This window comes from Mustela nivalis (assembly GCF_964662115.1).
Source record: "Mustela nivalis genome assembly, chromosome: 1".
NCBI classification, from domain to species: domain Eukaryota; kingdom Metazoa; phylum Chordata; class Mammalia; order Carnivora; family Mustelidae; genus Mustela; species Mustela nivalis.
The window spans coordinates 213,543,200-213,604,147 of NC_139020.1; the positions used below are offsets into that span (position 1 = coordinate 213,543,200).

The 60,948-nt window shown below is 58.9% G+C and overlaps 2 protein-coding genes and 4 long non-coding RNA genes across 9 annotated transcripts in view; 2 read left to right on the top strand and 4 right to left on the bottom strand.

Moving 5' to 3' along the window:
• ATCAY (ATCAY kinesin light chain interacting caytaxin) overlaps window positions 1-12,825 on the bottom strand; it is a 26,790-nt gene extending 13,965 nt beyond the window's left edge. Inside the window, exons 1-2 of the mRNA XM_082692113.1 lie at window positions 12,403-12,825; window positions 9,795-9,912 (exon numbers count right to left, since the gene is read on the bottom strand). Coding sequence (XP_082548239.1) covers window positions 9,795-9,871 — 77 coding nt within the window. The 5' untranslated portion in view covers window positions 9,872-9,912; window positions 12,403-12,825. The remainder of the gene's footprint in view (window positions 1-9,794; window positions 9,913-12,402) is intronic.
• A 3,269-nt stretch (window positions 12,826-16,094) lies between these two features.
• On the bottom strand, window positions 16,095-18,832 carry LOC309844126. 3 transcript variants are annotated; one of them, XR_014300507.1, is made up of 3 exons: window positions 18,746-18,832; window positions 17,912-18,182; window positions 16,095-16,551 (listed from the first exon to the last, which is right to left on the bottom strand). It is a non-coding gene; the product is annotated as an uncharacterized lncRNA (long non-coding RNA). The 3 variants fall into 3 exon arrangements; XR_014300508.1 differs by having other exon boundaries at window positions 17,912-18,493; window positions 18,746-18,825; XR_014300509.1 differs by having other exon boundaries at window positions 17,912-18,493; window positions 18,763-18,803.
• A 223-nt stretch (window positions 18,833-19,055) lies between these two features.
• Window positions 19,056-55,504, top strand: ZFR2 (zinc finger RNA binding protein 2). Of its 2 annotated transcripts, XM_082718841.1 has the most exons (22): window positions 19,056-19,157; window positions 20,098-20,240; window positions 20,508-20,563; window positions 34,091-34,304; window positions 35,241-35,358; window positions 35,779-36,003; window positions 36,107-36,378; window positions 39,235-39,417; window positions 40,515-40,743; window positions 41,802-41,959; window positions 42,811-42,930; window positions 44,294-44,418; window positions 45,058-45,190; window positions 45,869-46,059; window positions 47,322-47,493; window positions 49,762-49,900; window positions 50,782-50,879; window positions 51,324-51,419; window positions 52,056-52,167; window positions 52,667-52,764; window positions 53,357-53,554; window positions 53,907-55,504. In XM_082718841.1, exons 2-21 carry the CDS (start codon window positions 20,139-20,141, stop codon window positions 53,534-53,536), a joined length of 3,021 nt encoding a protein of 1,006 aa, XP_082574967.1. In that variant the 5' UTR covers window positions 19,056-19,157; window positions 20,098-20,138; the 3' UTR covers window positions 53,537-53,554; window positions 53,907-55,504. The 2 variants fall into 2 exon arrangements, with proteins under 2 accessions (XP_082574967.1, XP_082574966.1); XM_082718840.1 differs by lacking the exon at window positions 53,907-55,504 and having other exon boundaries at window positions 53,357-53,700.
• LOC309857555 lies at window positions 23,657-24,326 on the bottom strand. The gene is made up of 2 exons (XR_014307767.1): window positions 24,183-24,326; window positions 23,657-23,977 (listed from the first exon to the last, which is right to left on the bottom strand). It is a non-coding gene; the product is annotated as an uncharacterized lncRNA (long non-coding RNA).
• LOC309857472 lies at window positions 52,400-56,506 on the bottom strand. The gene is made up of 2 exons (XR_014307726.1): window positions 55,842-56,506; window positions 52,400-52,688 (listed from the first exon to the last, which is right to left on the bottom strand). It is a non-coding gene; the product is annotated as an uncharacterized lncRNA (long non-coding RNA).
• A 51-nt stretch (window positions 56,507-56,557) lies between these two features.
• On the top strand, window positions 56,558-57,982 carry LOC309857514. Its single transcript, XR_014307741.1, has 3 exons — window positions 56,558-57,109; window positions 57,358-57,486; window positions 57,674-57,982. It is a non-coding gene; the product is annotated as an uncharacterized lncRNA (long non-coding RNA).
• Window positions 57,983-60,948: the final 2,966 nt, after the last annotated feature.

Below are 60,948 nucleotides of genomic sequence, written 5' to 3' on the forward strand. Positions count from 1 at the left end.
TGTGGCAAAAAGCTGTCGAGGAAACACGACCAGCAGCCAAAAGAGCTCGCCGTGGTCAGCGCCTGAACGGTTCGAGCGACAGAATACATCACGGGGCATCGGACTACAAGCCAGAGGTGTAAAATAGAGCGTCCGTGAGTCCATGAAGATGTAAATAAATGACTGAATAAATAAATAGGGAGACAAGACAAAATTGCAGTGCAGATGTCCCACGAATGTCAAGGGAGTCCTTCCTAGAAACGGGGGCTGGGGAGGCGGGGCAGCATGCGAATGGGTAATGAGTGACCAAGCAGGGGAGACACCTGACTGCCCACCTCAGCCAGGGGACCGAGGCAACGTCTGGGTGACAAGCCGTCCCCCAAGATGGTGTCAGGAGAAGGACACTTGACGCGGGGATCTTCCTCCCCAAACCTATCCCCCCCGGGTCTCACCATGAGAAAAGCCCCAGACAAATCCAAGGAAGGGGCTTCCTACCAAACCCTGCCCTGTCCCCTGTGCCACCACCAAGGGGCACCAAAAACCAGGGAAGTCTGAGAAACAGTCCCAGCCCAGAGAAGCCCAAGGAGATGTGAAGACTCTGTCACGTGGGAGCCTGAGACAGGGTCCTAGGACGGAAAAGGGACACTGGGGGAAACTGAGGAAATCAGAATAAATTGTGGACTTTGCTTACTGAGAACGCATCCATGAGGGTCTATTACTTGTAACAGAGGCAGGTACCCTTCTAAGGCAAGATGTGAATCACAGGACAAGCCAAATACAGAATATATGGAAACTTTCCGTAATATTTTTGCAACTCTTCTGTAATTCTAAAACTTCTTCCCTTTATTTATTCATTTATTTAGAGAGACACATGGGGTGGGGGAGGGGCAGAGGGAGGGAAGCAGAGAGCCCGCTACGCGTGGAGCCTGCACCGGGCTCGACCTTCTGAACCCGGAGACAATGATTTAAACCAAGATCGAGTTAGACTGAGCCACCCAGGTGTCCCTGTAAATCTAAGACCCCTAAAAGGGCAAGTGTTTTTCTTTTTTAAATAATGCCGCCAACTATGCGTTTGTATCCCTTTAATCCTCGGCTGAGTGTGGATTTGCAAAATAAGACCTTTTTTTAAAGATTTTCTTTCTTTATTTATTTGAGAGAGAGACAGAGAGAGGGAGCAGGGGCGTGGGCACAGGTGAGGGACAGGCAGACCCTGCACTGAGCAGTGAGCCCGCGGGGTGGGGGGGGGTCCTCAGTCTTACTTCCCTGAGACCATGGCCTGAGCCGAAAGCAGAGTCAGCCGCTCACCCGACTGAGCCACGCAGGTGCCCCAAAATAAGACCTTTTTTTTCCCCCTGTCGATACCCGGACCCCTTTGGGGAGCAACAGCTTATGCTGCCGGAGTTTGACCCAGACGCTGTGGGTCCTTTGCTCCTGGGAAATACTGGCTGGGTTGGAGGCAGGACTTTTGCAAAGCCCAGCGGCTCCCAGAGGCTCCAGCCGCAGGCCGCGCTGGCCCGGGGAAGTGCTGCCTCACCCGGGACACTCAGCAGGGGAGTTCCTTCCCTTTTGAGAACCTGTTCCTCTGGGCGCAGGGCTGGTTTGCTTCTCCCTCTTCTGCTCACCCTCCTCCCACTCCTCAAACATCTAGGGTTCCTTGAGCAAACACTACCCCCCAGGTGCAGGGGGTCTAGGGGCTAAGGGACACATGGGACCTCGCTCTGCTCCCACGCAGGTCACACGGCCGCACTGGAAAGTCCCGCAGGAAGGGACGACACGCGTCCACACGAAGGCTCACACCCCAGTGTTCACAGCGACGGGAGTCACAGCAGCCAAAACGTGGAAGCACCCTAAATGTCCACTGACAGATGCACAGATACACGTGGTGTGTTCCCCACACGCGGGCAGGTCACCCGGGCCCAGCAGGAGCGAGGAGCCCCCACACGCGGCCCTGGGACCCGACCCCAAGCCCATGATGCACAGGGAGGGAACCAGACACAGGGGGCCACGCGGGGTGTGAGTCCATGCGTGTGACACGCCCAGACCAGGCTCCTCCACGGACGGGACGGGAAGGAGGCTTGTGGGAGCTGGGGGCTGGGGGGTGACAAGTGGCTGCCAAGGGGGACGAGGTTTCATTTTGGGGAGGTGGAATGTTCGGGAACTCAACAGAGGTGAGAGCCGCTTAACATCGTAAATGTACCAAAGGCAACTGAGTTGTGTGCGCACAACTGCTGCTCAGCGGGGCACCTGCTTCTCTCTCTGCCCCTCCCCCTGCTTCTGCTCTCTCTCTCTCTCTCTCTCTCTGTCAAATATTAAATAAAATTTTAAAAAAGAACAAGCTTGGAATGAGGTCAGAAGAAGCCGACAAGGTAGACACCCCTGCAGCGAGTCCCCCGGCCGCTCTGGCTGGTCCGCAGCTCCACGGGAGTGACCCACGGAGCCCAGGGCCCCAGAGCCCAGAAACACACCTGCCACCTGCCAGCTCACCCCAGACCGCGCACTGACGGCGGAGGCCCCGCGGCAGGTCTCGTCCTGCCCCCCAGGCCCTGGAAGACACTTTACTTTGCTGTCGGATCAGAGACGAGCCACACACATTTTGGATTTCTGTCTTTTTTCAGCCATGGCCCTGCCGTCTGTGAGTGGCAACCACGCGCCGGGAGGGGATTGCGGGCCGCTCCCCTGGGTGCTGGCATGTGGTTCCGGCTCCCTACGGGCCTGTCCACCACCGACCCGGCGCGCACCGCGGGCTTGGGCTGCGACTCCCGTGCGGGGCGAGCTGGAATCGAACTTACCGCACGGGCAGGGCGCCCGCGGCGGGCCGGCTGGGGATGTTCACACCCGTTCCTCACAGCACCCCTAGGAGGCACGGAGGAGCCCACTGCGCAGAGGAGGAAACTGAGGCTGGCCTCTGACCTCCCCTACCCCTCCCCGGCCCCTCCCCGGGGGGAGGGGAGGAGTTACAACCTGTGGGCGGAGCTGGTGCCAGTCGTTGCTCTCTACCGCCCTCTGGTGCTCGTTCGGCGCACGTGCACCGACCCCAGTGCGGACATCAGGGAAAAATCCACCAACTTGGGAGCCCCTGTCCTGCCGCCCCGCCCCCACCCCGTCTCCCCCTGCCGGAGGGAAGCTGCACAGTTTTGCAGCCCGGGCTGTCCGGTTCCTATCAGGATATGATGCAGCCACCCCGCCCTGGACAGGTCCACCGTAAACCACATGTCGGCCACAACCTAGCAGAAGGTGGGGAAAGCATCTAGCTGCTTGGTGCAGACGGGGAAACTGAGGCCCCAGGGAGGCGGAGCGGGTGTCTGAGTGAGCCTGGAAGCACACTCCCGCTCTGCCACTTTCCAGGGTGACGCGTGTGGGTGGCACCCTTCCCGCGGAGCCGGTTTTCTGCATCTGTAAAATGGAAACGGAACTAGCCCTTCCTTTCCACTCAACGAACAAAGGCATGTTGGGGGTCGGGGCTCCAGGCTACATCCCCATCCCGAGCAGAGCGAGGACAGTCCCCCCCAGCCAGGCTGCAAGAACACTGAGTCAATGGGCCACCCAGCGGCTGCTGTCAAGACGCCCGGTAGATGGACATCCCCCATCCTGGGACGCCAAGGGAAAGACACTACACTCGACAAGGCGGGTCTCCTGCCACCGAAAGACGTCAAAGTCTCCCTGAGGAAGTAGCAGCTTTGTCCTCACTACCACCGGCGACCCCAGCCTGCCCTGGGCATTTCAGACACACCGATCCCCGCAAGCTGTGGGCCGCTGCCTTGGAGTAAGTCATGGCATGGAAAATATATGTCCTCAGGGCGCCGGAGCGGCTCAGTCGGTGAAGCGACCGGCTCTTGATTTCGACTCAGGTCATGATCTCGGGGGCCCTGAGATGGAGTCCCGCGGGGGCCTCTGTGCTTAGCTGGGAGTCTCTCTCTCTCCCTCTGCCCTCGCCTGCTCCCTCTTTCAAAATAAAGATAAAGATACATACTCATGTACAAAATAATATAGAAAATGTATAATACATTCTACATATTACATATAAAATATACATATAATTATATATATGATTATATGTAATTGCACATAATGGTACGTGTGACATAAAAATACAATAATAGTATATGTTCGCAAAGCATGGTAAATTAACAAATGCAGTAACACAAATATAAATAATTTCTGGTTTTTTTAAGATGTTTAACTTCTTGATTTGACAGAGAGAGAGCGCACAAGTAGGCAGAGAGGCAGGCAGAGGCAGAGGGAGAAGCAGGCTCCCCGCCGAGCCGGGAGCCCGAAGCGGTCCATCTCAGGACCCTGGGATCACGACCTGAGCCGAAGGCAGACGCTTCACTGAGCCACCGAGGTGCCCCAAGTAGTTTTTATATAAATATATAATTATATAATATGACATGTTATGGGATTATTATATAACTTTGAACATAAATATGATGAGTAATATATATCATATATGTAGTAATGTATATCATATATGTAGAAAATGAAAAACTTTGCAGGGACGCTGACAGATGCTAGAGGAAAGAAAGATAATGATGGAGTAAACCAATAGATGAAGGAAGCCGAGGGTGATATTCGACACAAATAAGCCAGAAGAAGGGGGGAGGAGAGGAGGTGCAGTGGTGGGCAATCAGGGAAGGCATCTTTGAGGAGGTGACTTTTGAACGGAGCCCTGAAAGCAGGAGGCTGGCAGCGTCGGAAGCCCGGGACAAGGACACTCCATTTGGGGCAGAGGTTCTGAGGCAGGAATGAGCTTGGAGAGAACAAGGAACAGATCAGAAAGGGGCCAGTGGGGTTGGGGGGGGAGGATGGGGGAGGGGGAGGGGTCATGGGGGAGGGGATAAAGGGGGGGAGGGGACGGAGGGCGGCCCGCTCCAGACGTAATTATGGTACGAAGAGGTCATCCTGGATTACCGGGGCCCTAAATCCGGTGAGCGGCGTGGGGATGAGAACCAGGGAATTTGGACGCAGACGCAGGGATGGGGCCATGGGAGGACGAGACAGACTGCGGGGAAGGCCCAGGATTGTAGGCCGCCCAGAAGCTGAGAGAGGCGGGGAGGAGCGTCCCCTTAAAGGAGGCCTTTAAGAGGGAGCAGGGCCTTGGTGACACCTTGACTTTGGATTTCTAGCCTCTAGGACCCAGCTCTGTTGTCCTATGCAGCCCGCGGCGTGGAATCCAGATCTCTGACCGGCACCCCTCCAGCCCACGACATCTGGGAGCCCTCCACCCCATTCCTGCCACCTAGCTGGGCTCCGGGGCGGCATGCCCTACCACACCAAGGCTTCCTATACCCCAGTGCCTTTGCACCTCTCACCCCTCTGTCCAGAGTGCTGTGTCCTGCTTTCTCTGTTAGCCTCCTGCAAGGACGTGCCGTGCCTCTTCCTATCTTGCTTTGGGGAGTCACGGGCCTGGCCCTCAGAGAAGCAGCTGGTGGAAGGACGGACTGGGCGAGGGTACATCTGTGAGTACTGGGGAGGACCAGCGGGAGCACCAGCAATTTGGAGCGTCTCAGCGGCTCAACGGTGCGGACCTCACAGGCGGCTCCTGGCTCAAGTCCGCCCTCACGTTCCAGCCTCTGGCTTTGGATTTTCACGGTGTGAGACAAGGGAATTGGAGATGAACTTTGACCATGCCCCCCGCCCTGCCTGTGCTCCAGGACTTGGAGGGCATCACGCTTGGGCACTGCTGCCTCAGTCTCCCCTCGGGGGCTGGCGAGCCTCCCTCTCTGCCGGCCCGAGGTCGTTTCTGGTGCGCGGCAAACACACAGTCTCTTCCTGGGTGGAGGGAGGCTTTTCCGAGGCTCGAGACTGGGCTGATAGTGTTGGGGTCTCACAGCACGACACCCCCAAAGCCCAGCCCAGGGAACCAGAGAGGTCTAAAAGGTTACTCGTTGGCCACTTTGGTGGTTTCTAGATGTCCGGACAGATGTGCCATTGTGCCTTCTCTGTAAGGTCCAACACTCCTGTCCTTTCGTCCCCCTCCAGTCCCCCCACACACACCACAGCCTCAGGGAGGCTCCCCAGGCCTTGGGGAGCACCACAGCCCCACCCCCACCCAACCCCACACCCCGCCGTCGGGCTGGGTCTTTGCAAAGAGGACCTTACAGACTAAATCCCATTCCCCGCCCCCACACCCAAATTCACCTGCTGAAGGACCAAACCCCAATGTGATTCATTTGGAGACAGGCCTTGAAGAGGCAGTCAGGTTAAAGAAGCTCATAAAGGGAGCCTTGATGCCATCAGGCTGTGCTTCATAAGAAGGGGGAGCGACAGGAGTGATCTCTCTGCACAGGAGCGAGCACAGAGGAAAGGCCACGGCCAGAGGGCAGCCGTCTACAAGCCCGGAAAAGAGCCCTCACTGAGTCCAACCCTGCCGGGCCCCCTGACCTGACTTCCTGCCTCCAGCAAGGTGCGAGCGTAATGGTCAGTGGAACGCTGTTTTGTCGGCATAAGCAGGAGACCAGAAGCCATGAGCCGGCTCGGCTGGAGCCCGGGACAGAGAAGGGCAGAGCTGAGGAGGGTGCAGTGGTGCTCCGAGCCCTCTACCACTTCGTGCCCTGAACCTACAGTGGCCACACACGTTTGGGACGGCTGGGGGTGTGTGTGTTGGGCTGGGGGACAGAGCTGCTCTGGCATGGCCCCGGGCAGGGACAGAGAGATACAAACAGGAAGAGGGGCAGAGACCAAGGAGGGAGGGAGAGACAGAGAGAGACGCAGCAGGGAAGGAGAAAGCTAAGGGAGTGTAATTCTAATTGGCAAATCTGGGGAAGAGTCCACCGCTATGCCTTACACCATTCTTGTAATTTTTTATTCTAAGTTTAGAACTGTATCAGAATAAAAAACTACAAACAAAACCCACGGCCACTTGCTTGTGGAGGGAAGGGCAGGCTGAGGCACCAGTCAGGCGTCTGTCCACCCCTGTCCCTGCCTCTCCTTAGCTGTGAGATGCTGGCCAAGATGCCCCCTCAGCTTTCCGTCTGTCTCTCAACCTGCTTCCACTGGCCTCAGGGCCTTTGCACACACTGCTCTCTGAGCTTCGAATGCTCAGCCCCTACCCCTAGCCTTCTTCATCCTTCACGGCTTAGGACCAGGGCCCTCCCCCACCTCTTTACTCTCTCCAGCCTGGTCAGACACTCCCGCCCCCCAGGTCTAGGCATTCCCCCAGCTACCAGGAACCCACCTTCAGTTTTATACTGGGTTTATAAGTTTATAAGTTCACAAGGGAAAAGCGTGCTTCTGCCCCAGACTGAATGCCCCACAAGGCTGTCTTGTCTTGTTGGCCGTGTGTCCCCAGTGTCTTGCCCAGGGCCTGGCATACAGTGGATGCAGAGCCTTACAGAGAATGGAGATACAAAGCAGCCCGCTACATCCTCTCCGGGCTGCCCTCTAGGGCATAGGTGAAGAAAGATGATACAAGGTCATGGTGGCAGGAGGGGCTGTGGGCACGGGGCCAGCCCTCAGCCACCCTGAGCTGGACGATGCCTCCGGGGAGGGATCACTGAGCTGGAAGGAACAGAACTGTGGGCTATCGGGCACCAGACAGAAGAGCTTCTGTGGTCGGGCACCCGGCTGCCCCTGCAAGGAGCCGCGCTCCCGTCTTGCAGAGCGAGGAAGGCAGATGCCCCGGCTGAGGACTGGCTCCCGCCCTGGGCTGCACAGCGGGGCCACTGTGCCGCAGACACTGGCCCACTGAAGCCGGAGAGGGACCCTCTGCAGCTGGAGAAACTCACTTGAAATTCACATCCGCAGCTGCCCCATTCCTCTAGCAAGGCTTGGGGGGCGGGGCTGGCTTTTACATGGGGGGAGGGGCAGGGAGCGGGATGAACAAGGCCCCCCTGAGAAGGCCCCGTCGGAGGGGGACTGTGCGCTCCGTGGCCTGCCTCACGTGGAGAGCCCACCCCTGCCACCTCGTGCCGCGCTCCTCAGCCAGGTCCCCCAACGGCTCTGCGAGCGAGGGATTAATGTCCCTGCTTCACAGACAGGGAAACTGAGGCACAAGGAAGCCTTCGGCCCCTCAGCGGCTGGGATTTTCTGGAGCTGGAGACCTTCTTCCCATGTGCTTTGGCAGGGTGCGCGCGGGCATCTCTTGGGCTCGTCCTTCCCGGAGGGAGGGTTACATCACGGGCTCCTGGGCGTCCGCCCCTGCGGTGCACTGCTACGGAAGGACGGAGGCCGGCCGAGGGTCCCGCCATCGGAATAAGGGAGCCTGTGCCAACCACGTTACCCCACGCTGCCCCGAGGAGCCAACAGAGGGACACGAGGCCAGGTGGCTCGTGTGTCTCCGCCCCCTTCCTGCACGGCGTCTTATTCCTGCCCGTACGTCCCCCACTTGCTCAATAGCTACTGAGCGCCCACCGTGCGCCGGGGCCTGTCCTCTTGCTGCCCTACATTGGCGATCCAACCCAACACCCCGGCTGTGTGTGTGGGGGGGGTCTGGTGGGGGAAACACTACCAACAAGATAATTATGTGACGTATTTAAGGTATTAGACTTGCCGAGCGTCCTGTGGCTAAGAACCACCGTGTGCACTAAGTGGCTTACGGCAGCACACATTCGTTCTCGTACGATTCCAGAGGCCGGAGGGAGTCCGAAATCGGCTTCACGGGGCTGAAGGCAAGGTGTGGGCAGGGCCGGTTCCTTCTGGAAGCTTGAAGGGAGAATCTGGGAAAGGTTTGAAAACAGGCTCTCCCTTCGAGCTTCCGGAAGCACCCTTGCGATGACATGGGGACAGCTCAGGGCCATGTCCCCATTTTGAGGTCCTTAGCTTCATCACGTTTGCAGAGTGACTTTGCCGTGCAGGGGAACATTCACAGGGCACAGGGATTAGGATGTGGATGTCTTTGGGGGCTGCTGTTTAGGAAGAAAACCATTCAGGGACGGAGCCAGTGGGTGATGAATGGCCCCAAGGGGTCCCCTCCAAGAGGGAGGCTTGTGCGCCGAGATCTGAAGGAAGCAAGGGAAGCATGGTGTCTGGGAAGGGCACGCCAGGCAGAGGGAACAGCCAGTGCGAAGTCTGACAGTCAGCACCGGGAGGGAATGGGAAGGAGCTTCTAGAACTGGAGGGGCGTGAAGGGGATGTGGTGGGGGAGACGGAAGAGGAGGGGGGGCTGAACGTGGATTTTCCCTGGGAGGGCCTCTGCCCGCAGGGTTTTTTTGTTTTTGTTTTTTAAAGATTTATTTGACAGGGAGAGATCATAAGTAGGCAGAGAGGCAGGCAGAGAGAGAGAGAGGGAAGCAGGCTCCCGGATGAGCAGAGAGCCCGATGCGGGGCTCGATCCCAGGACCCTGGGATCATGACCTGAGCCGAAGGCAGAGGCTTTAACCCACTGAGCCACCCAGGCGCCCCTGCCCGCAGGGGTTTTAAGCAGGAGTCGGATGAGATCCCTCTGCCTGTCACAGGTTAAAAAAAAAATGTGGTAACACCTGGATTCATGGGAACACGTGGGTGGCTCAGTGGGTTGAAGCCTCTGCCTTCGGCTCAGGTCATGATCCCAGGGTCCTGGGATCGAGCCCCACATCGGGTTCTCTGCTCAGCGGAGAGCCTGCTTCCTCCTCTCTCTCTGCCTGCCTCTCTGCCTACTTGTGATCTCTGTCTGTCAAATAAATAAATTAAAAAAAAAAAAACAGCGTGGGAAGAGGAGATTTTGGGGGGCTTTGGTGGAGGTGGGGGGGTGAGGAATCAATCTTAAAAAAATTCAGCAAATATTTGTTATGTGCCTGGCCCCATCCACCGGTGGCGTCCTCCGCACCCCAGCTCAGAGAAGCGGTGGGCATCCCCCCACCCAGTGAGACAGGTCGGATGTGGAGACAGAGAAGCCGTACCTGGGAAGACCCTCGTCCTGCCATTCTTCCTTCACATCCACGTTTTCCATCCGGAGCGTGGCTTCAGTGGTCCCCATGAGAACCGAGGAGAGGCGCTGACGTGAAGCAGAGATGAACCCTGAAGGCGGGCCAAACGGAAGCCTTACTGGACGGTCATCGTACTAACAACCCCCCGCCCACATGTGGCCCTTCCGATCAACATGCAGAATGTTGCATTCTTCATTACACGGAATCACGGACCAGCCCCAGGAGATTTCCCCAGGTCCCAGGTGAGAAAACAGAGAGGTAGAGAGTTGATGACCGCCACGTGTGTCTGGAATTGGAACCCAGGTGAGGGGCTGAGTCACCAGGTGTCAGCCCACCTCGCTATGAAGCTCTGAAGTCCGTTCTTCTTAGGGCTCATCATCCCTCCCTTACCTTGGATTTAAACTGGGAAGCAATAAATCCAACTAAAATCATTTATACTAAAGTGTTAGTGACTAATATACTTAAACTTCCTCGCTGGGACTCTTTTTTGGTGTCTTTTTAAAGATTTTTAGAATTTTTATTTATTTATTTGAGAGAGATCGAGCGTAAAGGGACTCCATCCTGGGACTCCAGCATCATGACCTGAGCCGAAGGCAGGTGCTGAACCGACTGAACCACCCTGGTGCCTGGGGCAGATGCTTTCAAAAAGGACCGGGTTGACCCCAGCCCAGGCTACCTGCCCTGCTCCTTTACCCCCAACAAAGAAGCAGGTCTCGACCCCACGACCTCAGGACTAGGGCCTGCAGCGTGGAAAGAGACTGGGGCTGGAAGCGGGGGTCGTAATTCTTACTAAGCACAAAACACAAATTTTTGTTTTTCATTTTTCTGAGGAGCTGGGGACCGGGTGGGGAGACAGGCAGCACCCTGAATGGTGACTCCCCCGGTCACCCCTCCCAGCTTCAGCAGCCCCATCTGCAAACCGAAAAGTTGCACCAGAAAGGAGCTTTATGTAATACCTTTTTGAACATAACATTCCAGGATCTTAAACTTGGTCAACTCCATGGGTTCCACGCTTTGAAACCAGTGGCTTCCAATCGCAGATAATGTTACCCTCGCCCCTTCCCCCAGGAGACACCTGCCAATGTTTACAGGCATTTTGGTGTCCCAGCCTGGGGAGGGGGCTACTAGATCAAGTGCGCGAGCCCAGGGATGCTGCTCAACACCGCAGAGGGCTCAAGATGCACCCCCCTCAGGACCAAGAATGATTCAGTCCCAACCGCCCGTAGATCTGAGATCGAGAAACCCTGTCTTAATTGCATGTTCGGGAAGGGAACTTGGGCTGGGCTTGACAGTCACTACAGAGGGCTCGCTGTGTCCTTGCCGCCCATCCTCCAAGCAGCTCCTGGGTTCTTACTCGTACACACCAGCACCTAAGCCTTCCCCCCTCCCCCGCCCCGCCCCCGCCCCCCATCCTTCCAGTTGCCGAGGCTACCCCCCTGCAGAGCCTACCCCCCTGCAGAGCCGGTGCAAGGCTAACGTTTTGGGCGCGGATAGCAGCCCCCCCGTGGGCGGGGTCTGCATTCGCGGTTGCGGGTCCGGGTTGGGGTCCGGAGAGGGAAGAGGGAAGGCCAGGCAGGGGGGGAGGGGTAACTAAAATTAGACACCCCCCTCCCCCGCCACACACACTTGGGTGAGAGTTTCCCACTGGATTCTTGTCACCGTTCTGAATGTCGTCATTCATTCATGGAGGAGGGACAGTAAGACGCAATACGCCAAAAAAATTAAATACATAAATAAATAAAACATAAATATCTCTTCTTATGCCGGGGGCGAGAACAACCGCCCAGAACCTTGCTGCAGGGCAAAGTTCGGGTCCCTGGAAATTCATTTCCTTTCGGGGGAGAGCGAGGTCTCTGCATCTGTTTTCCTTATCCCGAGCCGGGTGTGACCTCAGCCCCCAGGAAGCATACCCCCCCCCCCCAATCCCACCCACGGCCGGGACCCTGGAGCCACACATGCCCGCCCCACGATCCTCTCAATGTGGGGTGTGGTGGGTCCCCGTGGGCCCTGTACACGCCTGTCCTAAGATCCCGACTTCACGTTTGAGGATGGAGAATGAGGCTCGGCTCGGTGCTGTTGAATTACCGGTGTGTCACATCCAAATTCAGACGGGGAAGGAGGAATCCGTGCTCAGCCTTCTCCCTTCCTCCCCACCCCATAGGCAAGCCTCTGTGTACACATCTAGCAAGTCTTTTTTTTTTTTTTTCCTCCAAATCCGCTCACGGTGTTATAAATAGGGAGTGCACAGAGATGGGACGTGTACATCTCGGTCTCTTAGGAAGCGTCCCAGAGAGAGGCTGAGGGTTTTATCAGCCTAATCTGTAAGCACGTCCTGAAAATGGTGCAGTCCTCCGCCGAGCAGGTGCACGGCGGGCCCGGCAGGCGGACTGTGGGTGTGTGTGCCTGCGGATGGTTTTCCCCGGCACCGGGAGACATGGCTGTGTGGCCACCCGGAGAATCACAAGACCGCGGCTCCCCGCCCGCTCCCACCCGCCCCACCTGCCCAGAAGGGGCTTTGCGGCCGCGGATGCCTCGGGACAGACCTGGCCCGGCGGGCTGCGAGAAAGGAAGAGACACTCACCTCGGAGGCCTCCGCCGGTTGCGCGCAAACAAAGGCGAGCCCGGCGCGGAGGCAGCCGGACACCCCTCGCCTTCGGAGCGCAGTCCGCGGGCCTTCAGAGCATCCGAGGAGGACGCGCGCAGGGGCGGACTCCGCACCCGGGGAAGGTCACCCGAGCAACGTGGCGGCGCAGATGGGCGCTTTCGTCCGCAGGTGGGGGACGGCTGCAGCGAGCGGGCGGCGGCCCCTCGGCCGGCCGCGCTCGAGGCCCCTGCCGCCGCCGCGGACCGTGCCTCCGAGGTGTTTTCCCCTCGCCAGCTCGCGGCTGGCGGAGGCTCGGCTGCCTTGAGACAGTTAATTATGCTGCTTTTGTGTGCAGGGTGGGTGAGTGGGGGCAGGGCCGACCGAAAAGCACAGCCCCTGCCAGAATCCGGTGCTCCCCATTGGCTGAAAGGGAGGTATTTCCAAGAGCCTCACGGAAATGATTTCCCGATGGCGCATCACAGATTTAAAAACAAAACAAGGAACAAACAAACAAACAAACAAACAAATAAACGACAGCCCTGGCCTCATTCCCTAGATTAGGAGCGAGGGAGAGAAGGAGGGGAAATAGCTTTAGGACCCCATTCCCTGGGTCTCTAGCCGGCCGCTCCCCGTGGACGGAGCCGCGCGTGCCGAGGACCCAGCTGCGTGCTGGGGAGGCCGAATCCTCCGAGACACACTTGCTGGGGCGGGCGGTGGGCACCGAGGGAAAGGCGCCCCCTGCAGTTGTGCGCCGCAGGGGCCCTGCCTTGGAGGACGCATGAAGAGTGCAACCTCTGAAATCCGATCAGAAGGGGGTTCGAACCCTGGCTGGGAGGGGGGGTTCAGACCACGAGCGGGGTGACACCACGGGGTGAGTGATCTTACCTGCCGGGTCTCAGTTTCCCCATCTCTGAAACTGAAACATCATGGTACTGGCGTTTGGGCATGTCCCGAGATGATGTAGGAGTGTGTTGCGGCGTCTATTTTTAGCCCCGTAGCGGGTTGAATGGTGGCCCCCACGAGACGTGGTCATGTCCTAACCTCTGGAACCGGTGAATCTGACCTTATTCGGAAAAAGGGTCTTTGCAGACAGAATTAGGAATCCAGGACTCTCATCTGGAGATGAGTTCCCGCAGATTTACGGTGAATCCCAAATCCAACCACAATTGTCTTTACAACTGCAAACCAAGGAATGCCAAGGATCGCCAGCAACCCCCAGAACCTGGACCGGCATAGAATGGATTCTCCCTCACAGTCTCCAAAAGCAACCAACCCTGTCAGTACCTTGAGTTTCAACTTCTGGCCTCCAGAACTGCCAGAGAATAGATTTCTGTGGTGTTTTTTTTTTTTTTTTTGGGGGGGGGGCTGCACCTGGTTTTTGATACTTTGTTACAACAGCCCCAGAAAATGAACCAATCCCTCCACCCCAGTAGGAGCCCATGCCTATTGCTTTTTCACTTCAGTGGTTTTTCACCTGTTCTGTATACACATCCCACCACAGGGCCTTTGAATCTGCTGTTCCTACTGCCAGGAACACTCATCTTACATTATTCAAGAGTCAGCTCAGAATTAATCTCCTCACAGAGGACTTCCCCAACCACTGCTATCTTGCCCCTCACTCCCTTACCCCATTCCATTGCCCAGTCTGATTTTAGTATATACATTTTAAAAAAAGATTTTTATTTATTTGACACAGAGAGAGATCACAAGTAGACAGAGAGGCAGGCAGAAGCGGGGTGGGGGGGGGGAAGCAGGCTCCCCGCTGAGCAGAGACTCCCTCTCAATGTGGGGCTTGATCCCAAGACCCTGAGATCATGACCTGAGCTGAAGGCAGGGGCTTAAGCCACTGAGCCACCCAGGTGCCCCAAGTATATACATTTTTAAATTGTGGTAGAATACTCATAATATAAAATTGACCACTTTAACTGTTGGGAAGTGTATAGTTCAGGACATCAAGCACACTCGGGACTCCCATGGCTGTGCAACTATCCCCACTATCTATTTTGAGAACTTCTTCATCTTCCCGAACTGAAAACTCTGTCCCCATTAAACTAACTCCCCATCTCCTGGCCCCAAACCCCCACAACCTCTAACCCACTTTCTATCTCTGTGGATTTGCCGGTTCTGGACATATCATATAAAAGGAGCCATACACGATGTTATTTCTTTATGTCTGACCTCTTTGGTTGAGCATAATTTTTCGAGGGTCACCTGCATTGCAGCGTCAGTGCTCTGTTCCTTTGGATGGCTGAAGAGTATATTCCACTGTATACATGAGTCACATTTTGTTTATCCGTTCACCAGCTGATGTGACATCGGGGCTGTTTCCACTGTTTGGCCGTTGTGAGTAGTGCTGGTGTGAACGGGGCGTACACAGACTTATCCGGGTCCCTGTTTTCAGTTCCTCAGGTACATGCCTGGGAGTGGAATTACCAGGATATAGAGTAGGTCTGTGTTTCACTTACTGAGGAGCCTGATTCCTCCCACCCCACCAACAGCCCTTACCAGTATTTGAGATTATTTACTTATTTCTTTGTTTATTCTCTGACCCCCAGCTAGATTATAAAATTCAAGATAAAAGAGACTTGGTCTTTAAAAAAAATATATTTAATTTATTTATTTGAGAGAGAGAGAACAAGCAGGGGGAGTTGCAGGCAAAAGGAGAAGCAGACTTCCCACTGAGCAGGACCCTGGGATCCCAAGACCCTGGGGAACATGACCTGATCCAAAGGCAGACACTTAACCGACTAAGCCACCCAGGTGCCCCTGACTCGGTTGATCTTGTGCACAGCCATGTTCTCTGCAGAGGGCAGCAGCACCCAGCATAGAGGACACTTCTAGGAGATGCAGGCAGAATGTGTGGATGCTGGCTCCCCTCATGGAGGTAAGACAGTACTCTGCTCACGTTGCTGCTTCACTCACTGCATCATGGTCTGTGCTCTCCAAGCCCAAGGCAGAAAGGTGTTGCCCCAGAGCAGGGGAGGAGAGCCAGAGCCTCCTGGCTGGAGGAGGTGGAGCTCTGGGAAGAGACACTTTAATGTCAGTTGAATGGGAAATCCAGGCCAGTCTTTGTGCTGGGCACTAGGGTCCAGTGTGTGAATCAGAAAGACTTTGCTTTTGCAGAACTCCCATTTGGAGAACCAGATGGGCAAAGGAGTCTGGGCTGATTTAGAGGTTTAGTTTGGAGCAGAGTGGCTTGGGGAAGGGTGCATGGGAAGACTTCTCGGGGTGGGGGGTGGGCAGTAATGACGTGAGTTGGGCCCTGAGGATTGGACAGGAGTGGGAGGGATGAAGAAGCAGGAGAAAGGCATTCTGGACAGATTTACAAAGCAGCGGTGGGGCCCCTAGGAGAGAGAGCACAGGGAGCTGTCCGTGGTGCTGTGGCCACGGCGGAGCATCCGTTGCAGAAACCAGGCTTGGCTCTTCTTGTAAGGTTTATTTTTAATGGTGGTTAAAATACACATACATAACATAAAACTTGCCTTTCTGATCACTTTTAAGTGTCAAATTCAGTGGCATCGATTACATTCACAATGTGCAACCATCCCCACCAACCATCTCCAGAACTTTTTCACTTTTCCAAATCGAAACTCTGTCCTCATGAAACACTAACTGCCCCGCACCTGAGGTTCGCCATTCTCTCATAAGTTTTTCTTTTCTTTTCCTTTTTAAAAAAGATTTTATTTATTTATTTATTTATTCATTCATTCATTTGCCACAGAGAGAACTCAAGCAGGGGGAGTGGGAGAGGGAGAAGCAGACTTCCCGCTGAGCCCAATGCCGGGCTCGATCTCAGGACCCCCGGATCATGACTTGAGCCAAAGGCAGACGCCTAACGACTGAGCGCCCCGCAGGCGCCCCTGTAAGTTTCTTGAGATCAGAGATGTTGCACTTTGTGGTTGTTGTGTCTCAAGTCCCTAGACCAGTGGTTCTCACCGTAGGGCAGGGATTCTGCTCCTAAGGGACATTTGGTGGTGTCTGGGAACATTTTTGGCTATCATGACTTGGGGGATGGAGACGATGCTGGCGTTGGGTGGGTACAGACCAGAGATGCTGCTCCACATCCCACGATGCACACGACAGGCCCCCCACAACGGAGAATTCTCTGGCTCCACATATCAACAGGATGGGTTGAGAATCCCTGTGCTAGAGAAACACGTGAATCATAGTCTGTTCTCACTGAACGAGGTTGAGGCAATGAAATTGCTGAAGCTCCTTGACTGTCCTTTTCCTGACTTGCAAAGGGGATTAATACAAGGACATTCACGCCCCATTATTAGTTGCTTCTGTATTTGTAAATCTGCCTACTGCCTGAAATTAATCTGTCACGTTTGTAACCTCCAAATCAATATTCCCGGTGTTTTCAGGGTCATTGCACACAACGCAGAGTGGTGAAAACTTCAAGTGCTGGCCATACATGTTCCCAGCTGGGCTTGAACAAAGCACCATTTTGCCAACTTATTCCAGCCCAGGTTGTAAATGGCCCCTTTCGGGATCCATTTATTACCACGATTTTTGCATTTTTGCCCTTTAGTTGGTGGTTTTGCTATTTCCAGTGGCCCCCGCATGCAGTGCTGTCTGGTGTTTCTGAGCATAAGAAGGCCGGGGTGCAGCTTACAGAGAAAATATATGTGTTAGTTACACTTTATTCAGGCATGAATTATACTGCTGTTGGCTGTTAACGAATCGACCATGTGTATTAAATAAGGTGTCTTTAGACAGAAGCATATAGAGCACCAGATTATGTGTTGATGAGTTGATGAAAATATTGTGACCAGAGACTCGCAGGAACCTACCCCAGGCTTTCCCCCAGGGGCCATACTTCAGCATTCATTCTCACTGGGTTTGCTGCAACTTTATAAGACAGAGCTGCTGCCAATAATGAGAATGAACTGTATCTACTTCTAAGGGCTACTGTAAGGACCAGATAAGATCGTGCATGCAGAGCATTTAACACTTTTAATAAATAACATGGTAGGGGGGAGGGAGGGAAAGATATTTTGTAATCCAGAGAAAACACTGAAACAGACTTGCTTTTGTATAAAGCATGTAGCCGTCCTTCGCTCCTCAGAGCTGCAGGGATTTGGAGGGACGCCCTGTGTAATTACCACTCTGAACTCTAGCCAGGGCATGGTGGGACAGTGGCGCTTGCCAGACCCACTCGATTGTTCCTGGTGACCACACACGGTCATGAAGACTCAGGTGGAAGAATGCCATCCACTAAACCACCCATACGGCTTTCCTTGGTACCCTGGGCTTGCCATGGTTTCTGTCCAAGAATTAACTAGCCCTGTGCCCGCTTCATATCAAGGAGGAAAGGAATACCACTCCTCCACAGTCGGTACATGTACTGTTTCTTTTTTTAAATTAGTTTTTAAAAATTGGAAGTAATTATAAATTCACATGCACTAAGAAATAACAGAGATCCTGTGTACCCTGTCCCCCCATCTACTCAATGGTAAAGTCTTACACAATTATAGCACAGCCTCACCCTTGCTTTCCATACCTGGAAGCCAGATGTCCTCAGCACGAGGTCCCTCACGTAGCCCTTGTAAGGCGCTTCCACTCCCCATTCTCTCCTCCCCTACCAATCACAAATATGGTCTCCATTTCTGTAATTTTCACGTTTCAAGACTTTTATGTAAATGGAATCACGAGAGTATGTAAAGCGCATAACCTTGTTGCACCGGCCTTTCCGCATAATTCTCCAGGGCTTCATACAAGCTGTGTGCGTCCGGAGTGGACTCCTTTTTCTTGCTAAGTAGCCGTCTCTTTATCTGAAATGTGCAGAACAGGTGAGCCCGTGCAGACGAAAAGTAACTAGTGGCTGCCGGGGGCTGGGAGACTGAAGGCTGATGCAGACGGTTTCTACTCCGGGTGATGCACATGCTCTGGAGTCACGCCGTGGCGATGGGCGTGCAACTGTGCCCAGGGACTGAGACCACTGAGCCGCACACTTCCGAGCCCAGAGTGCGAACCGTTGCACTGACCCGCGCACCGCAGGTGGGTGAACCGCACGGCCCGCGAACGCCGTCTCGGTCAAGAACGAACTCTCCATGTGACTCACACTTGGCTGTGGTTTCTCCGCCTGCCACGGGAGCCGGGGCGTTCTCTGTAGGGCGTCCCGGGCCCCCACCCACTCCTGCCAGGACCCACAAAGGCGCCTAGACCCTGCCCGCCCAGTGGCAAACCACTGCCCCGCACGACCACTAATTTAGGGCCAGCAAGTTTTAGGTGCTGAGTGGGCTCTTAGAGGGTGCCCAAGGGACAAGCAGGGAGTAGCCGCATCAGGAGGGCCACCTGCACCCAGCAAGAGCGGTCAGCGCAACCCCCAACCTACCCAAGTAGGACACACACCAGAAGGATCTCCGCCTCCAGCTCCAGCGGTTGAAGGCTGGGCGGGGCTCCGTGAAGGGGCGGGGCTCGAGGCCGACACCCCGGATGTTGAGCGGCCGGAGGGAAAGAGGGACTACAGGAAGGGGCGGGGATTGAGGCGGGGGCGGGGCTCGAGGCCGAGTCGGCCGGCAGATGTGCAGTGGGAAGCGAGAGGGCCCGAGCTTCGCGCGGGGTGGGCGGGGCCTGGGGCGCGTGGCGGGGCGCGAGCGGCACGCGGCGCGGGGGCGGGGCGCAGGGACGTCACCGCTGGCGGCCCCGCCCCTTCGCGCCTCGGGGCCGCGCGCGCTCTGTGGAGACGCCAAGATGGCGACAAGCGACTGCTCCGGCTTCGCGTGGGGCGCCGGCCCACAGTACAGGTAACGGCCTCCGCGCCGCCGCGCCGCCGGCCCGACGCGGGCCCACTCCGGCCCCGGGGAAGCCGCGGGCCGGCGTGTTGGCCGGAACCAGGCGGGACACCGGCTGGGAGGCCTGCGCCAGCCAAGATGGCCGCGCAGCCGGGAGGCCGCGGCTCGGACTGTGTGTGGGCGGGTGAGCTGGCCGGGCGGGGGGTCCGTAGCGGAGGGGCGCTCGGGGCTGAGGGGAGGGCAGCGGCCCCCGAGGCGGGCACACCAGCCCGAGCCGGGGGCGGGGGGACGCTAGGCCGCAGGGTGGCCGCGGAGGGGCCGAGCTGGCGGGGTGGAGAGACCGGGGCCGCGGGGCGTGCGGGGCGGTTCCGGAGGGCACCGGACTGCGCAGCGCGTGGAGCGGAGGCCGAGGCGGCGGAGCGGGGGAGTGGGCGGGGACTTGATCCTTATTTGGAGGACAGACAGGCCCGGGCGGGGACCTGGCAGGGCGGGGGGAGGTGGGGTCGGGGGTACTGACCCCTGACGGCGGCGGGTTGGCGCAGGAACTCAGGGACGTTGGCGAGGGGGATGAGGCTTGATGGGGGTCAGGCGGGGACTTGGTGGGGGGGGGGGGTTCCAGACTCGCCGTTGCGGGGGGAGAGTCCTGGCACCCTATAGGAGGGTGGTGGGCCCTAGAGGCTTCCCGGGGAGGGCGATGGGGGCAGAGATAGGAAGCCGCCGAGGGAAGGAGGGATCTCTGGGTCGAAGCACGTGGGGTGTGCTGTACCCCCAATGTACAGATACCCCCACGCTGTTCCCAGGGCCTGTCCTCGGAGCATCTCTGCCATCTCCGTCCTTCAGCCCGACACTCAAGAGCAAGTCCGGGGCAGGGCTGCAGGGCCGGCGTCCGGGGCGGGGCGGGGCGGGGGTGGGGTGGGGCGGGGAGCGCCACCCTGACCCCGTCCTTCTCCAGCTGTAGCCGGGCTGAACCTCACAGGCCGCGAGGATGCGAGGATGCAGACTGCCCATTGCACCGCCGAGACACGAGTGTGGACCGCCCTAGGCACCTCTGCTGCACGTTTCGATTTCAGCTCGCAGAAGACAGATGCGTGGACAGTTAGGGCCGAGCTCTCAGCCCCGGGGGGTGTGATCTGCGTGTTCTTTCCTCCGGGGTCGCAAGGGGACAGAGCAGGGCTTGGGAAGGAGGGCTGTGGACGGGAGGAGGGCTCCTCGTGTTTTCTGCACTTGGAGTGGCTTCCGAGGTGGGGTGTTCGGCTAGTCATGGATTTTCAGAGGGGGCCTGCCCTTTCAGCCACACAGTGTTTTTATTTAGCCTTCTTTGTTGGCCCTCGGGGTTACTCTGCTGCTGGTGCTTGATTGCAGCGGGAGGCTGAGAACCGTGCTCTCTTGGGAGGGCTTTACCTTCTGTCCGCTGGCAAGTGCGTCTTTCTTTTCTTCGTTTTTCTTTCCCGGTGCATTCTTCAGTCCCCAGTGGGAAGTCACTTGGATGTCACTGATTAAGAGTGCCTTCCCGGGGAGGGGTGCCCGGGGGGCTCAGTCAGTCAAGTGTCAGACTTTTCAGTGTGTTCTCAGGTCATTCTCCCAGGGGCCTGGAGTTGCCCCTCGAGTGGGGGCCGCACTCAGCGCAGGATCTGCTTGTTCCTCTTCCTCCCCCTCGGCTCCTACCCCTGCTCCTGCTCTCTCTCTCAGATAAATAAATTAAATCTTTTTTTTTTTTTTTTTTTAAATGATCTTCCGGAGGAGGAATGGCGTACTTGCACTCTGGAGTAGATCATTCCTGGGCTTCAGCAGGTGCATCGGTCCGTTATTTGCAGTAATTACGTACGCACTTCAGCCTCGCTGCTGTCTGTGTGCTGATGTCGGGTGACACCGCGTACTGACGTGGATCGAAGGACGTGGAACTACCCTGAATGAAGTGCCAGACTGGTCTGTGCTTTGGGAGGGCGCCTGGGTGGCTCAGCGGGTTAAACCTCTGCCTTCTGCTCAGGTCATGATCTCAGGGTCCTGGGATGGAGCCCCACACTGGGCTCTTCACTCGGCGGGGGGTCTGCTTCCTTCCTCTCTCTCTGCCTGCCTCTGCCTACTTGTGATCTCTGTCAAATAAATAAAATCTTAAAAAAAAAAAAAAGAAAAGAAAGAAATGAGTAGCGGTGCCCAGCTGGCTCAGTCAGAAGATGGGACTCTTGATCTCAGGGTCATACGTTCAAGCCCCACGTTGGTTGTAAAGACTACTTAAAAAAATAAAATATTAAAAAAATAAAGTAAATTTAGGGAAAACTGAAACATAGGTATCATAGTAAAATAAGTAATAGTCTCACAAAACCTTGAAAAGAGATCCTCTGCATTATCTGAATGACTTTAAGTAGACATTTTCTTCTGGGGTAAGTGACTTTGCTTGGAACCTTCAGCTGCCTTTAGGGTGTATTCTTATATAATGTGCCATGGGAAGACTAATTAGATGACAGATTTTGGGACTACATGCCAACTTTTTGGTAGCATTTGAATAATAGTATTTACAAAGCCTGTTTCAGAAATTGTCAAAGTGAAGACAACAGTTTTTTTCTTAGAGGAATTTTGAGTAGGTTTTCTTGGCTTTTTTTTTTTTTTTTTTTTTTAAAGATTTTATTTGACAGAGATCACAAGTAGGCAGAGAGAGAGGAGGAAGCAGGCTCCCCAGCAAGCAGAGAGCCCGATGTGGGGCTCGATCCCAGGACTCTGAGACCATGACCTGAGCCAAAGGCAGAGGCTTTGACCTACTGAGCCATCCAGGCGCCCCGTTTCTCTTGGCTATCTTGGCTTTTAAACTTTTTTTTTTTTTTTTTAAATTCCATTTATTTAGAGAGAGAGGGAGAGACCACAAGTAGTGGGAGCAGCAGGCAGATCGAGAAGCGGGCACCCTGCTGAGCAAGGAGCCGGATGGGGGACTCGATCCCAGGATCACCACCTGAGCTGAAGGCAGACCCCCAACCGACTGGCGCCCCTTGGCTTTTAAACTTGATAACCACAGCCTCGGATAGGAATAATTCCTTATATCATTGTCCTCTGTTAGTGTGGGGTTCTGAACTTTTTGAATTGTTGGTCAGAATTGGATGCACATTCACTCTTGAAGGTATAAGCAAAGTTTATGATTACTTATTGGTATGATGAGTCGCAATTATTGTATATTATGTGGTCTTTTAATTAAATCTCCTTGGGCTTTTTCAGAAGTAGAGTTAGTGCTGCAGATATCCAGAATGAGGGATTAATCCCATGAGAAAAATTGAATTGGGCAGCGCTTCTCATGAGTCCCAAGTGCAGTTTTCAGTGTGAGCAGCTGGGGAACTCCAGCACGGTTCTGTATGTGTTTAAATCACTTAGGTGATGGAAGCATCTAGAACTCGGAGCTGTATGTTGGAGTGTGGAACAGGACAGTCTGGCCTCCGTGTTCCATTTCCTTCCCTCTTGGTTCAGCAGTTCTGTGAGGGTTCACGTGCACGGGACATCTGGCTGCTTCTGCCTTCGCGCTCTGGTGAAGTCTGAGTGAGGCAGCGGCTGGCTTTGGGGTAATGCTTGATTTCCCGTCAGGTGAAGCTCTCTTCTAATAAGCTTTTGAGACGCGCTCTCTCGCTCTCTCTTTTTAAAGATTCATTTACTAGAGGAGGGGGGGGACACAGGGAGAGGGAAGAGAGAATGGCCAGTGGACTCCCCGTGGAGCATGGTACACAACGCTGGGCTCTGTCTCAGGACCAGTGAGTTCATGACCTGAGCCGAAACAGCAAGTGGGAACTCTTAACTGACTGTGCCAGCCAGGCGCCGTGCCAGCCAGACGCCCCTCCAGCGGCTCCTTTCTCATTGGAACGTTATTGGTTGAACCGAGCGTTGGTAACTGGACGTCTGTCGTACTTGCTCATGAGAGCCTCACATTGGCTGTCGAGTCCTGCCTCCCTCTGTCGACACAAGAGTTACATGTGTTAGACCAGGTGACAGTGGGGGTTTCTCTACCTCTGAAAGCAGTAGGAGAGGGCTGGAACCACACATGACCCCGCACCAGTCCCCAAACATTGGCTTTCATCCTCTGGATTCACAGCAGTAGACGGGCGTGGCCTTCGTCGCCCTGGTTGGAAATTCTTTGGCTTGCACTGCTTCTGGGGGGTGCACACAGAATGCTTTCTCTTTGGCTTAGCCGGCATAATGTCATCAAGACAGCATTTTGAAGCATCTGCCTGACAGGCTAACCTTGTGGCCACCCTCCATGTGGCGACCACGGTCCTTTGCAGAAAGATGCAAGAGTTGCCAAGCCCAGAATCCGGCTCACCCTCGAGGCTCAGGAAACGCCGTCACCAGCTTCGGGAATCCCTGCCTCGGAACGTGGCACCGCCCAGTGGCTCTGCCTTGAGCCAGGCTGGCCCCGATTGAGAGCTGGAGGCTCTTGACTACAGTTTAAAGGAGGTTGCAGATGGGGCTGGGGAGTGGAAGTCTCTGTCATCTTCTCAAGACCCAAGGTTTAGTTTATCAAACCCCTTTCCAGTACATTGGAATGTTTTCTGTGGGTTTCTGAATCTGAAATGAGCATTTCTCATGGAGAAGGTAGTAAGACTTTCATAATTTACTTATTGTCATTTTTAAAAGATTGTATTTATTAATTTAACAGAGAGGGAGAACCAGAGAGTGCAAGTAGGGGGAAAGGCAGAGGGAGCGGAAGAAGCAGGCTCCCCACTGAGCAGGGAGCCTGATGCGGGGCTTGATCTCAGGATCCTGGGAACATGACCTGAGCCGAAGGCAGAGGCTTTAACCCACTGAGCCACCAGGCGCCCCTTAAATAAATAAACTTAAAAAAAAATAAAACAGGGCGCCTGGGTGGCTCAGTGGTTAAGCCGCTGCCTTCGGCTCGGGTCATGATCTCAGGGTCCTGGGATCGAGTCCCGCATCGGGCTCTCTGCTCAGCAGGGAGCCTGCTTCCTCCTCTCTCTCTCTGCCTGCCTCTCTACCTACTTGTGATTTCTCTCTGTCAAATAAATAAATAAAATCTTTAAAAAAAAAAAAAAATAAAAATAAAACGTTTTTTAAAATCTGAATTGTTATGAGTATGAGTGTATGTGAAATGTATATTTTGAAAATAAAAAGCTCGTGAACCGAAGTGTCAAATGAGACCATCACTGGCTGTTCATGTGAGCGCGTAGCCATGAGCTCACACGATCTTACCGACAGATTTAGGCGCGTCCTTTCCCGATGAATGTCTCCAGCGACCACAGCAGCAGTGGGCAACAGATCCCCGCACGCCGTCTGAACTCCGAGTGTTCCTCAGCCCTGTGAATCGTCGCACGCGCCTGGAGAACTGCGCAGAGGTCAGGGTGCGCCGCAGCGCAGGGGACCCTTGACGAGAGAGTTCCAGCTGTGGGGTGCTCAGTGGGAGCGACAGTCGGGCTTAGCTTGTGCCACGGGGGCAGTGCTAGGACAAGGGCAGGTCCACGAATAGGTGAAGAGCTTCGTTCTAGGAAGGATCCGGGAGATCAATGATACCGAGTGAGGTTTCTCACCTGCTGTGATTGCGGGAAAATAATTTTTTCCCCTCAGACACTGAATGTGTTTGGGTGTGTGTGTGTGTGTGTGTGTGTGTGTGTTTTTCTGCCGAGTGTGAGCCGCTGGCAGCGGTATGCAGCGGAGCTCTCTGAACGCATCATTACCTGCTGTAGGTAGCTCAGACAGACCCTTCGGAAGTGAGGGCCACGTCCCGGGTCCACGTGTCCTTTCATGGTGAGCCTGCGGGGACAAGCGACAGCACGTCACTCAGGAGAGCCCTGGTCGGAACCGGCCCTGCTCTGCCCAGTCCCTTCCGTCTCCAGCCCTCGCTGGCCCGGTCTGTCAGGTGACCGAGCGAAGCGGTGTCAGCGGGTCTTGCCAACCTTGCATTCTAAAATCTGATCTAGACGATGCGCTCCCTGACACCCTGCCTCCCTGAAACAAACACTTAGACCAAGAACCCTCACTGTTGGGACGGCGGCCCTCAGCCCTGCAGCGCGGCGGCGCGGCCTCCCTCTGAGCAGCAGCGTCCGGCTCTGTTAGCGCAGGGCTGCGGCGGCCGGCGAGCCGGCAGTGCGCACCGAGAGCCGGTTTGGGGCTTTTCATTCCTGTTCCCGCCCGTCACCGTGGAAGTCGGCAGCCTGCCCACCGTGTTTGAGTCTCACACCTGCCTCCGTCAGCCCGGGCGGTCGGCTCGTTGCTCGCTTCATTCGCTATAGCTTGCCGGCATTTAAAAATCGGGAGACTTTGCGGGGCCTGGCTGGCTCAGGTGGAGGAGCGTGTGACTCGATTTGGGGGTCATGAGTTCGAGCCCCATGTTGGGTGTAGAAATTACTTAAAAAAATTAATAGGGGTGCCTGGGTGGCTGAGTCGGTTAAGTGTCTGCCTTCGGCTGAGACCACAATGAGCCCCATGTCGGGTCCCTGCTCTGCGGGACGGCTGCTGCCCCCTCGGGCTGCCGCTCCCCCGCTCCTGCACGCACGTGCTCTCTCTCCGACGAACCCATAAATAAAATAAAGTAAAATAAAAAATGGGAGAGTTCAGACAGCGTGCGGGGAATCTGATACCCACACTCAGCGGAAAAACCCCGATTTCCAGTCTTGCATAAGGTCGGGAGACCTGGCAGCCCCGGTTGGTGCGGGCTGCTGGGCCGCGAGAGCTCCTGCCGAATTGTCCTGCCGTCTCAAGAGAAGACTTCGCGGGCTGCAGGCCAGTACACCGCGGGCAAGGAAGAGGGAGGGGCTTGCTCAAGGCCCCAGTGAGCGGAGCAGGACTGAAGCCATCCCGTTGGCCCGTGGCTCTCCCGCTGGTTCCCAGGCTTGAGACGTCTGTGACGCCAGCTCCGTGCTCCCGCACAGCCCTCTCGTGCTTCGGCTCTCTCCTCTGCCATCTTGCTCGAAAGGAATGTCTCCCTTGAGCCTGCGGGATTTGAAGCCCGGGAGGTGCCTGAGTGCGGACGCGGGAAGGTCCGTGCCGCCGCGGGCAGGAAGAATCCATCATTTTCCCGAGAGAAATGCCGCGTCGCACGGGGCCAGCGTAAACCTGCCGTGTAACCTCGGCGACTGCTTTTTGGCACCCGCTGTTCCAGCAGGGATTCTGAACCCGGGGCCTGCGAAGCCAGGGTGAGTGCAGGCGAAACTGCCGTTTCCAAGGAGTCGGAGGGAAGGAAGTCTCAGCTTCCGCCTGATTGGAAACTGAGAGAAGGCGAGGTGACCAGTGACCTCCCATCAAGGGGAGCCTGAGCTGGGCGGGGTGGTCTCCCTCTGGACGTGTGGCAGCGATCCTGGGAAGGAGAAGCTGCCTCTCCTGGCCTGGGCTGCTTTTCTCCCAAACGCAAGGCTCGATCCCCCACTCCAAACCTTGGTGTCCTCGCCTATTTTCGCAGGTCTGAGTGTCTCAGTGGCACATTTGACACGGGGGCAGGTCACTCTGGGGTGGGCCCCATGGGGGGTGGAGCAGCATCTGTGGCTGCTGACCCGGCGCCAGCAGCACCCCAGTCGTGACAACCACAGATGTCCCAGCGTCACCCAGTGTTCGCTAGGGGCAAAGTCACCCCGGGTGAGAATCCCTATGCCAGATTTCCTAGGTTTTGGCAACTGTATGGGCCGTGCCTGTGGGAGGTCTTTGCCACGAGCTGTGTTTTGGCTGGGTCAACTCCTAAAACCTCAGTGTGGCAGGTCAGTTGCCAACATGTCCCTGTTCTTCATTCCTTATGTCCTCACCGTTTGTGCTGTGACCTTGCAGCCTTTCCCATCTGGAAGTGACATCTGTTTCCTTGGCCCTTGAGTCTGGGCTTCCTTGTGCCGTGTCTTGCCAGCAGACTACCGTGGAAGTGATGCCGCCGTAGACTGCAGTCGGGCCCCCCAGAATTTCTAACCTAGTCCTGCAGATGATGGTAGCGGAAGGTGGGGCTTCTGGGAGGGGCTTAGGTTATGAGGGTGCAGCCCTCATGAAATGGAGGAGTCCCCTTATGAGAGAGGCCCCCCCCACGCAACAGAGCTCTGTCACCCTGTCCTCCACCCAGTCCCTCACCAGACACGGCGCCTGCCGGCACCTTGAGCTTGGACTTGCAGCCTCTAGAGCCTTTGGGAACACTGCCGCATGAAGGCTCTCAGGCTGGCCGTGGAGGAGGAGATGCCACAGGGAGGTGGCCGGAGTGTCTGTCTGCTCACCAGCTGCTCTCCAGCCGCCGAGTGCAGACGCAGTGCAGCCCCGCCTGCAGGATCTTGAGGGAACCGACTGACGAGTGCTGCTTTAACCAGGAATCTGCAAACCTCTTCAGTAAATACTTGCAGCTTTTTGTGTATCCTGTAGTTGGGGGCAGCTTGTCAACGGTAGGAACATACCCCCCACAGTGCCGAGGGTGCTGGTGGAGGGGGCTGGGTCCTGGTGAGAGCCCCCTGGCGGGTTGTGGACTGAGGGTTGTGGACTGACCGCCTCCCCGCTGTGTCCTTGCACGGAGGAGGGGGAGGGGAGCAATCCCCTCTTGACTCAGGGGCGCTCCTGAAGGCTCTGACCTCCTGACGTCATCTAATCCTAATCCCTCCCAGAGGTTCTGCCTCCTAACACGGTCGCACTGAGCGGTAAGGCTTCAACGTTGGATTCTGGGAGACGCAGACGTTGGGCCATATGGCGTCTGAGCTCCCCCAGGCTAGGGCTGCCACTAGGGCAAAGTCAGCCGGGAACGGTACCCAAACAAGTGGGCGTGGCTGTGTGCCGCGAAGCCTTCATTTTTGACTCTGATCTGTGAATGTCAAATGATTTTCATGTGTCACGAATTAGTTCTTTAATTTTCTCCAGCCATTTGAAAATGGGAAAACCATTTTTTTGCCGTGGGCCTTACAAAAGCAGGCAGTGGGCAGATGTGGCTGTCCCTTGCCAAACCCTGCTTAAAATCCCCCATCTCTCCCTTTTCCTCCCCACCTGGGCACTGCTGTGCCAAGTCTCTCTTGAGAGCGGGTGTGAGATGCACAGCACATGCCCTCCCCGAGTCCGAGGGGCATCCCACGCTCCATGTCCTCCTGGAGCTCCCTTAGCGGACTACCGTCCCAGACCATAAACACCAGCAGGTGCTTTCGTGGTGTCCCGAGCTGCCGGTCAGGATGCGGTGGGTCTCACGGTCCCTTTCTGGGCCGCCACCACTTTGATCGTTGTTCATCACACGTTGACTCCCCTCGACTGCCCTGCAAAGCCCTATCTTAAGTGTTTGGAGAGCCCTGAGGAGGAACGAAGAGATGTGACGGTGAGGAGAAGCCCTTCCCCACCTCCCAGGGCCAGAAGAGGCCTTGCAGTGAAGGGCACCTGGGATTATGGTGGCTGGGGCTGGGTTGTGGCGCCCCCAGCCCCGAGAGAAGGGCTGGTGTGGACATTGACATGGGAGCAAAGCACAGGGGCTGACCAGGAAATGGTGCCGTGTCCTGAGGGACAGAGGATTCGGGGGGTGGCAGGAGGCTAGGCGGTGGGTCGCGGCTCTCAGATGTAAGGCAGAAGCTGGGGTTTATGCAGTAAGCAATGGGGAGTCGCCAAGATACCTGCTCATAAGACTTGTCCTGTTTTAGGATGCTAAGGAGGGCTGAATTGTGCCCCCCCAGCCCCCGTTGGGACTGGAGGTAGGGCCTCCAACAAAGTCATTCCAGTTCCATGAGGACACAGCGGTGGGTCTGAGACAGCCATCCTGGCCCCATTCTGTGGGCTGTGCTTGGCCTGTGGTCAGTGCGGTGGGAGCCAGGCTGGGCGGGAAGCCGCGGGAGGAGGCCGGCACCAGGAGGCGTGTGTGGAACGTACGTGGCCGGTGCCTTGCAGCTTCGCCAGTAACGTTTGGTGGTTTAAAGAGATGCCACGAACCCTTCCCTCCCTTCAAAAGTCGGGGCCTAATCCTCTGCCCGGGGGTGCGGGTTAGATTCGGTAATTCGCTTCTAACTAATGGCGCGTGGCTGAAGTTCTGCCTGGTGACTGGTGTCAGAGTTTGTGGCACGTCCGGCTTCCGCACCCGACTCCTCGCTTCTCCCCCTGGGAGAAGCCAGTTGCTGTGTCTGAGAACACACAAGCTGTGCTGGGAACAGCCCGCCCAGGAGGCTCCAAGGCCCCTTGCAAACAACCAGCACCAAACTGCCCTCTGGCTGAGGGAGTGCGCGGGCAGCACAGCCCACCACCCCAGTCAAGCCTTCGGACGCTGCCGGCCTGGCCCCTGCCTTGCTGGTGACCTCGGGAAGAGCGGGAGCCCAGAGCCCAGCCAAGCTACTCCTGCGTTTCCGACCCGCGGAAACTGCGAAGGTCAGCGTCACTGTGCGAAGCCGCGGCAGTGGGATGATGCTTGACGGCGGTCCGTAACCAGTGTGCGGTGTGCGCCGGTGTGCGCGGTGTGCGCGGTGTCCGCCGGTGTGCGCGGTGTCCGCGGTGTGCGCCGGTGTCCGCCGGTGTGCGCCGGTGTCCGCCGGTGTCCGCCAGGATGACGCTGAGCAAGAGAATCGTGACCCATTCAAACCCGCCTCTAAGTTCGGGAGGCCCAGCTCGGAAGTGCCAGTGGACCGCGTACCGTATGCCCGAACACTTCATAAACCAAGCAGGCAGAAAGTTAAATACAGTATGTGTTATCTTACCTGCCTTGAGAGATAAACCTTCCCAGCGGCCAAAAAACAGAGGCCAAGGTTTTTCTGTTTGGCAAAACATCAGTGATGACTGAATTTCTCTATTATCGTACATGTCTGGGCATTCTGTTGAGGGACTAGTGCTGTTTGGTGTCTTAACATAAATTCGTAAATGATTGTATATGCTGTAAAATTTATTTTTAATTTATTTATATTATTTTATTTCAGTGTGAATGATGTTTGTGTGACCAAGATTTTCATATGTCATTTGAGTTTGGCTCCTATAATGACCTGAAGCAGGTGACATCGGTGGGCTGACTTGAGTCCTCCCTAAAACTTAACTGTAGACGTGCTCACCCCCAAGACCTCACTCGGAATAGGACTGTGCTTGGAGACGGGGTCTTTAAAGAGGTGATGAAGTTAAAATGTGGTCACAAAGGTGGGCCCTGATCCAGTATGACTGGCACCCCTGTAACGGGGGACGGGGACACAGACACGCGTCCAGGAACAACCCTGTGAGGACACGGGAGAAGACGATGTCTACACACCCAGGAGAGACGACTGGGAAGGAACCGGCCCTACCAACTGCCTGATCCTGGACCTCTGGCCTGCACAGCACTGTTGCTGGCGCTGCTCTGTCGTGGGACTTTGTAACGGCAGCCGGAGCCGACCGGCACAGCCCCTTTCCCGATCGGGGTTCCACCTCAGAGCTGCAGAATGCAGGAGATGGTCAGAGAGCCCGAGTCCCTAGAGGGACGGGCCACCGCCGGCGCCATCCCGGGGTCCTCGTCCCCTCGAGGGACGTGAATTCTTACCTACACAGACGCCTGGGGGCGCGAGGCCTTCATTTCTGCTCGACTCTCTGTTGAGAAAGGCTGAGAAGGGCTGAGCTAAAAGATCCAGCCTTAAAATGCAGTTACAGCTGGAGTGTCCAAAGCAGGTGTATTTGCATCAAGAACACTGAGCAAATATAAAACATGGAAAAATCAACATAATTTTTCATGTGTTTCTAAAATGTTTCTTTTCTTGCGCGCCTGGGTGGCTCAGTTGGTTAAGCGACTGCCTTGGGCTCAGGTCATGATCCTGGAGTCCTGGGACGGAGCCCCACATCAGGCTCCCTGCTCGGCGGGCAGTCTGCTTCTCCCTTTGACCCTCCCCCTTCTCACGCTCTCTCTCTCTCTCTCTTATTCTCTCTCTCAAATAAATAAAATCTTTAAAAGTTTCTTTCTTAAAATATTAAAACATGTCTGTTAAACGTTAAGACAAAATACGAGGGGGGTGGGGAGTGACTGGTAGTGGTTGTGAGGTTTCTTTTTATTGTAGCAAAATAGACATAAAATGTACCATTGAACCGTCTCCAAACATATAGCTCAGCGGCATGAAGCACACTCACCCTGTCCTGCGAACACCCCCCACCCTCTGTTTCCAGAACTTTCCATCCCCCCAAAGGAGTCTCCATCCCCACAAAGCACGGACTCTCCACCCTCTGCCCCAGCCCTGGCTCCCACCATCTCTCTGTGTGGACGGGACTCCTCTGGGGGCCTCCTGGGAGTGGGGTCCATGCACGATGTGTCCTTCTGGGTCTGGCTCCGCTCACAGCCCATTGCCCTCGGGTCCCTCCACACCGTGGCAGGGTCGGGATTCTTTCTAAGGGCGGATAATCCATTGTGTATGAGTGTATGAGTGTAGACCATACTTTGCTTTCATGTTCTAGAGCAAGAGGTGGGGAGAAGGGTCTCTCCAGGGCCTGAACAGGAGGCCCTTTAGTCACAAGACAGGGAGGGGGCCTACATGCTTGTATGCTTCTCAGTAAATTGTGTGTGTGTGTGTGTGTGTGTGTGTGTGTGATAGAGAGAGAGAGAGGGGTGGGGACTTCTGGTGCGGCTCATAGGTCTTTCTGTGATGGTGGAAATGTTCCACCAGGGTCACCACTAGCTACCTGTGGCTCATGAAGCCTGAATTAATTACAATGAAGCTAAATGTTGAATTCCACTCCCCAGCCGCTGGAGCCACACACTGTGAGTGCATAGGGGCCAGACATGGCTGGTGCCACTATATCGGACCGCGTGGCTCTAGAATGTGGGGCCAGGTTTGGGGCCCTCTAGCCCAAGTGAAGGGCAGCATGGGACACAGCAGAGTTAAAAATGAAGGGAACACAAGTGTTTTATGGAGCTGGTGCCTTCCGGCAGCCTGGGGGTGTCGGGGCTGGAGAAGCAGGAGGCGGGGTAGGGGCAGAGTAAGGGCGTAGCTTTATACACAACCTGACACGGACAAACGACACTGTGTGGCATGAAGGCTTGCTCCCAGGCAATAAAAGTCTAACAATCACGGCCAACCCCAGACGGGGGCAGCGGGGAAGGAAGGGAATCTGATGGGGGACCATTCAGTTTTCATTATTTAAAGAAGTTCTGAAGCAAATACAGCAAAATAGGAAGGCTTGGGGCACCCCAGGGTGTGCCCTTATTATGTTCCAGGCTCGGAATATTTTTGCAGTAAAGAGGCCTTAATACCGAGGGATTCAGAGAGCCAGCCGGCTGCCTGTTCCACCTGCTTTTGGCCAAGAAAGTCTCTGAGACAGGGAGAAGAGAGCCGCGACCGCGCGCTCGGCTCCCTGGAGAAGTCCGAGGCTCGCCCAGCCCGAGGGCGCTTCCGTCTCACCTGGGGGAGGAAGGCAGCCTGGGTTGTTGCGGAGTGGGCGGCTGGCTTCCCTTTGTGTCATCATTTTACTGTAGAGCTGCAGATTTCGAGTTGTTCGGACGGCGGCCTTGCACCTGGGAGTGGCCGCTGGGGTCCAGGACGCTGCCTTCGATTGCATCTGGAAAGCTGCCGTAGATGGGAGCTTCGGGGATGCCCCCGCCCGCCCTTTCCCAAACCCGTGCCCCTGGGGACGCCGGCACGCACCTGGTCCCACCGCTGTTACTGCGCACCTGCCGTGTGCTGGGTGACCTTGGGACACTGCCATCCTGTGCCCCTGTGGCCTTGTGCTGTGGGGGAGCGGATGACCGGGGCACAGACAGGTCGGAGAGGATCAGGTGGTGCTGGGAAGAAAACTGCAGCGGGGTTCTGCTGTCCTAGACGGGCTCGGAGCGGGCTTGTTGGAGGAGGTGGCATTCGAGCAGTGACTTCCAGGAGGGGATGGGGAGCATCGGCGTCAGGGCTGCCATCTCAGAGCCTTGGAGGGTTCTAAGCAGGAGGGCGACACAGGCAGGTGTATGCTGTGCTCTGGTTGCCAGGGGGACGGACGTGCCAGGGAGGGGGTGGGCAGACCCCGGGCAGGGGTGAGGTCCCGGGCTCTGCTGGCCCCCAGCTCCTGCGAGGTACGTTTGCACTTGACTGTGTGGCTGACCCTCGGCATTCTGCTCAGCCTGGAGGGCGCTGCCCTTGTTGTCCCAGATGGGCGGCAAGCCACTCAGAGGGACGGGGCAGCTCGGCTGTCATTGTGTGGCTAGCTTTGGGCCAGAACGTGTGTGAAGGTACCAGGTGTGTGAGCACCGCTGGCTGCGGTCCCTTTGTCCCCAGACCTGCCTGCCCCAAACCCCATGCATACACCTGGGGTCGTCCCCTGGTTTGCGGGAGCTTCATGGGACCCGTGATGGGGCTAAAAGCTTTGACGGTACCTTCCCAGACAAAGGGACTTTCCCAAGGACCATCTCCTTGGTGGCTGACACTTAGGAGAGTGAGGGGCGTTTGGGTCGCAAAGATCTGGGTCTGAATCGAGCACTTGACCTGTGTCACTGACCTGCAGAATTTCCACATTCAGAAACGGGACCGACGGACAGACAGACAGACATGGCGAGCACGTCACTGTGGCAGTACAGGGGGAATGTGTAGTCAGAGGCTCCGTGCCGCGCAGAGCACGCTGGCAATAAAGCGGGCTCTCGTGACTACGAGTTTGTAGTTTCATGTTCACCGATCTGCATTTTAGTAACTGGGGGACCCACTCATCCCTCGGTCACAAAATGCCATTCAAGTCCAGCTTCCATGGAAGAACCTTGATGTCCAGGAAGAGCTTGCTGCCCGCACAGGTGGGCTGAGAAGACCAAGGGGCTCAGGCCCTGACTTTGCCACTTCCTGTGCCTCAGTTTCCTCTCCTGCAAACGGGGACAAGGAGCGTCCCTGACACAGAGTTGTTAGCACGTTGTGTTATTTTGTGAAAAGTGCTGAAACCCCAGCCTGCTCCTGTAGCAAGGTCTTAAGAAACGTCAGTCACAGACAGAATGGACGCACCATAGGCATCCAGAGCGGCCGATGCCCTCTGGATGGCCTGGGGGCCCCTGAGCACATCTGATGTCGCAGGCGGGCTGGGGACCCCTGAGCACATCTGATGTCGCCGGTGTTTGTGTGTGTTTGTGGTTCTAGCACCGGGCCTCCGATGGCTTTTCCCCTCCCCACCTCTGGAGCCAGCCTCTCAGCGGGACCCGCTGCTGGAATGGGTCCCGCTGTGACCCCACCGTTTCCCGCGGCTACCCTGCCCCCCAGGCCTGTGCCCCCAGTGGGCTATGGCGGGTACCAGCTCCACTCTAGCCCACCCCAGGAGCCCGCCCCGGCGTCCACCATGGCTCCCTCCTACCAGGTATCAGCCTGGTCTTTCTTTGACTAGCGCCGGATAACGTTGAGGGGGCACGTGCAGTGGGCGCCCCGTACAGGCACACAGACGGGGACACGGGCTTATCTCCCTGCCCTGACAGGGAGCAAGGGATGGGCTTGGGCTCATCGGGCGTTTCTGGTGCTGAGGATGCCAACTTCCCCTCTAAGAGCTCCGGGACTAGAGATCTGGCCGCTGCGTTTCCACTTGGAATTGCCAGCGTGTCCCATGCCAGACATGGTCCACCCCTCCTGAGCCTCTGCCACCCACCGCTGGGACCCCCTCATGTCAGTGGGTGTACCAGGGGCTGCCCAGCTGGCAAAGCTCACGCTGTCTGGTTCCACCTTCTTCCTCCTCCCTTACTTCTGGGACTCCCCCTCCAGCCCACCCCCAGGCTCTCGTACACCCCCAGGGCTGGCCTCTGCTTTTGTCCTCCCCTGCCGGTCGTCGTCCTATTCCACGCAACGCCCTGTGTGCCCCTTGGCACGGCACTCAGACCCTCCCTGAGCCCCTGGCCCCATTTGTCCCCCCGGCCCTCTCTCCTGGCTGCAGCCGCTGTGCTCACAGCCCTCTGCACCTCCGGCAAGCCCGCCAACCGACTCCGTGTGGCGGCCCCTGCCTCCAGCTGTCCCTGCCCGGAGCCCCGCCCCCACATCCGCACCTGCTGCCGGTTCCTGCACTGCTCCTCCGAGGAGCGGTCTCCGAGCTAGGCATTCTGCAGAGCACTTCTGCTCTCAGATGGTAACATTTCCACGAGAGCGGCCACATCTGTGTCACTGGTCACTCTGTCCCAGCTCCTGAATGGCCCGGTTCAGAGCAGGAGCCCAGGAACCCTGGGGACACACACGCGTGGGGTGAGCGAGGGCACACCCTGCGCTGAGAGGCTCCCCCCCATCATGTGTCGCTCTGGTAACCCCCTCGCAGGACAGTTACAGCTGCGGACCTCCGACAGATGCTGGAAGCTACAGTAGCTTCGAGAGCAAACAGTATTACCTGCCCGCTGCCAGCCAGCCTCAGCTCACGGCCACGGCCTGCCAGCCAGGTCTGTTTCTGCAAGGAGCCACTGGCTTTACAGGGGGCGGGGAGGGCCCCCCCTCCCCGCAAGGTCACACTTCAAAGTTTGCAGATCAGCAGGTGGGCTGGGGGTCTCTTCACTATGCCTGGAAGGCTTGGGTGGGGGTGGGGGTGGGGGAGAGAGGGCGGGAAGGAAAGAAGCAGAACGAAAAGGGGAGCTAGCCAGGTTTATTCCGGGAAGGCTTCCCCCACTGGAAGGAGGTGAGTTCTGCTGAGAGCCTGGAGTTTCCGGATGGCAGAGCCTGGGGTTCTGGACTTGCAGGCGGTCGTGGCCAGTAGGGGTCTGGGGAGGCCACGGGCACAGTTAAAGGGCAGGCGTGGCTCCCGCTGTCCACCTGCGGGTTGTGGTAAAGGGTGGCTTTGCAGAGAGGTTCTTCTTGCCCTCCAGGGACTAAAGGACCTTCTGTCCAGCCCAGTGGAGGGTGCAGCCAAGCGCAGCCCCTACAACCCGCGGCCACTGCCTCGGCAGGGCAGCCAGCCGACGCCCCAGCCTTGAGCTACGCCGAGAACTACACCTACCCGCTGGCGACCAGCGCTCTGCCCATGGCCTCTGTCTCCCCGCTGCCTTCCTATGCCCCGACCTCCTACAGCCCCACCTCTGCCCCGGACACGGGTAAGATGAATCGCTGTGTACCAGCAGGCACAGGCCATGCCTCTCGCTACGTCCTCCAAACCAACCCGTCTCCCTATGTCTGGTTTTTCTCTCTGCTTCCTAGGACCTGCCTACCCGAGCTATGAAGCAGTGGTGCACTCGGCAGCCGGTCCTCAGTGTCCCCCACCGCTGCCCCTCCAGCTGCCCTTCCCACTCCCCACACCCCCAGGCTCCCTGTGGGGCAGCCCCGGAAGCAGTCCCAGGGCCAGCTCTGCCACCGGCAGCCTCTCTGGAAAGCTTCTGGCGCCTCCCAAAGCACCGAAAGCCAAGGCTGGCCCCAGGGAGCCCCCACTTCACTACTGTGACATCTGTAAGATCAGCTGTGCTGGTCCCCAGGTCAGCTGCCCTCCTCACCTGCTGAGCAGACCCAGAGGACCTTCCTGGGACTGTGCTGCCCGCCCTAGGCTGGGAGAGCCCCCTTCCCCCACCTGGCTAGCCAGACATCAGGGGCATTGCCTGTCCCCAAAGGCCTGTTAGCAAACTAGCAGCGTCCAGGGCACGTCAGGTTTGCCTTTCCTGCGTGCTGGCAGAGGGTGGAGGGTAGGCACGACACTGCCTGCTGGTGGCAGGAACGGAGTCTTGGGGCTCCCCTTGCCTGAGCGGGCAGCGGTGGGCAGAGCCCCTTCCTCGGCCCGCGATGGGTGCAGGTGCAGCAGACACAGTTCCAGGAGGTGCCTGGGGGGGGCGCGCCTCGATGCAGGTCCCCTGGTGGACGGAAGCAAGTGTGTGCGCGCGCACGTGTGTAAGTGTCTAAGGGAGATCCCCCAGCCACACTCCCAGGTAACCCAGCTCGTCCTCCGGAAAGGACACGAGGTGCAGGATACGAGGGCCCTGTCTTCACAGGAATCACGTGCTAGTTTTGTCGTCTTTCTGAGAGAGAGCTGGAACCCGGAGGGGTGCATAGACCCCAGGTTCGCAGGCCATCGGGGTGCGTGAGGAGACCCTGGAAGCCCCCCTCCGGCCCCCACTTACCCAGGCAGGCCAGGGCCTTTCCTATCTCCTGCCGTCTCTACAGGCCTCTTGATTGAACCTCGTGCACGCTTTTTCCGCAGTGAGACTCGCGCTCGTTAAAGGGAGGTTAGTTTTCTCTGCTCCCACCTTGGCTTCTCTGCGTGACTTTTATGCTGCATCTTGGGTTCTCGGTTCCTCTCACGGGTCCAACACCAGCCTCTGCTGATTCTAGACCCTTCACAACACTGTGTTGCGTGAGTGCGGGATGCTCCCCAGGAAGGGGACACGTGAGTGCTGTGGGGGAGGTCGGAGCCCAGCCCTGCGCTCCCTGTCACCGGAGCAGGTGTCTGAGCTGGTCTCCTCGGGGACAGCTGCAGTGACAGGCTTTGCCCGAGCATGTCCCCACGCGTGCAGTGCGCCACAGAAACGTGACCTTTTGTTCCCAGCTTTTTGCTGAGGTCTGTAGCATTCTTCAGATTGGAAATAAAAAAAAAATTTTTTTTTTATTTATTTGATAGAGACAGAGAGATCACAGGTAGGCAGAGAGGCAGGCAGGGAGAGAGGAGGAAGCAGGCTCCCCGCTGAGCAGAGAGCCCAATGAGAGGCTCGATCCCAGGACCCTGAGACCATGACCCGAGCCGAAGGCAGAGGCCTAACCCACTGAGCCACCCAGGCGCCCCCAGATTGGAATTTTGACGGAGGATGTTGTAGGTTGCAGACAGATGTAAGTCACGACTCAGACACGTCCCTGTGTCCCCAGCCCGGCTTCCCGCATGGCAGCCAGGCTCCCAGCCAGGGTGTTGACCTTGATCGAGGCTCCTTCTTACCCTCAAGTCTGCAGTTTCACTTGTCCCCACGTGCACGTGTCTGGTTCGGTGTGCACTCACCCCCCGGGCGGGCTCCTGCTGATGCCGCCACCGTGCCACCCCTGCCGGGACCCTGAGACTTTCGAGCACTGACCCATCCCCCCCCTGCCCTGCGCCCGCTGCATGGGAGGGTGTCCGTCCCCGGGCTCCCCGTGGCCCCTGGCAGTCCTGGTGCCTGTTCTCGAGGTATCTGTCTAGGTGGCCTCTCTCAGGACAGCCCGGTTGGCCGTGTAGCCTCCAGGCCAGCCCTGCGGGGCCAGGGGGAGCCCTCGGAGCTGCAGGAGCACCAGACGGGCCTCTTCCCAACGCGTCCTCTTGGTCTCCCTCTCACACGCTGGACGCGTGTTGCGGCGGGGAGTCCCGGGACGGGAAGACAGTCGCCAACGGTTCCTCTTACTTTGAGCTTAGGAGCCTGTGGCGCACGTACCGGGTTACCTCCTGCCACTCACTGTGGCCTCCGCGGGTCAGGGGAAGGCCTGGAGCACGGAACACGGGACCTGGGACTCGAAATGAGACTGTGGTTGGTCGAAGCCGTGGGGTTGAACGGGTGCGCGTGTAGGATGCGGGCTGCCTTCCTCGCGGCTCTAGCGGCAGCTTCCCGTCAGCGTCACTGGGTCTGTCCTGTCAGGCTTTTCTCTGCCCCGCGGGCTCTTACCCGGTGTGTGTGTGTGTGTGTGTGTGTGTGTGTGTGCACGCGCGCGTGTGTATTCTGTGGCTCAGGTCAATGTTCAGAAGTTTCCTGAGTTCCAGTAAGTACTGTCTCTGCCCCCGGTCTGCTCCGGAACCAGCCCGTGTCACTGGCCCGTGTCACCATGTTGGCCCGAGTCTTGGCATAGTCGGGGTGCCTGGGTTGAGCTGACACGCTTGGAGCGTGTTCACTGCAGCTGGCCTTGTCTTGAGGGTTCCCGGAGAGGAGTGTGGGATGCCACTAAGAGCTTGGTCACCTGCCGGATGCCATCCGGTATTTCGGACGTGGCGGTGCAGCCCGCGGGGCCTGCAACGCACGCACCTGCTCTGGCCTGGCCCCCTCCATGTGTCAGCCGCCTCTGACAAACGTGCCCCGTGCGATTCAGGTAGCGGATGTCCTCGTGTGGTTTCTGAGGTCAGATCCTGAAGCGCCAGCATTTTCCTTCCAGGGAGGCCCTGAAGCCAAAGCAGCTCACCCATTTTTAGAGGAAAAAGAAACCTGTGGTCCAGGCTGAGCGTCTGGGCCGGTGACTGGGTTTAACGAAGGGGCACTCGAGCGTCTGCGCGGCCGGTGATGGGAGGCAGGGGGCGGTCTGGGTGTCCCCGCGAGTGAACCGTGCGGGCGCGTACGTACACACACACACACACACACACACACACACACACACGTCTCTCGCTCCGCCTGCAGACCTACCGTGAGCACCTGGAGGGGCAGAAGCACAAGAAGAAAGCGGCGGCCCAGAAGGCGGGCACCCAGGCCAGCGGCGGCCCGGGCGGGGTGCAGGGGAGGCCGCGCTGCGGGCTCTGTGCCGTGTCGTGCACAGGGGCAGACGCCTACGCCGCTCACATCCGGGGAGCCAGGCACCAGAAGGTAGGAGCCCTCAGGGCCCCACAGCCACGAGGGGGCCACCGCCAATGACAGGAAGCTGTTCATACGGGGCCCCGGGCCACTGCATTCCTCTGAAGGGTGTCCCCCTGCCCCCTGGACCAAGGCGTGGAGCGGCGTGACGGCCTTGTCCCCAGGCGGCAGGGAGACCACTCTGGGCCTTGGGTATCTACGTGTTTATAGAAACGAGGGTTCGGGTGTTGATGAGGTCAAACTGCGGGTTCCGTTTGGGGTCTGCTATTTAGCAGTGATGCCGATCCGGTTCAGTTACACAGTTCAGCCGGTGAGTGCTCCTGTCGATGTTGATAGCAGTGTTTTAATCGAAGGGAGTAATTTAATACCCATGTTTGTAGTCTCGATTACTATCGTGATATGAACATTTTCCCGTGGCCTTGAAAGTGCCTGTATTATGTCAGAAACTCCATGGGATGCCCCCCCCCCCCGAGAAAAGGCAGGGAGACCCCACCTCTCTGCCCAGGGTCTGTCCTTGCCACAGGCTCCCGCAGGAACTTTGTAAAAAGCAGCAGCCCTTCCCAAATGGTATTGGTAACCTGCAGGGTACTGCTTGCTTAAGGGGTGTGTGTTGGAGGCAGGAGGAGAGCCTGGCGGGACACCAGCTTTAAGGGCAGAAGGATTAGGAAGGCCCCTGTCTAGGGCCCCACACAGAACCTGCCCCCGGGCCTTTGCTCCCCCTCCCCCATGGCTGGCCCTCCTCCATCTCCCCACTGCAGAGCTGGGCCACCCTCAGATCACCTTCCGAAGGGCCTGTGTTGTCCCCTCCTTCGGCCCAGCCAGAGCAGGCTCTCAAAAGCCTGAGCGAACTCAGAGCCCGCAGAGGCGAGAGCAGCGCCCAGAGGAGGGAAGCAAGCAGGAGGAGGAGAGGTGGGGGAGGGGAGCCCAGCCGAGCCTGGCTATTCGGGGGGGGGGGGCCGGCAGGAGAGCTGGGACCCAGGACATTCTGGGCCCGGGGGGAACCTGCGGCCAGCCCTGGGCGGGGGCAGGTCTGGGCTGTGAGTGTCAGAGACTTGGAGCCGGGAGGTGTGATTGGGCCCTGACTGGTGGGGGGGGGGGCGCTGTTCCAGGTCTTGAAGCTACACACGAAGTTGGGCAAGCCCATCCCTGCCATAGAACCTGTGCCCGGGGACTCCAGCTCCGCCCAGGCCACCCGCACCAGCCAGCCGGCCCCGCTCACTGCAGAGAGTCCCCCCGCGGGCTCTGCCAAGCCCACAGCCCCTGCGGGTCCCAGCGCGTGCACCCCGAGCAAGCCAGCACTGACCAAGAGACCGGCGGCTTGGAAGGCCACGAGTGCGGGTATGGGTCACAGCCCAACGCCACGCCCGGACTCACTCCTCACGCTGGGATTTCAAAGAAGCGCTTGTCCCCTTCCCTTGTGGCATGCGTGCTAACCATCCCCTCTCTCCAGAGGGCCCAGGCCCTGGATGGAGGCCGGGGTGGGGAGAGGCAGCCCCTCTCTGCCACATTCCGGCCACCTTTGGGCCATACCCTTAGGAAGCGTGGACAGAGCCCGTGGGGCAGTGGGGGCAGGATTCACATCCCGGTGCTCAAGGTGAACAGAGTGGGCTCTGATGAAATATGTGGGTCTCAGGAAATTGAGGCGGGCACCTGGGTCCCCCACCTGCGGCCCCACCTTTCCTGGGGGTGGCCTGCCTTGGGGGCGCGGATCGAGGGGCAGCAGCTAGGCCCCTATAGACACGCACTCCACCGACTGCTTTGGGGCATTGCCTGTTTGCCCTCTGCCACTCTGGAAAGTAGGTTCCCCGTTTGCAGAGGGACAAACGGAGGTGAGGCAAGGTCACGTACCTGGCGCTGGGCCACCTCACGCACAGTGGAGGTGGGATTCAGACCCAGGGCCGCCCCAGGCTCTGCTCTCCACCACCGGCTTTGCCCAGGAAGGGGGAGGAGGATTGATTTTAAGTCTCAGTGGCCCTGTGTTTGGAATCACCACACGACACGAACCGCAAACCGAAGAGCGGTGTGGTAACAGAGACCCGTCTCCCCTGGGGGGCCATGCCAGAGGGGGCTAGCTTGACCATGACTCTAGGTCCAGCTGGAAGAGTGGGGCGACCATAGGCTCCTCCACGAGAGGCCTGCCACCTGGGCCTCCCCGTGGACGCGTTCACACGGGCACCAAAAGCTGCGTGGTGGGCTGGAGCTCTCAGCTGAGACCCAGGCTGGCGTGAAAGGGGCCTTTCAGGACGGGGGATCCGGCCGCCTGACATCACGAGGGACTAAATGGGGAGCAGGAGACCTTGGTTTGCATCTCATTCCACACTTCATGCGGGCGGGTGGGAAGCCGGCCCTGGTTTCTGGCTGGCGCAGGTCGTGAGCAGCCCCGCTCTTCCTTCTAGGGACTTCCAAGCCACAGGCGGCGGGCAGCAGGGCCCCAGAGGGCAAACGGGCACACCCTGCACCAGATGGGCCTGGAGGTCCACCTGCCCGAGGAGACTCCGCAGAAGCTTCTGGAAGCTGTGCCGCGCAGCCAGTGGGCCCAGGCTACGTGGAAGAGGTAACCGTGCCAGGCTTCCGCTGTGCCCCGGGCCGTCGGCGTGCCCCCACTCCCCCTCTGGGCTGTGGTGAGGGACTGCAGCAGGGGTCAGGCTTCAAGATCGCGCCCCGGGTCTCCATTTGAGATGTACGCACCTGTCCACACACAGTCCGTGGTGAGCCACAGTGTCTTACGGAACTCACTGGAAGGTCCAGGCACTGGGTTTCAGATCCTAGAAGGTAGGCCTGAGATACATAGAGGCCTGGTATCCCTGGGCATCAGGAGCCCGTGTGCAACCTCCGTGGCCACCGCCCTGGAGCCCGGAGCCTGCAAGGCCTGTCTGGAAGAGCTTCTAGACCCAGATTTGGAAGCCTTCTCCCCGGCCGCTTCCCTGCTTCCCAGGCTCCCCCTCACTGGCTGAAAGGAAGTGGGCGCATTAGCACTTTTTCTGGTTGTGTTCAGCCACTTTTGCCTCCCCAGATAGGAGCCCCGCCGGGGAAGCCCTGGCATTTTGTAGTTGAGGTGATGACAAGGTGCATGAAAGCCTCAGGGGACACGGCAGGGCCTGTGATGGCTGCAGCTCAGAACGGAGCCGAGGCAGGGGCTCTGTGGACAGGCGGCGGGTGTCTGTACCCCTGGGTGGGGAGCGGGCGGAGGAGCGGGACAGGACAGTGGCCGAGTGCAGCTGGGGCACCGGAGGGTGTGTTGGTGACATGACGGCTCCCCCAAAGCCTGCTTGGCAGGTGGGACACCAGCGCGCAGGCCTCCCGGGACGGTCCGGTGTCCCCAAGGGGAAGGGGGCTGTGCCCCTGCCTGGGGAACCGGTCGCACTGCGTGGGTGGCGGCCGGCTCAGCAGGGCTCTGTGTCTCAGGTGCGCAACGAGGAAGGCAAAGTGGTCGGGTTCCAGTGCGGCCTGTGCGAGTGCAGCGTCGGGAACGCCACGGCCAGGGACACGCACGTGAGGGGCCGGCGGCACCGGCTGCAGTACAAGGTGTGCGGGGCTGCGGTGGGACCTGACCGCCAGGTTTCCTGCACCCCGTCCCACGCCCCTAACAGGAGCTCCGGGTGCTGGGGGCCTGTACCCCACGTTCCCTGGAGACCGCGGCAAACCCGGCCCCGGCTGGGATCCCCGTGGCGTCTCTCGACTCCGGACCCACCTGTTGCCGGAGGGGTCCCTAAGCACACGGAACAGGCTCAGAGATGCAGCCGAGATGGGGCATGGGGGCAACAGGGGAGCCTGGGGGCCAGAGGTCGTGCCCCAGGGGCCCCTGCTGCAGCAGGGTGACCGTCCTCTGGGAGCCGTTCCTGGGAGGGGCCCGGGAGATGGGTGCCGAGACCCCCAGCACCAACAGGACCTTGGCTGGGCTGGTCTACTCCCCACCTGGGGTTGGCTGTGGGCCCTTCTGCCCCGTGGGCTGCACCGGAGGAGGGGCTGAGAGCCGCCTCCTCCGGCCCCTCTCTCACAGGTTCACGGGGCGGCGGGACGAGTTGTCGCGTGCACACCCCTCTTCTAGCTACTCCGTTGGGGTGTCACTCACGTGCTACACAGTTCACCCACATGAATATTACGGTTTCCGGGCTTTTACTGTGGTGCAATCCCAGAGCTGTGACCCTTACGTCTCTCTAGTTCCAGAACATTCCATTACCCCAGAGAGAAGCCTCATCCCCATTCGCAGTCACCCCCAGCCCCCGGCCCCCACGAGCCCCCTTCCCAGTCCACAGACCAGTCTGTTCTGGGCGTGTCACCCGCGTGGACTCACACCCTGTGTGGCCTTCTGTGTCTGGTTCCCTTCCTGCGTGTCGTGAGCTCAGAGTCTGTCCCCAGGGGAGCGCGTGGGGGCCTCACTCCTGCTCGTGGCCGAGGGACACTCCTGTGCGTGGGGGACACACTGTGTATTGGTCCTTCCATCGATGGACACGTGGGCCGTTGGCAAGAGCAAAGGCCCCCTAGACAGCGCTGTGTTTGGGAACGATGAGGGACTCACCATAAACTACGTTCCACGGGAGAATCTGCGACGCCCTTGAAAACGCGGATCGCTGGGTCTCACCGCGTTTCCGCTGAGTTAGCTTGATTCGAAATATGCGCTTGACGTTGGCTCTCCAGCGACCCGTCCGTGGCCAGCGAGGGCGTCCACGGTGGGGCTGGATTTCCTTCCTTCCGGGCTGCTGTGTTGCGGCCGCGCTCCCCACGGGAGCTCCCTGTTTCGTGGGTCCCTGGAGCGTCCAGGCTCTGTGGGATGGAGCCCCGTTGTGGAGTCAGCCGGCAGGAGGCCGTGGCGCCGGGGGCTCCTGAGGCCCCTGGCATTTGTCGAAAGGAAGGTCTCCCGTCTCACAGCCCTTCCTGCCCTTTCCAGAAAAAAGTGAACCCAGACCTCCCGATCGCAGTGAAGCCCAGCCACAGAGCTCGGAAGCTTCTGGAGGCCAGGCTGAGGAAGCAGAGGCAGCTGAGCAGGCAGCAGCTCGAGGAGATGCGGCGCTGGTATGCGGGGAATTAGGCGCACGGGGTCCCTGCTGGGCTGCCCCCACCCTCTGCTCGCTTTCGGGCTTAAGGACCCAGGAGCTCGCCCCTGCAGTGTGGGCAGGGGACACCGCCCTCGGGGGAGATGGTCACGCAGGACAGCACAAGCCCGCAGCCGTGGAGCAGGGCTCTGGGCTCCCGTTCACAGGGAAGCCCCGGGTCTCTGTGCGCCCTGTCCCCGGTGTCCCCGACCCCGGCGTCCCCTGACCACCGACATATCTGTCACGCCTTCCTCCACCCTCTGGAGCAGTTTGAACGCGTTTTCTGATGCCGTGTCTGATCGACGGAAGACCTGGGCAGCGTCTGAGCTGGGGAACAAAGCTCAGGACAGACCTGGGGCGGCCGTCACCCGCTCCTTCCCCACCTGTTGCCCTTGGCCTCTGTCCTCCGGCCCGCATCGCCTCAGTCTCCCTGGGCCATGGCGGGCGTTGGGCAGGCCCGTGTCATGGGCCCTGGGGGCCCCGTCAGGTGGAGGCAGCGCTCTCTGGTGGTCCTGGAGCCCCAGCGTCGCTCAGCCTCTGGATGAGGCCCGCTTCTGATGCGACAAGCCCAGGGGTCCCGCAGCCGCTTCGAGCAGCTTTTCCCCCTGGGTCCCTGCAGGCGCCAGGAGCTGTGCAGGAGGCGACTGGAGGAGGGGCCTCAGGCCCCCGATGAGCAGCCTGGACCCTCTTCGCCCGACCAGCACTCTCCTTCCCTCGCCAGCAGGCCGGGGGCACCGCCCGGCTCACCTCTGGTGGGTGGTGGCCTTGTCCTCGTGCCAGCATGCCTCCTGCTGTGGAGGCCCCACGGACAGCAGCCTCCTCAGGCCCTCCCTAGAAGGACCCAAATCCCTGACTCCTCCAGGAGCGAGGAACACGCCTCTGAGCCATGACCCCCGAGAGGTGTCCGGGGGTGGGCGCTGGCGGGGCCTGAGGGTCACAGCCCAGCCCCGTCACTGGTCACCAGTAGGAATCCCAGGCCCGGGCCCCATCACTGGCCACTGGAGTTCCCTTGGCTCCCAGGCCCAGGTCACCACTTCCCTCCAGAGCCCTCGGCATCCGTCCGTGCAGGCTGGGCCCGGGACTGGATGGGAGCCGCCCGTTCCCACCTTGCTGGGGGGAGGCGCCCCACTGAGTTGGCTGCACAGCCTCTGGCTCCGAAATGGAAGGACGTCACCAAAGGGGAGCCCGCAGGCCCCACGCGGCCCCACATTCTCGCCAGTCCACCGCCTCGTGGGTCCCCATCCTTCCTTCGCCTGGCTCTCTGCTGCCCCTTGCCTGTCACCCCCAAAGCCAGCCTGACTCTGGGGGCTCTCCAGGGCCCCCTGCTGCATGTACCATGCCTCAGCGGGGCTGACGCTCACCTTGTCCCCTGCGCGCCCGGCGCCCGGGGCCTCGCCGCCTGCTCACGACCAGCCCGCCTTTCCCTGCAGTCCGCACGGCGGCCGGAGTCCAGCGATGACCGGCACGTCCTGTGGAAGCACGCGGCCATCTACCCCACGGAGGAGGAGCTCCTGGCCGTGCAGAAGGCCGTCTCCCACTCGGAGCGCGCCCTCAAGCTGGTGTCCGACGTGCTGGCCGAGGAGAACTCCGGAAGCCCAGTGCACGCGGGCGGTGAGCACAGGTAGTGGGGGGTCACTCTCCGTTCCCCAGGCCCCAGGCCGACTGAGCGGGGCAGGGAGGCCCCCCAGGTGGAGGGTTGGGGTTCTGGACAGGACATGGCTGGCGGGGGGCGAGGCGCCTCCCTCTGATCGGCTTTGAGCTCTCCGAGGTCCCTGGGACTTCCCAGCCTGCGGACAGAACTTTCCCCAAATGGACGCTTCCTATCCAGGGTGCATCTAGAAATGTTCCTTGTGAAGGGGGAACCGGGCTGTTTCTCATCTGCGAATGGGAAACCGAGGGGGATTCTCTTCTTCTGAGGGTCGGTGAGGTCGCCGAGCGGGAGAGCCCCCGAGCGCCTGCGTGAGTCACTCTTACAGTCGCTGTGGCTGTTGGGGCGCGGAGGCCTCTCCACCTGGGATCTGGATGAAGTCTGTCTTCCAAGTCCTTTCTCTCTGGGTGGCCGCCCTTGTATGATGCTCGAACACGCCGTGCAGCCTACGTCTCAGCCACGCTGGCGGGGACCGTTCTGGGGCACGGACGACCTTGTGCGCCCATCACCCTGGTTGGCCTCTGCTGCTGGCGGAGATTCGTCCTGTTATAGTCCGTGCGCCCCTGCCCCTGCCTGGCACCCCCTGCCTGCACTGCCCGTCCCCGGGGCTCCGCCCGTGCTGGACACCGCACGCGTAGGCCAGAGCGGTCCTGCAGTGTCCCTCCATTTGCAGCCAGCTGATGCCACTCAGTTCCTTCTTGTTAGCACAGTGTCTGCGCCCTGGGGGAGCGCACGTGTGCCCTCGGGTGCGAGCTCCCCTGGCCTTCCCTGGGAGAGGGCCCCTCCTCCACCTGCGCGGTCAGAGAAGCAGGGGTGCCCCCAGCCCCCACCAGCGTCCTCGCGCAAGGTGCTGGGTCCCGTACCAGCTTGTCGCGGGTGTTGTGTGTGCACGCCCACGGCGCTCAGCCCAGCCCCTGCAGACTCCTGTGGTCCAGTGACCACACGTCGGCCTCCACGAGGTGCGTGCACACACATCCCCCACGGGGATGGCCACTGGTGGCCTTCCTCAGAATGCAGATTATCAGGAAGGAGTAAAAACCAGCAGTCCTTACTGGGCATGTGCAACTTGGTGGGCTTGTCCCCAGGGGCGCAGGCCCATTTCACAGATGGGGTAACTGAGGCAGAGGCCCCGCAAGGAGCCCGTGAGCACAGGAGCGGGGGGACCCTGGCGGCGGCCCCTTCTCCCGACCCCTTTCCCCTGCGGGTCTCACACATTTGCGGGCTTGTCTTGACAGTGGTGGCTCCCCCTCTGCGCGGGTCCTGAAGGGCGTGATGCGGGTTGGCCTTCTGGCAAAGGGCCTTCTGCTGCGGGGGGACAGGAAGGTGCGGCTGACCCTGCTGTGCTCGCAGAAGCCCACACGTGCCCTGCTGCAGAGAATCTCGGAGCACCTGCCCCAGCAGCTCCCGGTAAGAGCCACGGGGCCCAGGTGGCCGCCAGACGGGATGGCCTTGTTTCCAGGCGATTTGGGCTGTTGGACCCAGACTGGGTTGTTTTTATAGAAAAGTTGACGAGATAGTGAACTCCGGGGTTCCTTTATAAAGCGAGTCTAGGGTAAAAGAAAGGAGGAAGGTGTTCTGTCACTGCGGATGCTGACTTACCAGTCGTTACAGGGGTGAGTGGAGCTGAGCCCGGCCCTGTGAAGACCCGTTTGGGGACTATGGTAGGGACCTGGGCTCCTCTTCTCTGGACTGTTCTGGGACGATCTCAGCAGAGACCATGATTGGCAGAGGACCAAGTTTCCTGGGGCAGGGGGGGTGGGCGTGCGTTCTCCTTCCTGGTGAGTCTTTTTCTGCATCCCCAGAAAATCCAGCACTGGGGGCCGCACAGACCCAAGTCTCCCCCCCCAGGGCCCCCACTCTGGTCACGAGCAAGCTGACATCCAATGTGCCACTTGTGAAGAAATGGAAGTCAGATGCCAAGGCAGGAGCACTGGCAGGGACAGGGGAGGCACATCAGACAGGATGGGGGGAGCCATGTGTCCTGATAGGAATGGGGCCTCTAGGGGGGAGCTAGAGACCGGGGGAGGCCTTGAAAGATGGGGGAGCAGTGGTCCATGTAGAAGGACCTGCATTTGTGGGGCCTGGATCACACCAGGCCTGAAGGCCGTATGGGCAGGTAGGCCTGCGTTTCTCAGGGAAGTGGGAAGGCAGGAGGGCTTTGAGCAGAGGAGTGACACACCCCCACTTGGCTGATTTAAATACCCCTTTTCATGGCTCAGTTGGTTAACCCTGGACTCTTGATATTGGTTCAGGTCATGATCTTGGGGTCGGGATGGAGCGCCACGACGGGCTCCGTGCTCAGTGGGGAGACAGCTTGAGGCTCTCTCCCTCTGCCGCCCCTGCTGCTCCTCCCACCCCCACTCTCGCAGATGAGTGCACCAGCTCTTTATTTATTTGAGAGAAAAATCAATAAAAATCAATTTAAATAAATCAATAAAAATCAATTTAAATAAATCAGTAAACACCTGTTTCCTTCGCACCCATGGCACGGTGGTTTCCGCTAGCTACTGCAGGGCTGTGTGTGTGGGTCAGACGCAGCCTCACAAAGGCAGCCCAGGCTGTGGCTGAGCTGCCAGTGCCCCAACCCCCCAGTGGCAGGAAGCATTTCACCCCAGAGTCTGACCTAGGCACCCCCATGCCGGCCAGGTGGGGAAAGACGGCTTAGCCAGGGCAGAGAGCATCTCTAGGGGTGTAGAGACTTCAAAATAAGGCGAGGTATGCCATAAGGCCTCTCTGAGCAGTGGGCACTGGACCATGTGCCTTGGTTCTAAAGTCTCCTGGAAGGGCCTGCCTGTGAGGGTGACCCCTGAAGGGTCCCCCCAGTGAGGGCCGGGGCGTTCCTGGGCCCCTGTGGCAGGTGACCGAGGGGGCCTGGGTCTTGCCTGGACGCCAATCTCTAAATGGGTTTTCCCCATTCTCCCCTGCTGTGCCCAAATAATAGCTTCTTCCACTGGCAAAGTCACCTTGCTGTTTTCACTTAGCACCTCTAGGGTCCAACCCCCTGTGCATATTTAAGGAGCCTCATTGCGTTATGTGACTGACGAACATTTCATTGCTGTCCATCCATAACTTGAGGCGCCCCTCCGTGTAGTTGGACATTCAGGTCATTTCCAGCGAGCAGGTAACCTTGTACACATGTGAGAGCTTATTCCAGGAGCAGAATTGCTGGCCAAAGGCCTGAGGCCAGATGCTTCTGATAAATGTTGCCAGATCAGCCTCCACCAGCAGATTATATAGATGGCCGGGTTTGCCAGCCCAGCTGTGCCGCAGACTGTTGATGTCTGTTCTCCCAGGGGACAATGGTAGCTCGTTATAGTTTTAATTGGTTCTCTCTTACCATGGGAGAAGTTTGTGTTGTTGCATAAAGAGGGTCATTTCTATTTCTTTTGCTCAAGCTACCTGTTATGTCGCACACCAGTTTATTTTTTTAATTGGATTGCTGGCCTTGTTGTTGATCTGTGGGCATTCTTTACATATGAAGGCCCCTACGTACTGGGTTTGTTATCTGTGCGCGTTGCTGTGTAGGTGTGCTCCTGCAGGGTCGGGGCTACATGTAAATCCCCTGCCAGTTCCAGGCCCCCAGCACAGGGCCCAGCCCTCGACTGTATCCTTGCTCGTTTACTGGTGCTTCTCAGCTGGGGTGACACGGACTCAGGTTGCATTCGCCCTTCACAGATGGTGACAGAAGACAAGTACGAGGTCTCCTCTGACTCCGAAGACAACATCATCATCTCCTCCTGCGAGGAGCCCAGAATGAGGGTCTCTGTGTCGGTCACCTCGCCCCTGATGCGGGAGGACCCTTCCATGGAACAAGGTGCGGCCAGGCCTGTCTTCCAAACTTGTCATTCTCGAACCTTCTTCACGATTGTTTTGTCTAACCTTCTTTTTTAAGTCAGTTCATTTTTGTCACTTAAATTTTTCAAGAGGAGCACCCTTGAGCCATTGGTGGAAAAGGTTACCAGTTGTCATAGTCATAAAAAAAAAATACCGGGGATAGAAAAACATTGTTAAATTCTAGCTGAAAGCCCTGCTAGGCTTTGCTCAGACACATGAACAAGGGGCAGACTGGGCACGTGGGGAAGTGTGAGTGGTCCGAGGCCGCTGACCGGGGCTGGCCGGAGGGAAGCCCCGCTGTGGCCCTCCCCCGTGGGGGTCCAGGGCTGGCTGTCACTGGAAGGGAGCTTCGAAAGCCCCTTCTCGCAGACACACCCCTGCTGGCCGCATCTCAGCCTGAAGGAGGGGTTGGTCCGGGACGTTTATGCACAAGGGACACTCCGTTCCATCGCCTGACCTCTGTCTGTGGTCCAGGGCCTCCTGGAGCAAGGAGGTGGGTGTGGGGTCGTGGTAAGAAGGCAGGAGAAGGTGCGCGAGTCGCTCCCAGACTTGGGGCCTTCTCCGTCAACGATGACACCTGTTAGAATCTGACCCACTTTCTCCCTTGCCGTGATGCACTTGGAAGTGCCTGGAAGCCTGGCTTCGTCCATAGCTTCCCACCTGAACCGTAACTTGCTCACCACGGGACGGCAGAGGGAGAGGATTTGCAGAGAAATAACTTCTCTGGTCCTTGTGGTGTCCTGGAGGGAAGACAGTCCGGAGCCCTGGACCTTCCAGAAACCCAAGGGCTGGGGCCACACGGCCCAGTGAGGCGGGAGGAGGGGGGGAAGGGCGCCGTGCCCACATGCTCTTTCCTCCTAGAGGGAATGCAGGTGCCTCCGCCCGACCCAGGCGACGTCCTGAGCCCGGAGAAGAGCCTCCAGGCGCTGGCCGCCCTCCGCCACGCCAAGTGGTTCCAGGTCAGGGATGGGGGCAGTGGCATGGGGGCTCTGCCCTGTTGCTCAGGGGAGTGGGCTCGGCATACAACCAGGAAGGGCAGCCATCTGCACGGCATGTCCCCGGCTGGCCGGCCAGCCTGTGTCCCCCTGCCCAGCATGAACCGACACTCGTGTCAGGAACGTGGCCAGAGAGCTCGCTGCTCGGGGCTGGGGCTGCCACGGCCCCTGATCCACCCGATGGCAGCTACTGGGGGCTCCGATGGGGCCTGTTGGGTTGGCGTGGGATCTCTTGGGGAAAGGACTCGGCTCCCAGCTCCCTCGCTGGAGGCCAGCCAGTCTGTGCCGCCCCCTCCCCACCACCGGAGTCCCTCCTGGGCCTGGATCACAGCCCTGAGCGGCCACCCTTGTGCCCAGGGCCCCGTACACGTGATTCCCTGACCCGACGCTGTACTTCTTTTCCCAAAGGCTCGCGCCAGCGGCCTGCAGCCGTGCGTGATTGTGCTCAGGGTCCTCCGTGACCTCTGCCGGCGTGTGCCCGCCTGGGGGGCCCTGCCGCACTGGGTAAGGCACCAACGTGGGCCTCGTTTAGCCCGAGACACATGCCCCCGTTTCCCACGGCTGGGCTGTCCAAGTGCCTGAGCAGCGGCTCCTAGTGCCCCCCTCCCAGCCTCCACTCCCTGCCCTGTGTGCATCGGGGACAGGGTCTTGACACCACCCCCTTACGGACACAAGATCCGTGCTGACACCGAGAGGAGTGGTTTCCCTCTAAGTCTAGAAGCGCCCCCAAGACCTTGTGTCCCTGCAGGACCCCTCCAGGCAGGGCGGCTCCCTGGGGCGGGGGGCACGCCAGAGCTGCTCGCTGGGTCATTGGGATCCCCAGCTAAATGCACGAGGGTCCCAGAGGGCGGTTCTTTTAACCCTTGGGATGCTGGCCCACGGTGTTTGCGTGCCTGGGATTAGCTGAGGAGTCGGAGATGTGGAGAGCGAGGTCATTTGTGCTCAGCCAGGCCCCAGGGAGGGGAGGCTCCAAGGGTCCCCCTTTGTTGCAGAAATTCAAGGGGGAGTGGCCCTGAGGGAAGGAGCTCGGGGTCCCCTGGAGACCCTGCCCAGCCCATCATTGCTGCTCTCCCTCCGGTTCAGCTCCCCCGAGAGCTCTCCCCCAAGTCACGGTGTCTCTGCTGTCCCCACACTGCCCAGGCCATGGAGCTGCTGGCGGAGAAGGCTGTGAGCAGTGCGTCGGGGCCCCTCAGTCCTGGGGACGGCATGAGGCGTGTCCTGGAGTGTGTGGCCTCAGGGACACTCCTGGAAGGTCAGTCCCCCTGCCGGGGAGCCCCGTTCAAGGCAGACAGGAGGACGGGCGGACAGACCCACAGGCTCCAGGGGAGGCACGTGGATGCACCCTCGGAGGAGGGCGGGGCGCGGGCTGGGGCAGGAGAGGGGCCCGCCCTGGGGCAGCACGGCCCTGGTTCTCGGGGGGCCCTCCTGTCCTTTCTGGCGCGCCCCGGGAATCTTGGCGAAGGAAACAGCCAGGGTAACACGGATAACGGGCTGTAGGCAGGGGTGTTCACGCCGTGTATTTTCCACCGCCAAGGGGAGACCCCACACCGCCCCGCAGTTGAGATGTTCGATGCAGAAAGGGAGTTCCCGGGTTGTTCCAGTGACACAGGATGGTAGCAGGCTAAGAGAGTGGAAGCGAAGCAGTGACCCGTCCGTGTGGTCACACAGTGTCAGGGGCGCAGGGACCCGCGGTCGCGGCGGCCTCTCACGGGCCGCTCTCTCCTGTGCTGTTCCCACCGCCCCTCGCCAAGACGGGCCTGGGCTCCAGGATCCCTGCGAGAGAGACCAGAGGGACACCCTCGGGGCCATGACACGGCAGCAGCGCGAGGACCTCACGGCCAGTGCCCAGGTGGGACCGCAGCCCCGGCGACTCCACAGGAGTGGGTGCGGGGAGGTGGCCCCCTGTCCCCGCCCCTGCAGAGTTGGGCAGCCTGTGGGTAACACGACTGCTCCTGGGGGCGGGGGAGCCCAGCTCAGGGCCGCGCACCCAGGGCCGCACTGGCTCGGACTTTTCCCCGGTGCCCCCCGAGGCCCTCCTGCCCGTGCTGTGCCACCACCCAGCCGTGGCCTCCAGCGCGACTGGCCCCGCCAGCCCTGAGCGCCTGGTTGTGGGTTCCCTTTTGTTGGTGGGGGTGTTAGCTCTCCCAGCGGCCCGGAGTCCGTAGCGGGCCTGGCGCTCACGGCGCGCCCCAGACTGGAAGCACCAGGTTGCTTGGGATCTGATTGGGATCTGAGGCGAACGGGAGATGCAGGGTTTGGGGTCCCCGTAGAGGGGCAGGCGGGGGCTGATGCCCCGAGGGGTGACCTGGCAGTGTCCTGCCCTCCGCTGACCCCAGCGAAGCCCCCTCCCTCTCTTCCGCGGTCGTGGGAAGCGCCCAGAGCCCAGGCGGCGTTGCGGGGTGCCAAGGGGTGGGGGGTGCTGACCCGCTGTCTGCCCCCAGCACGCCCTGCGCTTGCTGGCGTTCCGGCAGATCCACGCGGTCCTGGGCATGGAGCCTCTGCCGCCCCCCAGAAGCCGGCCGGGGCCGCGTTTCCGCAAGAGGCTGCGGGAGGCGAGTGCGGCCCCCGAGGGTGACGTCCAGAGGAAGCAGGGCCGGCCGGGCGAAGAGGAGCCCGCGTGAGCAGCCTCAGCCCTGCGCGTGAGTCCCTGGATCCATCCTGACGTTGGACCGTCGTGTCTTCTCCATGGGTTTCTTTAAAAACACTTGTGTTTCAGTCCTCCGTGAAACCCTGTTACCAGGGCGCGAGAGCCACGGGGGCCGCCCCGCCCCTCCCCACGGCCCCTGCCTGTTTCCCTTGGATCCCGCCCTGTTCATGCCCTTGAAATCCTGCCGAAGGGCCTTCTTGGCTGGGGAGGCAGGCCAGGGAGAGCAGGGGGCTGGGGGCCCACCCTGAGGGCACAGCCGGGCCCCCAGCCTAGGGACCCCCCCAGCTGCCAGAGGTCTGCAGGGCCTGAGCTGGGCGGTGTCTCTCCCGCTCTCGGACCCGCAGGGAGGATGCTGGAGCCCGGCGGTGGTGAGGGCGCGGGCTGGGCGCTCCCCTCGCCCCCCAGAGATGTCCGTGACCCACAGCCCGCCCTGACCCCGTGCCGACGAGCGCCTTCGACCACCGCTGTCTGCCGCTTTGCATTCAGGCCTGGGCTCTGCCCTCGTTCCCACTCGGGTGCGGCCGATGCAGGCCCAGGGCTGGGCCTGGTGGGCGTGGGGGCGCCCCCAGCCTCCGCCCCGATGCGGCCAGACTCCCTCTCCGCCGCGGCGTTTTGCCCAGCTGCCCGGGGACCCTGAAGGAGAAAAGCCCACCTGGGCTCCATCGATCCCTTCGGTTCCGTATCTGTGTTGAGGGGATGGCGGGAGCGTGGCTCCGCGTCTCGTGGGCTGCTGGAGCCGCCCGAGAGCTCGCAGGGCCCGGGGTAAATAAATCGTGTCTGTTGGCGTGGACTGTGCGCTCTTCCCTTGGGGTGCAGGTGCCCCTGCGGGCCCTCCCGCCACTCCCTCGGGGCTCCGGGCAGGGAGCCCGCCTCGCTCTCTGGGCCTCGGGCCACAGGTGTGAGCAGCGAGGAGAAGGCCGAGGAGCTGGGCTGCCCGGAGGCTGCACCCCGACATGTGGGTCCCTCGGGCCCTCCCCACACCAGTGTGCCCTGGGGACCCCACCCGAGAAGCAGTCATCTCGCAAGTGCCCCATGGCTGCTCAAGGAACCCATTTTGGCCTGGTCCCAGAAATGAACAGTGGGCCCCTGAGTGGGAAGGTGGGGGGCCTGGAGGGCTTCCTGGAGGAGGAGGTGGTGGTTTAGCTGAATTGGGGTTGGGGGCTTTCCACCTGCAGGGCCCCTATGGAGGGTTCCTTGGAGTTTTCCCAAATGCTCATTGTGAACCTCAGGAGGGAGGGGGCGGTTCACACGGGGAGCTCTGGTCCCAGGCTGAGCCGACAGCTTCAAGCCCCCGAGGCCTCCCCAGGCAATGGCACAGGCGACAGCGCAGAGAGCAGAGAGGAGGAGGCATGGGGAGTGACACGTGTCAGAGCATGGGCTGGTGCACAGACCAGCGCTGAGAGACGCCAGGACCCCCTTCTCAGAGCCGGGCTGGGGACTGTCAGCGCCTCGTGCTGGCGAAGCCCAGCCTTGTACTATCCGGCCGTTATCTGCTGCAAGCCGGAAGCAGCCGGCCCCTGTCTAACCACTGCTATCTCCTGGGGAGGGCGGGCCGCTCGCCTCTGCCTCTGGAGCCCTGGGCCTCCTTCCTGGGCGGAGGGCCCCGGCCCCCCTGCCTCCTGTGGGCACTCTGACAACACCTAGGAGTTGTCCTGCCCGCAGCCACGGATGGGGCACAGGGGAGGGTCCCAACCGTCTTCACTTCCTGCGGCAGAGCTTCACCGCACCCACCCCCTGCATCTGTCCATGGCTCTGCCATTCAACCAGCTCCCCAGGCTCACCACCACCACTGGGGAGTCCTCCCGGGTTCCTCTGTGCCCCACTTCCGCCTGCCATCATGGTGACCCATCTGCTGCTTCATTCCTCCGGCAGTAGGAGCTCAGAATAAAACCCCAAATCCTGACAAAGCCCCACAAAAGCCCATCTGCCACCCCCTTCCTCCGTAACTCCGCTTCAGACCCACCAGCCCCTGCTGTCCTCAGACCAGCCAAACCTGTTCTCACCCCCGGGCCTTTGCACATGCTGTTCCCACTACCTGGTAAGCTCTTCCCTGACCTATATGGCCAGCAACGCCTTCCTTCCCTCGCATCTCAGCCCAGACGTCGCCTCACAGACTCCTTGAGCACCTCACCCTGTCACGTAACCACATTCGTCATCTGCTCACCACACACCACTGGTTGGGGTCCATGCGTTCCCTGCTTTCCCCCACCGATGGGAACTCTGTGGGCAGGGAACGCATCCACTTCACTCGCTGTGGTATCCCCGGGTCTAGAACCTACCGAGTACATAGTAGTCACCCAATAAATGTGTTAACTGCTTGAAGCCGCGCTCTGACACCCAGAGGGGAGTCTCACTGTCCGAGGAGCGTGCCTCCCGCCTGAGAGGACGCTGTTTGCTGCCGTCTTATCCCAGGAGACCGTTGTCATGGTTTGGGCGAGAGGCTTCAGCGAAGGCAGGGGCAAGAGGAGGCCCGGGGCGAGGACTTGGCGGCCACGACCATCCCACCTGCCCCGCCCTGGAAAGCCACGCATCCCCCACTGCTATGACCCGCACGCGGTTCCCAGCAGGGGCAGCTCTGGGAAACCCCGTAACCCACCGTTCGCTGGTCCCCATCCCTGGCTCCTGGGGAAGACAGTATCTTCACCACCGAGTGGTCTAAAACCAACCCTGTTGACAGGGAGTTAAATCTTTCCCCCCCTAGCAACTCCAAAAAAATAAAAATAAAAATCAAGCAGTTGGTTAGCGAAGCCTTGGGTCCAGATGGATGAAGCGTCTGGGGGAACGGAGCTCCCTGCAAGCCCGAGGAGGGGTCGCTTCTGATCTTCCCTCTCCAGCCGGGCCCCCACCGGCCGAGGACCCCGGAGCGAGCCGCCCCGCGCAGGCGGGCAGGAGACGGGGAGACCTCGGGCTGCGGGCCGCGGGCCGGAGCCCGGTTGCTAGGAGACGGTGAGTGTGGGAGCGGTGACGCGGCCGCGTGGGCGGGGCTGCAGCCGGGCCTGGCGGGCCGCGCCAGACGGAACCGGCGGGCACACCTGCCACCCCGCTCGGAGGGCAGCCGGGAAAGCCCCCGCGTCCTGGTCTGAAACCCCCCGGTGGCCGAGGCAGCGTCTCCGCAGGCTTGGCTGCTCGGGCTGCCCTGGGGGTGGGGTGGGGGGGCGCCTCCGAGGGCTCCCTGGACGCCTGTGGCTTGGCTGCCCCGGAGACTTGCCGAGCGGACCGGCCGGAGGACGCGGGTCTCTCCTGCGGTGGAGAAGGCGGCCTGGGCGGGGGTGAGGAGCGAGCCAGTGCCCCGTTTGTCCGGCCAGAAAGAAAGCTCTGGGAAATACGAAGGTATTTACAGCGCGATGTCACCGCAGCGGTGTCCCCGCAGGCCACAGGGCGCACGTGCCCCACGTGCCCATCAGCAGGTGGATGGACACACTGGACAGTCCACCCAGACTCTGGAAGAAAGGAGGGACCCTGACCCCTGCCACGACGCGGAGGGACCCCCGAGGACACGGGGCTCAGCGAGAGGAGTCAGACCCAGAAGGACCCGTCCCTCCCGCAGGTCCCCACTCCCAGGAGGGCCCCAGAGGAGTCGCGTCCACACAGACAGGAGAGGGTGGGAGCGGGGGCTGGGGCAGGGGTGGGGCAGTCTGCGCTTCACTGGACGGAGTCTCCGCGTGGGGGACGGAACGTTCCGGAAGAGGACGGCGGGGGTGGCCGTGCAGTAGCGCGCCCGAGCTCTCCGCCGCTGAGCCGCGCGCTTGCACCGTGCGACGGTAAAGACGCTGAGTTTTACGTCGGCTTTTGCAGCCGAGAGCTCGAGTGCGCTGGGTTTTCCATTACGCAGAAGGCCACGCTTCAGGACGACGGCAGAGGAGTGACCCGGACCAGCCCGAACACCCGGTGTCTCCTTCCTTCCGGTGTCTCCCGCGCTCTCGGGTGCGGAGCGGCTCTCGGTACCGCTGATTCCCGCTGTCCTCTCCTTGACCCTGTCACAGCGCGGGTTTCTCGGGGGGTTTCAGTGCGCTCAGATGCTTTGTCCGATGTAATACTTCTGCAGACCTTACCACGTAATTTTTACAATCGTGGCAGTGACCGCATAACATAAAACTGCTTCATTTCACAGTGTACAACGCAGTGGTTTTTGGCGCTTTTGCAGAGGAGTGCAAGCATCACCACTCTCATCCCAGAGCATTCTGTCACCCAAAAAGAAGCTTCACCCCCATCAGTAGTCACGCTCCCCTCCCCAGCACCCTTCCCGTCGGTGGAGGAGCCCGGTCTGGGCGCGTCGCACGCGTGGACTCCCACCCGGTGTGGCCTCCTGTGTCTGGTTCCCTCCCTGCGCGACGTGGGCTCGGGGTCCGTCCCCAGGGCAGCGCGTGGGGGCCTCGCTCCTGTCCGCAGCTGGTATTCCGTGTGTGGCGGCCACATCTTGTCAGCCCCTCATCGGCTGATGGACCTTTCGGTTGTTTGCACTATTTTGGCTACTATGATGGGATGTAATTTTTAAGAAAAGATTTTACCTATTTATTTGAGAGAGGGAGATGGAAAGGAAGCAGGAGCAGGAGGAGCAGAGGGGAAGCAGCTTCCCGCCGAGCAGGGAGCCCGATGCGGGACTTGGCCCCAGGAACCTGGGATCATGACCTGAGCCCAAGGCAGACGCTTCACAGACAGAGCCACCCCGACGTCCTGGAAGAGATGTAATTGTTGACAGATGCGTAGTATTCCATAAAAGGACAGTACCCGAATCTTAGCTACCCCCTACTGGCGGACACTTAGACTGTTGTCAGATTATAAACGACAGCACGACGAACACGTTCTTGTACAGTTGGGATTCTGTCTCTCCCATAGATATCCCAAAATGGAACTTCTCGATCAAAGGGCACGAGCGCGTGAAGGCATCTGAAACTCCGTGGGCAACATTACGTTCCCCCAGAGCATTGCCGGTCTCCCTCTGGTTAAATGAAGGAGCCCTGTTCTCCGCCCCCAAGCCGGGACTGTGCGTTCTCATTTCCAAAATATCTTCTTCGCATGGACCGAAGTGTAGCAGTTTGGTTTCCTTCTGTGATGTCTTCACGTCCCATGGCCGTTCTCCCGTCTTCTCGATTACGCAACACGTGTTTACGGAACATCTGCCACGCGCCATGGACTGCCACTCACGTGGCTTCCGCAGATCTACCCGCGAGAGTGTGGATGCGTGTTCCGTGGCCAGTCAGCAAGCACTCGGTGCCTTCCCTGGGAGGACCCAAAGAACCAGAAGCTGTCACTTCCTACATGAGGGTGACTCCAGTGTCAGTGTGGTCCTTGAACATGTGAGCTGTGGGTTGGGGGGTGGGGGTCAGGACAGCTCACTTCGCCTCCCGAGCCTCTGTAAAGCTTAATCAAAACCAGCAGTACCAGCCTTGCAGAGCTAGGGGAGGACTCAATAGTAAAATGCCGTTTTGCACACTTGCTGCCCAGAAAGCTTCCGCCTCTGGGACGCAGGTGTGGGGGAGCACCGGTGGAAAGGTGGAAACTGGCGATCGAGATGGAAGTTGCGCGTTGGAGCCGTGACCCCTTTAGCTTTCAGAGCAGTTGTTGCTGGTGTTTGCGACTCCCGAGACCAGTGTCCCATACTCAACCCAGAGTGAAGCCACCCTAAGGGCAGGGTGTCTCCTACCACCTTTGCAGCACGTGCCTCATAAATTCTAGCTAGTGAGAGACTAACACACAAAAAGAGGAGAAAAAAGTAACTTGTTGGAGGAAGGAGACAGAACAGAAGGAAGCAGCTGGAGAGAAGCCCTTCTGCAGGTTATCCTTGGAGAGCTTGTAGAAGACACCGTGGACAGGAAACAGCTCTACATTTGGATTTCGAAAAAAGAACATTCCAGGGGTGCCCAGCTGGCTCAGTCGGAGGACCGTGTGACTCTGGATCTCGGGGAGGGGAGTTCAAACCCCACGTTGGGTGTGGAGATGACTTAAAGCAAAGAAAGAAGGAAGGAAAAAGAACATTCCAAGAACTAGAAAAAGCCCTTGGAAGTTAAAAACCTGATAGTCAAGATGGAAATGTTGGCAGGCTTGGAAGAAAAAGAACGAGAAGATGAAAGAAAAAAGGCAGGAAGCCCAATATATGACAGAGGAGAGACTCCAAAGTGGGAGAAATCACCAGGGACGTCATTTAAGAAAGTTTGCTAGGAATGGAAGACATGACAAAGCCCACTAACTGCCCAGCACTAAAAGTAACAACAACAACAAAAAATCCAACCCCCCACACCAAAACCACACTTTGAAAGTGCAGGATGTGGTGAAGGAGATTCTACAAGTGTCCAAAGAGAGAGGAACAATGTGACAAGTAGACAATGAGGAAACAGGGTAGCTTCGGGTTGTTCAACTGCCCAAGACTGAAAGCCACCACCAGCACAGTGTTCTCAGCCAGAGCACCAGTCACACGGGAGCGTGGAGGGAAAATACCTTCTCTGGCAATGCCTAGAGGTGCACATTCCCAAAACGAGGGCACAAACCAAGAAACACAGAGATCTGGACCCTAGAGACAGGAGCGACCCCCTAGGAGCCCCCAAGTGCTGAAACAGTGAAGGGCCAGGGGTACAGCCGGGCTGCAGCTGGCCCCGAGTGGAGAAGTTCGTTCTGCTGGAAAGCCTGGGGGAAAGAGAGTGACATAGACACACAAAACAAAGGCAATTACTAACTTCAGGAAAATAACAAAGCCAGTCCTAGAAAACAAAAGTGTTCTGTAGTGTTTATTGATCTGCTGCGAACAGTTTACCTGAGACTCTGCTATGTGCCAGGCTCCAGAGACAAATGACTGACCAAGTCAGAGACCGTCCTTGCCCTTGCTCATGGAACATATGTTTTGTCAAGGGGGCCAACGCCAGTCGGTAGGGCAATCCACAGGAATGAGTAAGACAGGGTCGCAGGCAGTGGTGTGGGCTCAGATGGCGGGGGGTCGTGATGGGTGGTCAGTAAGGGTCTCTTGGAGGAGCCGGTGAGTGGAGAAGGGCCCATCAGACCATGTCTCCAGTTGCAGAATGAGCGATGCAGTGATTTTCCTCAAAAGAGCGGAATGTTCCTCCACCGAATCCCCAAGTCCCTGGCAGGGAGCAGAGAGCTAAAATTAAAGATGTACTAATTGGGGCAGTCTGATCGGGCCATGTGCTCCAGCAGAAGATCTGCTGGGGGCCCAGCAGTTCAGCTGTTCCCACATCTGGCTGCCACTGGCCTGCCTCATCTGCTCTCTAGAAAACTCCTTGGGGGTCTGTCATATATACTCAACATCTTGCTGGGCAGCGTGTGGGCTGTGGAGCCTGACAGACCTAGGTTAAAACTGAAGCTTGCCACTTCCTGTGTCCTGGGGTGGGAGGAGCCACAGAACCCTCTGGGCCTCAGTTTTCACATCTGTGAAAT

Coding starts and splice junctions, on each gene's coding strand:
- ZFR2 (XM_082718841.1), top strand. CDS start 20,139: ATGCAGACTGCCCATTGCACCGCCGAGACACGAGTGTGGACCGCCCTA. Junction 34,305..35,240: donor CCATGGCTCCCTCCTACCAG/GTATCAGCCTGG, acceptor ACCCCCTCGCAG/GACAGTTACAGCTGCGGACC. Junction 42,931..44,293: donor GGCACCGGCTGCAGTACAAG/GTGTGCGGGGCT, acceptor TGCCCTTTCCAG/AAAAAAGTGAACCCAGACCT.